Below are 72,089 nucleotides of genomic sequence, written 5' to 3'. Positions count from 1 at the left end.
AGGTAAGTCACATAAACCAAGTCAAGAGAATCTTCAAATATGTAAATGGAACTTCTGACCATGGCATATTATACACTCACGGGTGTGACCCTATCCTAACTGGGTATTGTGATGCTGACATGGATAGAAGTGCTGATGATAGAAAAAACACATCTGGAGGGTGTTTCTTCTTAGGAAATAATCTCATATCATGGTTTAGCGAGAAGCATAATTGTGTCTCGTTATCAACTGCTGAAGCATAATACATAACAGCTGGTAATATCTGTTCTCAACTAGTTTGGATGAAACAAATAATGACTGAATACAATGTTACACAGAATGTCATGGCTCTGTACTGTGACAATCTCAGTGCTATCAACATCTCCAAGAATCCGATTCAGCATAGTAGAACTAAACATGTTGATATCAGACATCACTTTATTAGAGAACTTGTAGAAGACAAAGTGATTTGCTTGGAACATAGTTTGAAAACTTGCGAAGCAAGTTAGGAGTCTGCATCTATGAGAAATCATAAATTTCTTTATAAAAAAAAGGGGATTGCTTGCTTTGGCAACTTTTGTGGCCAAACAGGGGGAGTAGTAAATGTCACCCCAGAACAACAAGCATGTGTGATCAACAATTCCGATGCTTATTTTGTGTTGATCTGATTAATATGATTGTGTGTAGTATAGTAGTTTATTTTTGTTATACTTGACAGCTGCTCATGTGGTATGGTTGTAGTGGTAGTATAGCCATGTTATGTGCTTTGATGATTGTTGTGTAGAAGTATCAGCAGTTGTGGTTGATGTATGCATACGGATGGTAGTAGTAGTGTATGCTATTTGTGTATGCTTTTTTCCAAAGGGGGAGATTGTAAGTGTTTTCATGTTGTCTGCATTTTTGGTAAAACATACCTGGGTGTTTAATGTCTTGACCAATGTCATGACATGCTTTATATGGTGTTATGCAGGCTGCATATGTTTAAGCAAATACAGGTTTTGCCAGTGAATGTCATGACCGATGTCATGTCATCCATGGTTGACAGCAGGAGCTGTTATGTTTTACTATTATGTTTCCTGATTTCTCTCAATCTACAATTTAGGAAACATTTTATTGTGTGCTAAATATTTCTCCTAGAAGATTTCGTTAACAGCACATTCCGTAACAGCCTGATGACGTGTGAATTAGGTTAACTTGGTTAACCCTAATTTGTTTCTTGGAAAGCCTGAGGCCCAAGAGCTGCATATAAGAAGACTGCAATCCTAATTTGGAACGCAGAGAGATTTGTTAATTATGAAGAACCGTAGTTCTGTGATTGTGTGTTTGTCTCTTGTACTCCAAGCAATTGTCTTTTGATGATTGTATTGGAATAGGTTGTTTTTGTACTTTGTCACTCTAAGCTTTTAAGCATGAGTGTGTGTCTCTTGATTGAAGCTTTTAAGCAGATCAAGGTGTGTTTTGAAGTGTGTCTTCTCTCTTATTTGATTAATGTTTGTTTGTAATCAGTAATGTGATTAAGGGGGAGTGAGTGGAGATACTCAGGTCTAGGATTAGATTGGAATTATATTGGGTAGGTCTTAAGTGAGGATTTTTAAACGGGGGATTTTAACTCTGAATTAATACCGCTTATATTGGATTTCTTCCCTGGCTTGGTAGCCCCTAGAGTAGGTATTGTTGTATACCAAACTGGGTGAACAATTTACTGTGTTCTTTACTTTTTTTATGCACTTCTGTTTTAAAGTATTATTCTGTGTGATTGTGGATGTCATAACATCAAGTACGACATCGCGTGTGAGTTACTTGAATTGTAATTTTAGTTTGGTCTTCTCTGGTTTGATTAAGGAGATTAGAGCTTCAACTCTTGAATCTAATTCCTTCTTGTTAGACCATCTTCTTTTCTTCTTCATAAGCAGATATGGAGCAATAGCTCTCATGTTGATTGCTTCTTATGCGCGGATATTCATCTTCTTCTTGAATACTGATCATGAAGCTTGTTACAGCTGATAACACATTTAATGATCATAAGCAAACATGAAACACTCTCGAGCAGCAATTCAGTGTATTCAGTTTCTCTAGTCATTTAATGTGAGCAATATTTAAACTAATCAAGTATTAGTGGATTTCTTAAAACTCCATTGGAGGATACTGCTTAACAGCAGAAATTTCTTTTTCACTCTTTTATGTTTTCTTCACACAGGCTTATAATTAGTGTATAACAACAATATGGATTGATTCATCACATACTAAGTATGTGTTGCCTCTTGTGTAACTTCTGGAGCATGGTTCCACATTTTTCTTTTACGCTTTCATGCTCAGCTGCTCTTCTACAGACTTTCTCTCAAGATCTCTCTTTTGTTGTACTCTATAGATGCACTATGGATACACACTCTGGATGCACACATTCAAGTTTGAAGTTTGATCTATATATATATATATAGCTTGATGTGTTACCGTTGGAATCTAGCCGTTGAGATTTGTTTGAAGATTGCTTTGAATGCTTTGTCTCGATTGAATCAGTAATGACAAGTATTGTTCACGGCAGAATCTTATCTCTAGCGCGATGATAACAGTTGGTAGCATGTTTCCTTGGTTAAGCTTGTCTTTCCAATGCGCTGCATGTGGGTTGCTTCTTCAATCAACCTTGGGAGTTGTTCCAGTAATTTTTTGCAACCGTTTTGCTAATGATGATCTTTGTAACGGTTTTTCTTTTGATTATGAACTTTTGCACTTTGTAGGCTGAGGTTGTATTTTCTTTTCTTGTCCACGTGTGACTTTGTTGTTGTAGCTTTTTGTATGTCACTGTGTTACTTTATCAGAACTTCTGATCTTCTATTCATGTGATTTCTTGTTGTAACGAATCTTCATGTACCTTGATATTTCTGTTTAAATCCATAACTCTTGTCTGAGTTTCTTTTTGATGTTGTGCTTGTCTGATGCTGTGCTTTTCTTTCTGATGCTGTCGTATAAGGCTTATAGCATAATATCTGCACACTCAATGAATTCATTAGTAATAAAATTGTTACTCACAAAATATACGTTTGTTATCATCAAAACTAGATTCTGAACATAGATTCTCAATCTTGGTCTAACGAATCAAGCTACTATCATATAACCCCACGCCTCCTCATGGGGCACCTTCCACCAGTGGAGCCTAAAGAGTTTGTGTTCGTCAGAGAAAATTTCATTTGCATCAGAATAAGGCCAATCTTGCCATTGTTTAGATTTCTCAAGCATTTTCAACTGTACTATTTTCGTTGTTATCAAGTACTGCTCATTGTAAGAAACTCATTCTGTTTGAATAAATAAAAATAATGCAATGTACATGTTTTTCTCAAATCATTTATTTTTGTCATTATGCTCATTGAGATTTAACTCATTTGTCTAAAGCATTCAAAAAAAGGAGAATGATGAAAATAAAAAAATGTATGACTTACTAACCGTATGCTTTTGTAACAAAAATCCAGCTAACGATGTACACACATTGTTTCAGTTATTAAACACTGGAGTTATAAGGGATTGAAACCCTCGTCAACCCCTTTTAGCCTAAGGAGTAGGAGTTTCGTTTCAAAAATATAAAATCCTCATTCTTAATCAGGGGCAGGGTAGTCTTCAGTTGGTTCGATTAAGCGCTCAACTTTCAGGTATTTCATCAGAAGATCAATCACATCCCATCTCTCACAATAAAAGTAGAATAGTACAATCCACAATGGACGTCTCTCGTTTACTGAGAATGAGGCAGCCACAACCTTTTCATCAAGCCAATCACAAAAGTCATACAACTTGTTCCCGAACAAGAGACAAAAAAAAAGAAAGGGCGAAAGAGAATTATGAATAAAAAAATGAAGCAATAGCCCGCCAAGTCAAAAAAAAAGAAAAAAATTCGAAAGCAAAAGACAAAAAAAAAATCCTCCAAGGGACAAGTTGTTATGACCATCAATAAAAGCACCAAAGGGTGATTGCCTCCTCCATCAAAACCATAAAGGATCCTTGTCCATTACAATCCTTCCTGAAAGGTGAATACTCGTGTCGAACTAGTTGAACGTATGACCGGAGAATATCATGAAGAATGGGTGGGTTAAGTAGAATTGGAGCCTTTATCCTTTGTTTCTCAAAACCGTGAACCAGGCCATGTTACAACGCTTAAAAGTCCTAACTGAAGCAGGGTTTGTTTTGAAAGCATACAAACAGTAAAATCATGTCAAACTGACTAATAAAATGTTGCTTGTCATTTGTGTTAGTATCATTACAACATTCTTGACAAATAAAAACTGTGACTTTGAGATTAACATGTGCAATGCATCCTCATTATCTTTTCAAAAAAGAATTGTCTCTAATCTGAAAGTAAGTACTTGATACCAAGGAAAGTTCAATAGTGAAATTCCATTGAGTAGTCTTACCGGGGAAAAGGTTGGTCATCCATGGAGAAAATACCTGAAGAATACATTAATTGGAATAATTCCTTTCAGTCTAGGGCATTCATCCCATGATCAACATTGGGGCAAACCATTGCAAATCTCTGTGATTCAGGCGCATCAGAGTTCTTTCTCAAGGGACCCTGCAGGCTGGGACAAGCCAGTAACAGTCCCTTTCTTCACCTTCAATTGAGTCTTGGATATCGAGACAAGTGTCGAGTAGTCAAGCTAAACACTTTCACAAAAACTTTCCACAAGCAATAACATTTCTGCAAGGGCACCCTCCATCCACTCTTTGTATCTTGGAAATAATCATTCCATCCATAATCAGGCGTACATTTGTCGCTACTGTGAAAATTAACAGAGTCGCCACTAACATATTTATCCTGAAAAGGAAAGGAATGCCAGCAAACCATGAAACAAAGCACCGGTCTCACGACCAGACACTACAACACGGAAGGGCTTTAAAAGCGCTTTTTTTTGCCTTTAACATCGCTTTAAAGCGCTGCTAAAGCCAACGCTGGCGTAGGCTACGAAAGCGCTTCTAAAAGCGCTCTGGTAGACCCCTCTATAAGAGCGCTTTTCCAGAAAAAGCGTTCTGGTAGACCCCCCTATCAGAGCGCTTTTTCTGGAGAAACAATCTCATGTGCTTGGGGAGAGGCCAAAGTTCCAGGAGGAATAAACTCCTATGATCATGGAGAGACAATAAAACTCAGAAGATTGTGCCCCAAGCTTGGTGAACTACAAAGGAGTTTGCCCCAAAGGATCCTTGGAGAGATTTGTCAAATCTCGACGTAACTGCCCCAGATTGGTTGAACCCAAGAGAGATTCCTCGACTTAACTGCCCCCAGATTGATGGAAGCTTGAATGGATGCCTCAGTTGATAGAGTCTTCACACAACTTGCCCCTTGGAGTAATCAGCCTTTGAAGTGAATGACTCATGGAATCGATCAACTTTTTCTGCAGTTGTTCATTGTTTGGTCTTCCTTGATGTCAAGTATTTATTCACAAGTAAAAGATATTTGTTTTGAAGATGATAATCTTAATGCAATGCTTATGCTAGCTTCAAGATCAAAGTTATTAAAACAAAGTTGTGACATTCAGTGTTTGAATTATTTGTCATATCGATATCAACATACATGGTAAGCAAACATCTAGAAGTCAGTTTTACACAACTTGCTTTTGAAATAAACCCTGCTTCAATTAGGTCTTTTAAGGGTTGTAACGTGGTCTGGTTCACGGTTTTAGAAAGAAAGGATTTAAGGCTCAAAGTCTAACCTAACCCACCCATTCTTCGTGATGTTCTCCAGTCCTAAGTTCAACTTAACCTGATACCAGCGTCCATCCTTCAAGGGGAGTTTGAGATGGTTGAGGAATCAATGAAGTTCTTGGATATGGCAGTCTTTACCTTTCGTTTTTTGGTGTCTGATCACACGACTTTGTTCCTTTGATGAGGACCTTTCTTTTGTAATCCTCGTTTTTCGCTTCTGCCTTTTTTGTTTCCCTAACTTTTGCCTGGACAAATTCTTTTGAATTTTATTTTGGAGTCCAGCGGGATGCCCTAATTCTTGCCTAAGTCACTTGTTTTCAAGTTGTTGACTTAGCGGGCTTTTCTTTCTTTCTTTTTTTTTATTCACCCTTTTTTTTAACAAGTCGTGTGATCCTGAATCTTTGATTTGTGGGAGGTGATTGTGACTGCCTCATTCTTTGGTTGATGAGGGATTACCATTGTGATATTGATTTTCCTCAACCTTTTGAAAGATAACCATTGTTGTACCCTTAGATGCATACTCCTGATGGATTTTGAATGCTCAATCAGATTAATTGAATGCTACCCTGCCCCTGGGTTAAATGTGAGGGTTTTTTTTTGTATAGAAAAGAAACTCCTACTTCAAGGCTCAAAGGGGTTAACGAAGGTCTATCTCCCTTATATCTCCAGTGTTTGGGGATTTGAAACAATGCCTATACATCCTCAGTGGGGTTTTATTCAATAGCACACAATTTATTTTCTTTTTCATCATTCTCCCTTTTGATATTTTTTTGCTTAAACCAGAGTTTGATATCGATAGACAGAAATATATGAATGAACACGAATGGGTTGATTCGAAACTAGCATATGCAATGCATTTTTATTTTCATTTAAAAACAAAACAAGTTCTACATGGAAGTAACATTTAACAAAACAAGGAAAATTACAAATGAGAATGCAGAAATGAATTGATGATTGCCATAGTTGAGGAGGCTTGACTCCGTCTGGACTTGTTGATCTCGAATACTTTTTGCAGTTCTTTCCAAATACTTCAGATTACTCCAAAAGAGAACTCCAACGAAGTCACCCATGAGTCGTAAACTTTTGCCTTGCTTTAGGGATTCGAGCAATGCAAGTGATGCAATGCTCAAGATAAGAGTACGTCTTGCTTATCCCTCGTGCGGGAGCCCCAAGCATAGTTGCTAGAGTAGTAATCGCCATCCTAAATGGAAAGAATCTTGTATGATCATCAAACTCAAGAGAGCTACTAATTGAAATTCCAACAAACAGGGAAGTGAATGGGCACGAGGCAATAGAATCACATCAATTTGTTTCTCATATTCTTCTCGTCTCTGTTAACAAGCGGAGGCTACTGAGAAGGAAATTCTGAGAAGAGACAACTGAGATATGAAGTGGAACCTTGAGAATGAGAAGCATTGTGTAGAACACTTTTGATTACCACATGGAAAGAGATTTTGACAAAGTCATCCAGGAATTTGTAACGCTTTTAAGGGATTCGAACAAAGCAAATGGCGCAATGCTCAAGATAGACCAGGTCTTGCTTATCCCTCGATCGGGAGCCCCATGAACCTTTCAATTTATGTGAAGACCATTTGGAGTGAATGATATCGCTTTGGAGTCAATGAGATCTTGAACTTTGTGTTTCAAAATATTACAATCCTCAGTTGAATGTCCAAATGTCCCAGAATGGTACTCACACTTGGCATTTAAGTCATATCCCTGAGGAATCGGTGTTGGAGGGGGCTTAGCCTCCCTTAGTTCGACCAAAGATTCATTGAGTAAATGAGAGAGCAGTTGACTATAAGTCATAGGAATCGGGGCAATCTTTCTTGGTGGTCTTCTCGGCCTTCGTGGACCTTGTTGTTGGTAATTTTGGTGATAGTTAAGAACATGCACCTGAGGATAAGCAGGGAGCTCTCCTTCTCTATTCTCTGAAATTGCATCTGTTTCACTTTTCTCTTCTTCTGTGAATTCGGAAGTATTGGCCATATCTTGGATTTTACCCATCTTTAAGGCGTTTTCAATTTGTTCTCCTACGACAACCAAACTTGAGAATTCTGAGGAAGCACACCCAATCATCATGTTCAGATAAGGATCTTTTAGAGTATTCATGAACATGTCTACAAGCTCTCGTTCCAAAAGAGGAGGTTGGACTCTGGAAGCTAATTCTCTCCACCTTTGTGCATACTCTTTAAAAGACTCATCAACCTTCTGAGTTAAACTTTGGAGTTGTAGTCTAGTAGGAGCTATGTCACTGTTGTACTTGTAATGCTTGAGAAAAGCCTCTGCTAGTTCATCCCATGTGCGGACATGGGTTCGTTCAAGACGCGTATACCACTCAAGGGATGCCCCACCTAGGCTATCCTGAAAGAGGTGCATTAGAAGCTTATCATTTTCTGCATACGGAGCCATCTTGTTGCAAAATGCCTTGATGTGACTCATCGGACAAGTGGTACCCTTGTATTTCTCAAAACTGGGGACTTTGAATTTAGCGGGAATCTTGATATCAGGCACTAGGCACAAATCAATAGCATTCAAGCCAGAGGAGTTTCGACCTTCTAAAGCTTTCAACCTTTCTTCTAGGAGGTGGAATTTTCTCTCATTTTCCTCGATCGGGAATTTGAAAGCTTCAAGTTCAGAATCATTCTCATGATGTGAGTCCTCCTTGTTAGGAACTTCCACAGGCACAGGTTTTAATCCCCCATTGGCAACAGTGGTCGGAGTACCATTGGTCAACTTGGCAACACTTTGTCTGAGCTCTTCTTGCCCCTGAATAACAGCATGGAGAGTCTCCAAGAGTTGGGTCATCCTTTCCCCCATAGTATCCATGTCCTTACGTAGTTCAGCCTGATTTTGTTCAAGACGGTCCATGATTCTCTTCTGATTAATCCTTGTATGATACGGATGTAGGGAAGTCAGCTTTGATGATGAAGCAGAAATCTGGATTGAAAGGGACCCCAATAAGCTTCTGATAGGGAACCATGACGTGCAATATGATATGAATGCAATGTTTCATTTGTGGAGAGTCCTAAAGTCTTTTCACACACTTTCATTTTTCCTTTTTTTGAATCAAAGCTTCTCTTTTTTTTTGTATAGTGATCAGTGCATTTTAATGCACGTTCTTCCATGTTTGTACTCAAGCATTTCTTCGGTTTGTTTTATTTATTTTTATGTTTTAATATGTTTTTATATTTTATTTTATTTTTGCACTTATTTGTTTTTCGTATTAATTTTTCAGCATTAACAGCCTGCACGAATAAATTCATAACTGGAGCTTGGAGTATCGGATTAAAGCGTTCTACCAGTCGTTGGAAAGCTAAGAAAAAGATCTACGATTTTTGTTCAGAAGTCAGAAGCAAATTCGGACTCCAACAAGGCCAGAAAACTCGTACAAGCTGCTGCATTATTTTTTGTATTTTGTTTGGGTTAGTTGTATTGGGCCTGGATCACACATTTGACCCAGTTAAGTTGTGAAACGGGTCGTGCTAATTGCTCCTAGGGTAGCAGCCGAAAAAAACAATAGTTTTAGTCACCATTCACGATTTTTCATGATCATCCATCACTATTCACGGAATTTTCGAAGCTTTTGTACGATCCCATGGCGAACTAATCCTATTGAGTTGATCTGCTGTAATTCGGATTCCAAGACTTGAGGTTAATATTATTTTGCAATATAATTACTATTCATATCAATCTTATTTTGTGTCATTCGTTTGCTTAATCCGAATTATCATAGAATAACATTGTTCATTCGATTGATTTATGTTTCCTGAATTTATATGCGTTATATCGTCTGCTTAATTCGTTATTCCGCTAATTGTTGAACCGTTTGCTTAATCCGGTGAAAGAGGATCATAATTCTTATAATTCCATTATCGCTTGTTGAATGTTTTTGTGCTTCGAATGTGAATAAAATCCGCAGAATTATATTTATCGATGATAGTAGGAACCGAAACAGCAGATTAGCTTAACTCTATAATCACTTATTTTCAAAACAGCTTATTTTATAATCACTTTTTATAATCTTTTTTTTTCCGACCAAACCAACCCCCCCCCCTTAATCGATTTAGCTTTTAGTTAATAAAAATCAAGAATCCTTGCGATACGACTCGAGCCATTGTCGCTATACTACGTTTTGAAAACTACTCGTTTTGACCCGCGAGCGACAGCGGATCAAATTGGCGCCGTTGCCGGGGATTCTTGTGAATATTAACTGATATTAGAGTATTAGGTGTTGTGTTTGTGCGTTTTGGCTATAGGTTCCTCGCGGTTTCGGCCATAACGCCTCTAGAGTCGAAAAAATCGGTTTTTGGGAAAATTTCACCGTTTCGAAAATCTGTCCCGACAGTCAAATCGCGAAAAAAGCCTTTTTACTATTTTTAATGATTTATTTTCTGTTTTCATAGAGTCGAAAAATTCCGAAAAAAATACCAAAATTATATTTTTACGTCATTAGATTATTTTCGGTGTCAGTTTATTTTTTTGAATTATTTTTAATCGATTTGCTTCATTGTGTTTGTTTTAGGGACATAGTTGGCATTTTCACGATTGTTGCTGCGTTTGCTGTGCACTAGTCCTGGCTACTAGGTCTTCCTGTCCTGAACTTGTTGCTTTTGATCCTGAGGTAGAGAGAACCTTGCACACACTTCGTAGAGCAGGCCAGGCTAGCAATAGTTCACCTTCACCGACCATAGCTGAGTCTGATTCTGAGTCTGATTATTTGCATAATTTGTTTGATTCTGATTCTGAACTTGCTTTTGAAATGGCTGAAAATAGAACTCTAAGGCAACTTGCAGCCCCTGATGTTAATTATAATGGCTTGTGTATTGAATATGATGTTGTGGCTGTTCCTTTTGAATTAAAATCGGGTTTAATACACTTGTTGCCAAAGTTTAATGGTCTTGCAGGTGAGGATCCACACAAACATTTGAAGGAATTCCAGGTGGTGTGCTCTACACCATTGAAGCCCGAAGGTATCACTGAAGATCATATCAAACTTCGTGTTTTTCCTTTTTCTTTGCAGGGTGCAGCGAAGGACTGGATATATGATCTCGAACCGAATTCAATCACAAGCTGGAATGCTCTGAAGAGAGTGTTCTTGGAGCGATACTTTCCTGCCTGTAGAGCTGCTTCAATCCGAAAAGAAATATGTGGCATTAGACAAGACAACGAGTCATTGGCTGAATATTGGGATAGTTTCAAGAAGTTAGTTTCAAGTTGTCCTCAACATCAGATTACCGAGCAACTTCTCATTCAGTACTTTTACGAGGGGTTGTTACCTATGGATAGAAACATTCTTGATGCTGCTAGTGGTGGAGCACTTGTTGACAAAACTCCAGCTGCTGCCAGAGCCCTCAATGAAAATATGTCCTTAAATTCCCAGCAGTTCACCACTCGAACCAATTCTGTCCAGACCAAGGGTGTACATCAAATTCAAGGTTCCTCGAACAGAGCTTTAGAAACCAGACTTGATGAGATGACCGCTTTAGTTAAACAACTTGCAGTAGCGAAACCTCAAACAGCAACTTACAAGTGACCTAAAGACCAAGTTGATTCGACTTTTGAAAGAATACAAAGATTGTTTTGCATGGGATTACAATGAAATGCCTGGTTTAAGTCGACATGTGGTGGAACATCGACTACCACTAAACCCAGGGAAGAAACCTATCAAGCAGCTTCCTAGAAGATTTGCGCCAGAGGTTATGGAAAAAATCAAAATAGAAATTGAGAGATTGCTGAAAAGCAAGTTTATTCGAACTGCGAGGTATGTCGAATGGTTAGCTAATATAGTGCCTGTCATAAAGAAAAATGGTAGCCTTCGTGTATGCATAGATTTCAGAGATTTAAATAAAGCTACTCCTAAAGATGAATATCCCATGCCAGTTGCTGAAATGTTAGTCGACTCCGCAGCCGGATTTGAATATCTCAGTTTATTGGATGGATATTCAGGTTATAACCAAATTTTTATAGCTGACGAAGATGTACCTAAGACGGCGTTTCGATGCCCAGGTGCTTTAGGAACTTATGAATGGGTGGTAATGCCTTTTGGTTTAAAAAATGCTGGAGCTACATACCAACGAGCCATGAATTCCATGTTTCATGATTTTATTGACAAGTTTATGCAGGTTTATATTGATGATATTGTAATAAAATCTAACTCTGAAAATGGTCACTTAGACCATCTTCGACAATCTTTTGAACGAATGAGGAAATATGGACTCAAAATGAACCCTTTAAAATGTGCTTTTGGTGTACATGCAGGGGATTTCCTAGGCTTCGTGGTTCACAAAAAAGGCATTGAGATAAACCAAAATAAGACGAAAGCAATCTTGAAGCTAAAGGCGCCAGAAACAAAGAAACAACTCCAGTCATTGTTGGGGAAGATTAATTTCTTGAGGAGATTCATCTCAAATCTAAGTGGCAAAACGAAGATATTTTCGCCACTTGTGAAACTCAAGAACCAAGATCAATTCAAATGGGAACAAGAACATCAACAGGCATTCGACCAAATAAAAGCTTATTTAACTAAGCCCCCTATTTTGTTACCCCCCAATAGGACAAAAAGTATGAAGTTATACATAGCTGCATCAGGCTCGACAATTGGGAGTATGTTGGCCCAAGAAGATGATAATGGCGTCGAAAGAGCCATATATTATCTAAGTCGAACCCTAGTAGATGCTGAAACTAGGTATAATGATATTGAAAAATTATGCTTATGCTTGTATTTCTCATGTAACAAACTTAAGCAATATATAAAGCCTGTTGATGTGTATGTGTCTTCTCATTTTGATATTATTAAACATATGTTGTCTAAACCAATTTTGCATAGTCGAATTGGTAAGTGGGCCTTAGCGCTAACTGAATTTTCCTTGACATATGTCCCTTTAAAAGCTATGAAAGGACAAGTTGTGGCTGATTTTATAGTCGACCATGGATTAGTCGAATTGTCTATAAATCAAGTCGAACGAACTAACTGGAAACTGTTTTTTGACGGTTCTAGTCACAAAAATGGATCAGGCATTGGAGTCTTGATTATTTCTCCCAAAGGACTTCCAACAAAGTTCTATTATAAAATGAAAGAAGTATGCTCTAACAATGAGGTCGAATATGAAGCCTTGATAACTGGTTTGAAGGCCCTAATAGATTTAGGGGCAAAACGAGTTGAGATGCGAGGTGATTCTGAGCTAATAATTCGACAAATCAAAAAAGAGTATAAATGCATCAAAGAAAATCTAATAATGTATTATGCAATTGTGATACGCTTATTAGAAAAATTCGAACATGTTGAGATCTTGCATGTACCAAGATCTAACAATTGCATTGCCAATGAATTGGCACAAATTGCTTCTGGGTATAGAGTTTCTAAAGACAAGTTAGAAAATCAAAGTTCGTATTAAATATCTTGGAAACTGACACAAGCAAGCTGGGAGCAGTTATAGCCCACTAACCTAGTGTTTAGGTAATAATTAGTGCCTGGGAAAATGAAATGTAATCATGGCGTAATGGGAATTAACAAAAGTCGAAACCCAAGAAAGAACTGAAACGCCATCTTTTCTCTTTCCTAAAGTCAGTCGAAAGAAGTCGCTTGGGGGGCAATTTGTTACCCTAGGTTTTCGACTTACCAACAAATGGGCAACTGGGGCTCAAAATTGGTAATTGGGCCTCAATTTGGTAAAAAGACCCTAAATTGGTAATTGGGCCTCAATTAAATAATTACATTGCCATTTGGGTCGAAGTGGTTCGACTAAGTAGTGCTTAGTAGTCGAAGCTGTTCGACTAGAAAGATGATCAGAGGCTTCAGCGTTCGATCAGAAGTATGCGAAGACTTAAGAATTTTGCTGCAGAAACTGAAGTGGAAGTCGAGAGGTATTAGAAGTTAAGAGGCAGTTTCAAGCAGTTTTCTGGCAGTTCTTACAGGACGCGTGGAGGTCTCACAATTGATGATCTTGCATGTCGAAGACACGTGTTGACTGATAACCAGTCGACCGTTAGTAGTAGTTATTTTATTTTTACTATTTAAGCAAGTTCCATAGGAATAGTTAGGGGTCCGCATTTTCTACATAAACACAAGTAAACTCAAATCTCTGTGCAAAAATGAGTAACGAGTGCAACTTTGGAATGTACGTATGCGTACCAGTTTAATTAATGCAATCATTTTACGTTATATCTCATCTTTCAGTGCACATTTACTGCTTTTTTTTATTGCTTTGATTTACTTTAAAGCCTTTAATTTCAGTGTTTACTTTTATTTTAAAGTTACTGTTGCATTTAATACAAACCAGATACACATAACATAACAAAATAAAGCAATTAGTCCTGGAGTATTCTAGTTGATTCCGCAAAAGTAACCTTTAAAAAGGAAACTAGCGCTTGTTTACCATTTTTTTGGGTAAACAGCACGGTAACTTTAAGTTACAATTTAAATCAAACTAAATAAAATTCAGCAATTAAAACAATAATAAAAACAATCGTTTTATCCCCCCGAGTGCTACGTATCAGAGCGACAACCGACTCAACCCGCGACAGCTAATCCTTCACTCACTAGCATCACCTGCACGTTACCAGTATAAAGGCAACGGCGAAAACAAGCAAAGGGTGAGATATCAAACAATATAAATAAAGTCATGATAAAGAGTATATTACGGTTCAAGTCATAATATATATCTCATGTCTCAATTTTAATCACAAACAATTCAAAAAATCAAAATCACATAATCACGCACAACGTCGCAATAAAGCAAATGGATGAGACACGACTAATGCATCATGCATGTGGTACCCAGGGCTTCAGCCCCCATCTCCAATTGCCAGATAAAAGAGGCATAAAAAACAGGCATAGGCCTTCGTCGCTGTTTTGCCAATCCAGGTCGTCGCTACAACATGCAATTTATGAGACACTATGAAATGCAACAACCACAATCAATCACAAAACAACGTCGCATAAGGCATTTTCCTACGTCGCCAAAATATATCAATCATTATTGATAATTACTCGTCACTTTAATTTCCTGCAACATTGCAAAATTCACAATATCTCAAAATATGCAACAAGTCAAAACATCGCCAAAAATGTCGTCAATTTACGGATACCGAATCAATTCCGGACTCGCCTAAATTTATATTATTCAGTTAATTAATTCCCGGGACTGTTATCAATTTTAGTTCGGTCACTGATATGCTCAAAAGTTGCTACTCTGCTATTGCTAAGAATTATTATGCTAAATGTTATTGTTCTGCCATTTGGAAATTCACTGATAACCGTAACTCTATCTATTTCTTTTGTTAATCATTTACTACTGACCTCTTATTCAGGTTATTTCTACCAAAATATTCTAGAATTATTAAGTAAGTTAGTGCTTTAAGTCTATAATCTAATCTTAGCATTATTATTTAATATTACTAAATTATAATATAATACATTTGCTTAATTAAAATACAGTGGCATAATGGTACTAAAGTTGTGAACAAAAATTCAATTTTTATTTAAGTGCAACTAGTAATAGGAGCAAGGGACCACCGTCCCAATTCAGGTACTGACCGTCCCAAACTTTTCCACAAAACATAAGTGGAGTACTTATGATATCTCTTTACTCATAGGTGTTGTAAACTTGTATCATTCCTTAATTGCCTAAAAGACCTATCATTTAGTATCACTAATTAGTATTTTATACTAATATCACACTTACAGACTAAACAACTAATTAATACAGCATGTACCACTAAAAATTAAGCCTGATGCACACATACATGGGGTAAGACGCCTGCCCCACCCGTTTGTCTCTTCTTCTCCTACCATTTACGTCTCTAATAAATTCCTATTTTATACTTTCTTCTTCTAATCTCTTCTCAGTAACACCATAATATACATTCCATTATTCATACCATCCCTTAATTCAATCAAACTCAAACAATTCGCCCAAGCCACAATCAACACAGTATCATTCCAATAATTCGTAAAACAGTCTCAACACAAAGTCTCAATACAGTATGCACACAAGTCATTCATACATAGCAGAATTATCAATCGAAAGCACAAGACAATAAATTCCCCAAACCCAAATACAATCCATCATGTCCCTATTTATAGAGCAAGAACCCCACCCTTACCTTTTTTAATGTAACACCCCGATATCCGCTGCACGCATCAACCGTGTCGGCCAACCGAGCATGTTACCGGCTTAATCAATAATCCCCCTAGGTCCGCTTACCGGCTGCCCAGGAAATATTGTTTTTGCCTTCCGCAGGAATCGAACCATGTACCTAGGGGTTAAGTACATATTCATAGCAATTCCTGCTACCACTTGAGCTACCTCAATTGGTAGCAGGAATTGCTATGAATATGTACTTAACCCCTAGGTACATGGTTCGATTCCTGCGAAAGGCAAAAATAATATTTCCTGGGCAGCCGGTAAGCGGACCTAGGGGGATTATTGATTAAGCCGGTAACATGCTCGGTTGGCCGACACGGTTGATGCGTGCAGCGGATATCGGGGTGTTACATTGGGTGGTGGATATACAGGTACACTACTACTTAATCCTGCCATAATAATATGGCATCCCGTACGGTGGCTCTCTCCATTGTCTCGGGTCTTTGAACCCTTGGTTCGGAGGGGGTGTCCCCTGAGTACCAAATTGTGACATCTGATTCACTTGCGCATTCGACGGGGGATTTGTAGCAGCAGCAGACGTTGAATTATTTGTTGGGATCGTTCCTGTAGACCCAGGCATGGAGCCAGTTACGGCCATTGAGTGTGTTGGCGCAGACATGGTCTGTGATTGGGCATTGGGATCTGTAGTGTTTGTTGCACTATCAGTGTTATTTCCCGATCCCTGTGGAGGATCTTGTTGTCCCCCTCTGTTAATGTTGTTAACCATTCTCTTGGTGTATTTTCTCTTAGGTATTGGTTGGTCATTATCGAAAGTTTTACCACTCCTAAGGTTCATACAACGCAGAAGGCAACGAAAGCACTAAATTTACAAATTGAAATGAAAACAATTGAAAATTAACACTATGACACTGTCCCATTGGGCCTGCCAATTTGTTTATCAGTAATTTCTGACAAACAACCGCTAGTCCTCCAAAGTGTTTAAACAATCTGGTTACTCGCAGGATCGACTAGATTGATATTAGGACATTGTCGAATAGTGTTTTAGTGATTTGGTTCATATTCAATAATCTTTATAGTTTGCAAAATATACAACTTGTTAATGTAAATTGCAATGAGTAAATAACTTTAAAGCGAAATAAAGTAAATGTATAAACAAAGAACTTTTAAGTATAACTTTGCATTGAACAAATAACATAAAGTATGAAAATATGATGTTCTTCACACATACATTGTTTCAGCAAAGACTCTTTTCTCCTGCGTCGGTACTTCGAGTGTATTTTGTGAATTTTTGTATATTGATTAGAACATATCAAACTAAACAATAGTACTCTTATTTATACTACTTCAACCCTACCGGTCACTACATAGATGTCTGCCACGTTCGACGCTTCAAACGTTTACTATCCTTCAAATGTCTCCACGCGTCTGCTGGACAAAACCGCTTCATTTTGAATTTCAAATCTTACCGCTCTGGTGTTTCGACTACACTGGCGCCTACGTGAAAGGATACTTGTCAAATTGCTACCATTACTCTTGGTCACATAACATCTCCTTTAAAGAGAAAATCCTTAAATAGCTCCATGAGAACTATTTATTCATCATAATCCAATATTCCAAGATATCACAATCTTTTAATCGAAATCTTCAGCTAACAGATACACAATAATAATGTGCACATACGTGGCATTGATTAAGTCAAAATTGAAATATTTTAAGATAATAGTACTTTTTAATTAGTTAAATTTATGAATTCATAAAAAAAAAATTATTTTAATAATTTTACCTTAGAATTGTCCCTATATTAATCTATATTAATGTTACTTTTTGCTGCCAAAATAGTACAGTAGAACTGGGCACACTCCTTGAGTAACATATTTTAGTTCCGTAAAGAAAAGTAACATATTCCATTTATGAGGGAAGGCTATGGTGGACCAATGTTAATGGTGGTCCAATGTGATCATATGATGTACTTGCGTATTTTTTTTTGGCATTAATACTTTTGTGATTTTGGCCGATACAGGTGTCGCGATATTGATTGTGATTATCACCATGTGAATTAATTATAATTTATTTTTTAATATATAATAAAATAGTGATAGCGGTATTGATATCGACATCTGCCAATACCATTTTGTCATGGTTTTATTCGCGGTCGCGGATCATTTTTTAAAATTTTTAGATGAATTTCTAACTCAATGCATCACCGATACTTCTGAAAAAGAACTTGAAAATATTTGTATCCGTGTTCAGTGTCGGACACCAATACTTATAGTTAGGTTTAATTAATTAATTTTTTTAAATTAGACTTAATACATGTTTTAATCCCTTAACTTAATTAATTCAATATTCTAATTTACTCTTTTAACTAAAATATATTACAAATTAGTTTCTTAACTTCACTTTTTTTATCCTATTTGATCCCTTCTGTCTATTTTTTTTAAAAAAATAAAATAAATTCTAATATCATGATGGAGTAAGGCTCAAGATTCAAACACAAACACAATAATACAACAACTTGAAATTTTAATTGGGGGCATATACCCATATTTTAATCTTCTTAGAGATCTACAATAATATAAGAACCATTTAAATAATTATAATTTAACATATTGTTAGTGTTAGTTTTTTATTTTATATAAATTATATCCTTTAAACCTTCCAAAATTGTTAACAGAAATTCTTTCAAGTTTAAAAACAATTTATATGTCTAATTTACTTAGGTTTAAAAAATAATATATATTTATTGTATGTCGTCAATATTAATAAATTCTCAAACACTTTAAAAAAAAAACACATCCATTTTGTAAGTATTAATAAAATTCTTAAACATATATTATGATATATATTTAAAAAATTATTAATATAATTGTTATGTATATTTTGTGAATAATTATTACATAGTAAATTTTTATTTATTTGTAGATACACTTGCTTTATCTTTTCGGTTTATAAAATAAATTGATATTTATAAAAAGAATATGTTTGTAAAATTAATAATAAATATTTAAAAATTTGTAAAAAGTCTTGTATTAAAGGCAAAAAAATTGCAAAAGAGCCCTGTAACACCGGCGACATGCAGTTCGAATTTAACGTTAGTCATCCTTCCTAGATGTGAATCACCTTATATCATGCAGGGGTATGTATGTAACGACCTCTCCTCCACATATTAAAAGTGTTCGCCATTGTCTTATCACTTTTTTGTCTGCTCTATTTCCCTTATCATGTACGATTTGATGATAGAATCTCTATGGTCTTAAAGTTAATCTTATCGCCAAATACAGTATGTCTACCCAAGTTGAAGTAATAGTACTATTATGATATTATTGGATGCTTTAGAGTGTTTTCATTTTTCCCGAAGCCATGAAGCCTGAGTTTTTCTGATATTTACTTGTAGAAGGTCGTTCTTTAGTTTTTTTTTTAAAATTATGAAGTGTGTAATAATATATCTTACAAGAAAATTTTCACAAATGTTGTGTTCACAGTAAATTTTATTAATTTTAAGGTATAACTTTGTAAACTAATTTAAAATTTGAGTCAAGTTTTTGAGTTTTATATTCGTAGACTATAATTATAAAAAAATTTATTTGTAAATGAAATTGTAGTTTAAGAAATTTGAAAAACTAAAATTTAATAATAACTCCGTCCCTAAATATAAGATTTTATAAAGTAAATTACGGGAATTAAAAAAGTTTGTTAGAAAAATAAACTTATTGAATATTTTGTATTGAAGAGTAATTCAATATTCAGAAGATGAGCATCAGAAGTTCTGATGTGGGCTGATCTTCTGATGGTTACTCAGAAGATAGTGTTGACCAGAAGGTGTTACCTTCTGGGTCCCGTTAGCTTAGCTGTTTAGTAGTAAGGGTACTTTAGTATTTTGTAGTACTGTACAGTTTGTACCCTAAACTTATTCACTAAGTTTAGTCTGTTAGGGCTTAGGTGGCAATTTTTTCTTTTGTATAAATAGCCTTGTAGTAGCTATCATTTATTAACAACGCAAGTAGAATATATACAACTTTATTCTCTCATTAATCTTTGCGCCGTTATTCCTTTTATTCATTCTCTTTGTCATCATATTTATTCATTGTGCACCAACAATTGGTATCTAGAGCTCCGGTTCCAAACACAGGGAAACACGAGTGAACGTGAGTTTGTGTGACTGTGTGATTGATTTTGTTTCACGGAAACAAAGTTGCGTTGAATCACATTTTTCTTGGTTGTTTGTGGGTTGGGAAACACTGTGTGAGTGAAATCTGTTTTTTGTCTGCACAAGTTTAAAGATGAGTGGAAGCAATTTGAATACCAAACTTCCAGTTCTTGATGGTAAAAACTGGAATAGATGGATGATTCAAATGCGTGTATTATTTGGTGCTCAAGATGTTCTAGATCTTGTCACTGGAGGATATATTCCGGTTGCAGCGGATGCAACAGAAGAACAAAGAGAAGCGCAGAGAGAGACGAAGAAGAGAGATCAAAAGGCGTTGTTCTTCATCCATCAGTGTGTGGATGTGAATGTGTTTGAGAAGATTGCTGATTCTATGACGTCAAAGGATGCGTGGGATATACTGGTCAGGTGTTACGGTGGTGACGTATCAGTGAAGAAGGTGAAGCTTCAATCCCTGAGAAAGCAATATGAGAATCTCAACATGAAGAACAATGAGAAAGTCTCTGAGTATATCTCTAGAGTGATTTTGATCACTAATGAGATGAAGGCTTGTGGAGAAACTCTTTCTGAATAAGTAATCATAGAGAAGATATTGAGGTCACTTACTCCTCAATTTGATTATATTATTGTATCTATTGAACATTCTAAAGACCTAGAAACCATGAGAATAGAAGAGTTGCAAAGCAGTTTAGAAGCACAAGAGTTGCGTCTAACTGAGAGAACTTCTGAGAGAGAAGTTGAGCAAGCTCTGAAGGCTTCTTTTGTCAAGAAGGACCAGAAGCATAGAAGTGGTGATAGATATCAGAAGGGAAAGGATAAGAAGAAAGTTCAATGTTACTGTTGCAAACAGTTTGGCCATTTTGCTAGAGATTGTTTGGCAAACAAAGGAAGGAGATCAGAAGAAGCAAATATAGTGAGAGGAGGTTCAGATGATGAACCTGTGCTATTGATGGCTTCAGAGTCTGACGAAAGATGTTTGTCAGAGTGGTGGTATATGGACACTGGGTGTTCAAATCACTTGACTGGAAACAAACAATGGCTGATAGATTTTGACTCTGAAAGGAGAACAAAAATCAGATGTGTTGATGATAAGTACCTTTATGCAGAAGGTATGGGAAATGTCAAAGTCAGAGTAAAGAATGGGAAGAATGTTCTGATCAAAGATGTTTGGTATGTTCCTGGAATCAAAAGCAATTTGATGAGTGTGGGTCAGCTCATTGAAAAAGGTTTCTCAGTTGTTATGAAGAACAACCTCTTGAAGTTGTATGATTCCAATCAGAAGTTGATTATGCAATCTGAACAGTGAAGCAACAGAATATTCAAAATGAATGTAGAAACAGCTGAAACAGAGTATCTGAGTGCTGAAGGCTCAGAAGGTGATAGTAAGCTATGGCATAAGAGGTTGGGGCACTTGAACTATAGAAGTCTGGGGCATCTAGGTTCTAAGAAGCTCGTACATGGAATTACTAAGATTGTGAAGCCTGAGAAGTCATGTGAGGTATGCATGAAAGGCAAACAACCCAGATTGCCATTTGTATCAGAAGTTGCTCCAAGAGCAAAGCATGCTCTAGGAGTAGTGCACTCTGATGTGTGTGGACCATTTCCAGAACCTTCACTTGGAGGAAATAGGTATTTTGTGTCTTTTGTGGATGAGTTCACAAGAATGACGTGGGTAACACTTATCAAGTTTAAGACTGAGGTGTTCACAGAATTCCAGAAGTTCAAGGTGAAGGCTGAGAAGCAGAGTGGTCAGAAGATAAAGATTATCAGAACGGATGGTGGAGGTGAGTATAACTCCACAGAATTCCAGAAGTTCTGTGATGATAATGGAATTGAGCATGAGGTTACTGCTCCTTATACTCCTCAACACAATGGTCTTGCTGAACGTAGAAACCGTACTTTGCTTGATATGACGAGAAGTATGCTAAAAGAGAAGAAGCTTCCTCATAATCTATGGGGAGAAGCTGTTGCTACTGCAACATATGTGCTTAATAGGTGTCCAACGAAGAGGCTGAAGGAGATTGTTCCTTTAGAGAAGTGGACTAAGGAGAAGCAAAGTGTTAGTCATCTGAAGGTTTTTGGTTCTGTGTGTTACAAACACGTTCCAGAAGCTAGAAGGAAGAAACTAGATGATAGGAGCAAAGTGATGTTATTGGTAGGATACCACAGTACAGGTGCATACAAGCTCTATTGTCTAGAGACTAACAAAGTTGAAGTCATCAGAGATGTCATTGTGAAGGAATCAGATGTTTGGGATTGGAGAGAGTCTCAACCAACTTCTGATGTAGAGATAACTTTTGAAGAAAAGTTAGAGTCAGAAGATGAAGAATCTTCTGAAGATGAGTCAGATGGTGAATATGGTTCTGATCCAGATTTTGATGATGATCCAGAGTCTGGTGGTAGTCATGATTCTGGAAGGGAAAACTCTAAAGACATAGAGTCTGGAGGATAAGCTTCTGGAGATGATCATGAATGTGGTGACTCTGGAGGTGGTGACTCTGGAGTAGCTGACTCTGAAGTAGCTCAGCGACCACAAAGAGTCAGAACTATACCAAGAAGGTTTGCAGATTTTGACATGTTGCAAGACACAGAAGTTGACTCAGAAGGAGAGATCATTCAGTGTGCCATGTTAGTAGATTCTGAACTAGTGGGTATTGAAGAAGCGCTCAAGAAGAAAGTCTGGCTGAATGCCATGAAAGAAGAACTTGAGGCTATAGAAAGAAACAAGACTTGGAAGCTGACATAACTTCCAAAGAAGAAGAAAGCCATCAGCGTCAGATGGGTTTTCAAGGTAAAGCTGAAGCCAGATGGATCAGTTGGTAAACACAAAGCGAGGCTAGTGGCAAGAGGTTTTCTTCAGAAAACTGGGCTAGATTACTTTGAGGTGTTTGCTCCTGTAGCTAGACATGAAACAATCAGATTGGTGATTGCGTTAGCTGCAAATAGAGGTTGGTCCTTGATGCATCTGGATGTAAAGTCTGCATTTCTGAATGGTCCATTACAAGAGGAGGTATACGTGTCACAACCCCCTGGCTTTGTGAAAAAGAATCAGGAAGGGATGGTGTACAAATTACACAAAGCTCTGTATGGATTGAAGCAAGCACCCAGAGCTTGGAATTTGAAAATTGATTCATTTTTCAAGAAGCGAGGGTTTCAGAAGTGTGAGATGGAATATGGAGTCTATGTACAACATTCTGGAAGCAATATGATTCTGTTGTGTCTTTATGTTGATGACATATTACTTACAGGGAGTTGTCCAGAAGACCTGATGAAGTTCAAGAAGGTGCTGATGAATGAGTTTGAGATTACAGACCTTGGGAAAATGTCATATTTTCTAGTGATGGAGATTCTGTATTCAGAAGATGGTATCATTATGCATCAGCTGAAGTATGAGTTAGAACTTCTGAAGAAATTCAAGCTGGAGAATTGCAAAGCTGCTGTTACACCGTCAGAAACGAATCAGAAGTTGGACTCTGACTCTGAAGGTGAAGATGTTGATGCTACGATCTTCAAACAGCTGGTGGGTTCTCTGAGATATTTGTGTAATACCAGGCCTGATATATGCTATGCAGTTGGATTGGTTAGTAGGTTCATGAGTAAACCTAAGTGGTCCCATTACCAAACTGCTGTCAGAGTCTTGAGATATGTCAAGGGAACTCTGAAATATGGCATATTGTTTCCTTCTGGGAGAAAGGAAGAATCAGAGTTATTGAGTTATTCTGACTCTGATTGGTGTGGAGACAGAGTTGATAGAAGGAGTACCTCTGGTTATTTGTTTATGTTTCTGGGAGGTCCTATTTCTTGGAGTTCCAAGAAGCAAGTTGTTGTTGCTCTATCAACCTGTGAAGCTGAGTACATTGCAGGCGTTGTAGCTGCATGTCAAGCTGTGTGGCTTATGAACTTATTAGAAGATCTGAAGATTAAAGTGAAGAAGCCTCTGAAGTTGATGATTGATAACAAGTCTGCAATCAATCTTGCTAAGAATCCTGTGTTACACGGAAGAAGCAAGCATATTGAGACTAAGTATCATTTCTTGAGAAGCCAAGTCCAGAATGGAACATTAGAAGTTGTGCACTGCAGCACCCAGAAGCAGATGGCAGATGTTCTGACGAAGGCAATCAAGACGAATCAATTTCTGCTCTTAAGAGATGGAATTGGCGTTATCAGCTTTGATTGAAGAATATGAATTAAGGGATGGTATTGAAGAGTAATTCAATATTCAGAAGATGAGCATCTGAAGTTCTGATGTGGGGTGATCTTCTGATGGTTAGTCAGAAGATAGTGTTGACCAGAAGATGTTACCTTCTGGGTCCCGTTAGCTTAGCTGTTTAGTAGTAAGGGTACTTTAGTATTTTGTAGTACTGTACGGTTTGTACCCTAAACTTGTTCACTAAGTTTAGTCTGTTAGGGCTTAGGTGGCAATTTTTTCTTTTATATAAATAGCCTTGTAGTAGCTATCATTTATTAACAACGCAAGTAGAATATATACAACTTTATTCTCTCATTAATCTTTGCACCGTTATTCCTTTTGTTCATTCTCTTTGTCATCATCTTTATTCATTGTTGTTAGTTACCAATTTGTGTAAATATCTTAGGTAATTTTTGGTAACTCTCAAGTCTTTTTGTGGTTAATAGTAGTATTTTATTGTCATTTGGTATATATTTATTCTTATATTTATATTATTGTTGAATAGTTCTTATCTTTGCAATCTATGTTGGATTTTGTAGTTTTTATAGATAATTGGAAGCTTGGACCATGGAAAAAGCACTTTGAAGATGTTCCAAGACCAAAGCCAAGGATTGCTGAAAAGAGGTAGCGCGCTAAGCGAGGTTGAGCCCGCTAAGCGCGCTTTTGAAGAAAAGAAGGAAGTTCTGGCAGAGAGTTCCGCGCTAAGCGAGGTCTGGAGCCCGCTTAGCGCGGTTGGGCGGTTTAAGCAATTATTGATAGCGCGCTTAGCGGGCTGCACCGCGCTAAGCGCGGTCTGCGAAACTTTGTTTATTTGTTTATGGGCCAGATCACTTTTGAAGGAGAGAGAGAGATATTTTAGAGAGAAACAAGAGCATAATACACTGTAGCAAATATAGAGTTGAAGATTGGAATCCTTGATCGTCGATTAATCGCCTTTAATGCTTGTTGATCTTCATCCTTTCCTTCTTGTGCAAGCTACCATTCTCATGGATAGCTAAATCCCTTTTGTATCAAGATAAGATGTAATCTTCCTAGCCTTTTGTATGTTTTTCTTGTGAATATATGTGTATGAACAAGTGATGATCAATATAGATGGTTTAGTTTGTTTATTAAAGCTTTTTCTTTGGTATAAATGTTTGAGACATCAATGTTTGTATCTAGACCTAACTAATCATCTTTCAAACTATAAGTTGCAGACATGGATTTAGAGTTTGATGTTTACTAAGTATCGGTTCTTAAAACGTTATTTGTATTGTTTAAATGGTGGAGAAATCGTTGGTTAAACAATACGGTAAATCTAGCTATATCGTTGCGGACACGAACGATATAGGTGTCGATACGTAATTATATTGATCGTTAGCAAGTTCATAAGCATCTATTTATAAGGAAACATACAAATTTAGGTCGATGAAATCGAATCTTGATACATTTTCTTTAACTTAGAACTTTCATTAATTTACTCTTTGCTACTAAAAGAATTGAATGATCTTTTGCAAACCTAAAACTAAAGTAACATTAACTCAAGACAAAATAGGCTATAGAACGGCGGTGATATCGCAATAATCCCTGTGGATACGATATAAACGAAAAGTACACCACAATACTCTTTCAACAAAATGGCGCCGTTGCCGGGGATTGTTGTTTAGATATTGCAAGCATTGCAATAGTTTGTTTTGAATTGAGTCTTATAATTAATATCTTGTTTCTAAATTTATTTTCCTTGTGTTTGTTAATTTGCTTGGTTAGTTTTTCAGATAACAGTTTATGCGAGGACGTGTACCTGCAGATCAACTCCTTTTTGATCCTGAGATTGAGAGGACTGCTCGTAGAGAGAATAGCAAAACTCGTAGGAGGAGACAACTAGCTAGGGAAAGAAGACAACAACAAGAGGCATCTTCTTCTTCAACTCCGGTTGAAAACTTAGTTGAGGGAGAAATGGCAGGAGAGATTCCTAATGTTCCAGTTCGAGGGCCTTGTGTTAATAGCCCTCGACTCAATGCACAATTTGCTCGTGATCAGGCCAATGGAAGAAACTCCGAGATGAAGACGGGGTTACTTCAATTATTATACCAAAATCCATTCATAGGGGCAGATCACGAGGATCCATTTACGCATCTAACAAAGTTCTACGAGATCGCCGGAACAATTGGTGCTCCAGAAGACCAAGAAGAACAGGTGTTCAGGAGACTTTTTCCTCATTCCTTAATTGGAAAAGCTAAGGAATGGTACCTTGATCAACCTAATAATGTCATGACAAATTGGAACGAGTTAGAAGAGAAGTTCATGGATCGGTTCTTTCCTCACAATAGGTTCATGGAAGCGAAAACTTCTATTGCGGTGTTCTCTCAAGGTTCGAATGAATCTCTCAATGAAGCATGGGAGAGGTTCAAGTCCATGGTTAGAAAGTGCAAAGGTCATGGGTTTGATGAATTGTCTCAAATCCATATCTTTAGAAATGGACTCCAACCTCAACCAAAAACTCTTTTAGATGCTACCGCGGGTGGTTCGTTGATGTCAAAAACTGCTGCAGAAGCGATTGCTATCATTGATAGAATGGCTTTGAACGATCATCAAGGGCAACACAACCGTAGTGCATTGCAAAGAAAACCGGGAGTTCTTGAATTGAATACTAGTGATGCAATACTTGCTCAAAACAAGTTATTGACACAACAAGTAGAATTGCTCACTCAACAAATGTCAAAACTCCCTCAACAAATCAAAGAGATAAATGGGAGCCCTTCTAAAAATCAACATGTGATGTGTTGTGAATTGTGTAGGGGTGACCATCAAACAGGTTTTTGTCCTCCACCGGGTGAAGAGGTGAATTATGTGTCTAATCCTAATCAAGGATATGGTGGGAGACAACAACAACAACCTTACAACAATAACCAAGGTTACCAACAAAGAGGTAATCAAGGTTATCAACAAGGATGGAGGCCGGAAGCGGGCCCATCGAATCGTCAAAATCCTTATCAAGGCGGTTACAATCAACAACCTCAACAAACAAAGCTTTCAATCGAGGACACTCTTAGCCAATTCATGCAATTGCAAATTGCAAGCCAAAAGAGTACGGATGCCGCAATAAAGAACCTTGAAACTCAAGTCGGGCAATTGTCAAAGCAACTTGCCGATCAAAACAAAGGTCCTTTTCCGGCTACTATACACAAGAAAATCCTCGTGAGCATTGTAAGTCAATTCTAACTCGTAGCGGTAGAAATATTGATATGGGTGTAGGAGAAATAGTTGAGGAGGAAATTGTTGAGAGTGAAAAAGATAGGGTGATTGAAGTAGAAAAAAATGTTGAGGGTGATTTAGTTGAAAATGAGAAAGAAAAAGAATTAGTGGAAAAAGAAACTCTTGAGAAAGTTGTAGAAAAAGAGAGAAAAAAATTGAGTGTGAGTGAAAAGGGAAAGAAGAAGGTGGATGATTCTATACAAGTGAAGAAATTACCTTACCCTCCCGGTCCGTCAAAGAAAGAAGATGCAAAGCACTATGCTCGGTTCTTGGATATTTTTAGCAAGTTGCAAATTAATGTTCCTTTTTCCGAAGCATTAGAGCAAATGCCGATGTATGCAAAATTCATCAAAGACATCATCACTAAGAAGAGAAGATTCTTGGATCCGGAGGTAGTAACGGTGAGCTCTTGTTGTAATGAGTTAATTCAACGCACTACTCCGATAAAATCGAATGATCCTGGGCGGGTAACCTTACCGGTGTCTATTGGAAATGTTCACATAGGCAAAGGTTTGGTCGATACCGGTTCTAGCATTAATTTGATCCCATTGTCTATGGTGAGAAGATTAGGAATCAACGATTTGAAGCCGACAAGAATGACGTTATCATTAGCAGATAAATCCACAGCTCATCCTCATGGAGTTGCGGAAGACTTGCTTGTCAAGGTTGACAAATTTTGGTATCCTGTTGATTTTATTGTCATAGACATGGAAGAAGATCCTGAGATTCCATTGATCTTAGGAAGGCCTTTTATGAAGACGGCCCGAATGATGATAGATATTGATGATGGCTTAATGAAATTAAGGTACCAAGATGAAGAATTATGTCTTGATCTCTTTGAAGCCATCAAGCATCCTAATGATGAGGATGATTGTTTTAGAATCGATGCTACCGAAAGGGCTATTATGAAAGTGGAGAATCAAATGCACTTGTCAAATCCTCTTGAGAAGACTTTAATGGAAGCTCTTGAAGTTCTCACCAAAGATCAAGAGAAGGAAATTGAAGATTGCTTGAGAAATTTAGAGGCTTGTGAGGAGATGAATCCATTTGAAACTCAAATTGAAGAGTTGAAGGATGAACCTAAAGTTGAAGAGCAAAAGGTGGAGTTGAATGTGTTACCGTCTCACTTGAAATACGTGTTTCTCGGTGACAATTTTACTAAGCCGGTTATCATTAATAGTGGTTTGTCTAACAAGGAAGAGCATCGATTGAAGGAAGTGTTGACAAAGAATCAAGAAGCAATAGGATGGGTTTTATCCGACTTGAAGGGTATTAGTCCGGCCTATTGTATGCATAAGATTATGTTAGAAGATGATTTTCGGCCCGTGGCACAACCTCAAAGGCGATTGAATCCAACCATGAAAGAAGTTGTTAGAAAAGAGGTTGTGAAGTTATTAGAGGCGGGTATGATTTATCCCATCTCCGATAGCGAATGGGTGAGCCCGGTGCATGTGGTTCCTAAGAAGGGTGGATTGACAGTTGTGAGAAATGAGAAGAACGAGTTGATTCCTTCGAGAGCGGTGACCGGGTGGCGTATGTGTATTGATTATAGGAGGTTGAACCAAGCAACAAGAAAAGATCACTTTCCATTACCTTTTATGGATCAAATGTTAGAGAGGTTAGCCGGAAGAAATTTCTATTGTTTCTTGGATGGTTATTCGGGATACAATCAAATATCAGTGAATCCGGCGGACCACGAGAAAACTGCTTTTACATGTCCTTTTGGCGTTTTGGCATACCGAAGAATGCCATTTGGACTATGTAATGCTCCTGCAACATTTCAAAGGTGCATGCAAGCTATTTTCTCAGATTTGATCGAAAAAAGCATTGAGGTGTTCATGGATGATTTTTCTGTGTACGGGTCATCATTTGACTTGTGCTTGAATAACCTTGATGTGGTGATGAAGAGATGCATTGAAACAAATTTGGTTCTCAACTGGGAGAAATGCACTTTCATGGTGACGAATGGGATTGTTCTTGGCCACAAGGTTTCTTCAAAGGGGCTTGAGGTCGATCCGGCAAAAATTGAAGTTATTGAAAAGCTTCCCCCTCCGGTGAATGTGAAAGGCATAAGGAGCTTCTTGGGACATGCTGGGTTCTATAGAAGATTCATCAAGGATTTTTCCAAGGTTGCAAAGCCTTTGAGTAATTTGCTCAACAAAGGTATGGAATTTAATTTTGATAAATCATGTCTAAAAGCTTTCCTAGAACTTAAAGCAAATTTGACCACCACACCCATAATTGTCGCTCCTAATTGGTCGCTTGAGTTTGAACTCATGTGCGATGCGAGTGACTATGCGGTTGGTGCGGTCTTAGGCCAAAGGAAGAACAAACAATTCCATGCTATACATTATGCGAGCAAAGTTTTAAATGAGGCACAGGTTAACTATGCCACTACCGAAAAAGAATTGCTCGCAATTGTATTTGCATTGGAAAAGTTTCGCTCTTACCTCATTGGTTCTAAAGTGGTGTGTTATACTGATCATGCCGCAATCAAATATCTTCTCACCAAGCCTGATTCAAAACAGAGGCTTATTCGGTGGATTCTTTTGCTTCAAGAATTTGATCTTGAAGTGAAAGATAAGAAAGGTACAGAAAATTTGATTGCGGATCATTTGTCTCGGTTAGTGAATACCGAGGTGACAAACAATGAAAAAGAGGTGAGGGAAGAATTCCCAGATGAAAAACTGTACATGGTACAAGAAGTTAGACCCTGGTTCGCAGATATGGCTAATCACAAAGCATCTGGCTGGATACCGGAGGATCTAACTTGGAATCAAAGAAAAAAGTTTTTAAACGATGCTAATTTTTATGTTTGGGACGATCCTCACTTGTTTAAGTTGAGTAGTGACAATCTTTTGAGAAGATGTGTCGCGGATGAGGAGGCAAAAAGCATTTTGTGGCATTGCCACAATTCGCCTTATGGTGGTCATTTTAATGGTTTGCGTACGGCCACAAAAGTCCTTCAATCGGGATTTTGGTGGCCTACTTTGTTCAAAGATGCTTACCACCATGTTGCCTCATGCGACAGTTGTCAACGAACTGGTGGAATAGGGAAAAGAGAGGAAATGCCCCTCCAAAGTATTGTAGAAGTAGAAGTATTTGATTGTTGGGGCATTGATTTTGTTGGACCCTTCCCTTCCTCTATGTCAAATGAATACATCTTGGTAGCTGTGGATTACGTGTCTAAGTGGGTGGAAGCGATTGCTTCACCCAAAGCGGATGGTAAGACCGTGATAAAATTTTTGAAGAAAAATATATTTTCGCGGTTTGGCTCGCCAAGAGTATTAATTAGTGATGGTTGATCTCATTTTTGTAATGCCCCGCTTGAGAAAGTGTTGGAGCAATATGGAGTAAAGCACAAGGTGGCTACTCCATATCATCCACAAACTAATGGGCAAGTTGAGAGGACCAATAGAGAAATTAAGAGAATTCTTGAGAAAACTGTGTCTAGCTCTAGGAAGGATTGGTCGATGAAGCTTGATGAAACCTTGTGGGCGTATCGGACCGCTTTCAAAGCACCGATCGGTCTTACACCATTCCAAATGGTGTATGGTAAAAGCTGTCACCTTCCCGTAGAACTAGAACATAAGGCATATTGGGCCTTGAAGCTTTTGAATTTTGACCACAAGTTGTGTGGAGAGAGAAGAAAAATCCAACTTAATGAGTTGGAAGAGATGAGATTGCATGCCTATAAGTCTAATTCGATTTACAAGGAAAAGACCAAATTCTATCATGATAGTAAGGTTAGAATGAAGGACTTTAAGGTAGGGCAATTAGTTTTACTTTTCAATTCCCGGTTAAGACTTTTTCCGGGAAAGTTGAAGTCTAAATGGTCCGGACCGTTTTTGGTCAAAGAGGTTAGAAGCCATGGGGCTATTGTGATAGAGGACCAAAAATCAAAGCAAGAATGGGTAGTTAATGGTCAGAGGTTGAAGGTTTATCGAGGATGCGATTTTAATCGTGAAACTTGTGTTTTATCGTTTGGTGATCCTTGATTGCCTTTGACCGTCGAGCTGACCGACGTTAAACAAAGCGCTTATTGGGAGGCACCCCAATTTGTATATATTCAGCTTGTTTTATGTGTTTTTCACCGTTTATGTTTTTTGCGTTCTGGTCGAGCCAAAATCAGTCTACCGGTAAAGTTACACTTGCTGGTAGAAGAAAAATTTTTCTGTGTTCTGTTAAGCCCGCTTAGCGCGCTCTAGCCCGCTTAGCGCGCTCTAGCCCGCTTAGCGCGCTTTGAAGATTTTTGAACCCTTAGTTCCAGAGAGGAGCCCGCTTAGCGCGCTCATAAGCCCGCTTAGCGCGGGTCAGTTTTCAGAAAAAAAATATTTTTTGAATTTTGGGCCTTTGTGTGTTAGACCCGGCCCAGCGCGTTCTGAATGGAGAAAATAGGGTTTTGAGGTTTTGTGGCCTCATTTCCCTCATTTTGCTCTCCTAAAAGAATTTCCTCTCTTTGCTTCTCCATTTTTGTGTTGTTTAGCAATCTAACTCCTTGCTTTTTCTTCTCCTTCATCATCACCAAGGTATTTCTCTATTTCCTTTGTTATTTCTTTATGCTTGTTTTATATATTAGGGTTTAATTTTAGTTTAGGAATAGAAATTTTGTGGTTAGGGTTGTTGTTTTGAAAACTTAGTGATTCAATCTGGTTTCCAGTGCTTTGTGCTTGTTTAGAATCATATTTGGGTGCTGGAAATGCATGGATGAAACCCTGGTTCGCAGGGGATTTTTTTCTGCAAATCGCAGAGCCCGCTTAGCGCGGTAGGCGCGCTTAGCGCGGTCTGGGGATTTCAGAAAAATCCCCTCTTCTCCCTGTTTTTGTTTGATGCAGGGGGAGTGATCTTTTGTTTTAATTCTTGCTGTGGCTGTTTAATTTTTGTTATGTATTGTGTTAACATGTTGGTTTTGTGGTGCCGTGTTCCTAATTATTTCAGATGGGACCGAAATTCCTGGGCTCTAAGAAAAGAAAGACCGGAACCGAAGGTGGCAGTTCTTCTCAAGCACCTAGGGCTATTCCGTTTAATCAAAACCGTTTTAAGAGTCATGTCCAGGAGGCAAGGTACAAGAAGTTAGAGGTTAGGACATGGTGGCCAGAGCGAATTGTGAGGATCAATCCTGAGGGAACCTATGGGTGGTGTCATCGCACCATTGAGGAGTATGGTTGGCTTAGACTTTGTGAGCCTGCACCTAAGTTTCATTTGGAGATTGTAAGAGAGTTCTATGCTAATGCCGTTCCAAATGAAGAATTTCCGGTTGAAGGTGTTCCCTTTGAGTTCAAAACTTGGGTGCGTGGTAAGGAAATTGATTTTTCTCGTCACGCTATCCGTGAGTTTCTCGGAACTCAATTACCTTTTGAGGATGGTGAGCTGTGTGGGTATCATGTGCAATTAGCAAGGGGTAATTTCGATTGGGAACATCTGAGGGAGGTCTTGTGTTCGGTTGGGCAGTCTTATGATCTTAATCCTTCACAACAGCCCCAGAAATTTTCTAGGAAGTCGTTGTCTACTAATGCTCAGATTCTCATGTCTGTGGTCCTTCATAATTTGAGGCCTAGGAGTCACACTTCTTCTTTACCTGCTGAGTCTGCTGCTTTGGTTGCTCGTATGATTGAGCATGAGCCGATTGATATTACTCGCATTATTGCGAATGAGCTGAAGAGGGTTGCTTTGAGTGGAACTCGCCATGGTGATCGTGCTCCCTGCAAGTTGATATTCCCGGGTTTGATCATGAATCTGTGCAGGAAAGCTAGAGTGCAGATTCCTTCTGAGGGGCTTATGTCCATTGACACTTTTATTGATGATACTTTTATTGAGCGTTATTGTTTATCCAGGTTAACTGCTGTTCCTGTTGCTGCTGCTCGCCCTGCTCGCCGCCGTAGTGATCCTGATAGAGAGGAGAACTTGGCATTTCATATGGCACATCAGAGAGCATTCATGTTTATGCATGACGCTATGTCTCAGCTGAGGTTGCAGATGATGGAGCCCCATGTGGCTCATCCGTGGAGTTCTCGCCAAGATTTGGTGGATTATGCTAATTGGCCTGAGGTCAGTCCATTTCCTGAGGAGGAGGGAGATGGTGGCGAGAATGAGAATGTGGAAGATGATGAGGATGAGTAGTTCTTTTTAGTTGATACTTAGTATGTTTAGTTAGTATGTTTAGTGCTAGTTTTTTTTTATTTATTTTTGACTTAAGCTTTGTAGTTTTTGTTCCGTCCTTTTATAGGATGAGGTATTTTGAACCTTAGGCATTGCTATGCTTTTTTGGATATTTTGACACCTGTTGGTGTTTGTTTTTAATTTATTAAGTTTTTAGTTTAATTGCTTTTATTTCTATATACATATGCAATTGTGTTTTTAAATTTTTGTTGTTGTTCTTGTGAAAGTGCTTCCTTTGATGAAGCAAGCTTTTACAACCAATTGGGGCGGTGATGATATAGTGTGAAATTAGCACGTGCAAGGTACATTTCTACCGTTCCTTTAATATACCATGAATGAGATGCTTGTAATTGTACAAATGAGATGTCATATTTTCTTTAACAAATATAGTTCAATAATGAATCATTTTAGTTCTAAAACTAGTGTGAGGAGCCTTTCCATTGTACATATATATATATATATATTATTTTGTGGTTACCAACAATGTGCGTTTAACTCGTGTTTATTATGTTTAATCTTGCGTTTTTTATTTTAATTGTGTAAAGCATGAAAGTGATCAAAGCATTTTGTTTCGCATTACAAGTATAACTTCTCTTCCAAATATAACCTACCCGGTGAGTGTGTGAGTATTTGCTAACCACTTTGAGCCATTTTGCCAAGATTCAATCGGTATCATGTCATGCCTTATTAATTGCCGATTTTTGATTTGAATCTTGATGACTTTCTTTGAACCTTGAAAAGTACCATGAAATGTGGTTAGGATTGATTCCTTTTCGCCTTAGAATAGGGAGCATTCGTGATTATGTGGTGGTAATATTCAAGTTGGGGAGAATAAAATTTTGATCTTGGTTGTATTGGTGTGTAGAAGAAAATAAATAATTGCTCAAGAGAGAAAAAGAAAAAAAAAAAAAAAAAAAAAAAAGAAGAAGAAAATGAATGAAAAGAAAAAGAAAAAGGAAAAGAGAAGAGCTTTGTATATAGCTAGTTCTTTTAAAATAAAAAGATGAACTCTTGAGCAATAAAATTGTGTGATCGGTTGATAAGAATGTGTGGATATAATCATGATTTGAATGCTCTCTTAGGAATTGACCCCTTTTGTTTCAATGGCCTTGAGAAATGACACTTCCTTGTTAACCAACCCAAGTTTCAACCCTTAAGTCTTTGTGATTCTTGCTTTTACGCTTTTTATATAAATGTTGTGTAGATGATTGCATAATTAATTCTGGATGTTGGCGACATTGTTGTGTGAGTGTTAGGTCCTCAATTTTGTCTCTTACTAGAGAAGTGTGTAGGTTGTGATTCAATTTTGAACTTATTTTGTTTTAGGAGCTGTTTACATCAATTGTGTATTTAGTATTAGTATCTCAAGCATGGTATTATTTGAGCAAGGGTGAGATGTTGCTTGTGTGCTTATGGAATTTGAACCACCGATTTGTTCTTGTCTTAGCTTGTGCTCTCTTGGTTTTGTTTGTTGATTGTTTTTGTGTTTGTTTTCGTTTGAGGACAAACAAAGGTTTAGTTGGGGAGAGTTGTTAGTTACCAATTTGTGTAAATATCTTAGGTAATTTTTGGTAACTCTCAAGTCTTTTTGTGGTTAATAGTAGTATTTTATTGTCATTTGGTATATATTTATTCTTATATTTATATTATTGTTGAATAGTTCTTATCTTTGCAATCTATGTTGGATTTTGTAGTTTTTATAGATAATTGGAAGCTTGGACCATGGAAAAAGCACTTTGAAGATGTTCCAAGACCAAAGCCAAGGATTGCTGAAAAGAGGTAGCGCGCTAAGCGAGGTTGAGCCCGCTAAGCGCGCTTTTGAAGAAAAGAAGGAAGTTCTGACAGAGAGTTCCGCGCTAAGCGAGGTCTGGAGCCCGCTTAGCGCGGTTGGGCGGTTTAAGCAATTATTGATAGCGCGCTTAGCGGGCTGCACCGCGCTAAGCGCGGTCTGCGAAACTTTGTTTATTTGTTTATGGGCCAGCTCACTTTTGAAGGAGAGAGAGAGATATTTTAGAGAGAAACAAGAGCATAATACACTGTAGCAAATATAGAGTTGAAGATTGGAAGCCTTGATCGTCGATTAATCGCCTTTGATGCTTGTTGATCTTCATCCTTTCCTTCTTGTGCAAGCTACCATTCTCATGGATAGCTAAATCCCTTTTGTATCAAGATAAGATGTAATCTTCCTAGCCTTTTGTATGTTTTTCTTGTGAATATATGTGTATGAACAAGTGATGATCAATATAGATGGTTTAGTTTGTTTATTAAAGCTTTTTCTTTGGTATAAATGTTTGAGACATCAATGTTTGTATCTAGACCTAACTAATCATCTTTCAAACTATAAGTTGCAGACATGGATTTAGAGTTTGATGTTTACTAAGTATCGGTTCTTAAAACGTTATTTGTATTGTTTAAATGGTGGAGAAATCGTTGGTTAAACAATACGGTAAATCTAGCTATATCGTTGCGGACACGAACGATATAGGTGTCGATACGTAATTATATTGATCGTTAGCAAGTTCATAAGCATCTATTTATAAGGAAACATACAAATTTAGGTCGATGAAATCGAATCTTGATACATTTTCTTTAACTTAGAACTTTCATTAATTTACTCTTTGCTACTAAAAGAATTGAATGATCTTTTGCAAACCTAAAACTAAAGTAACATTAACTCAAGACAAAATTGGCTATAGAACGGCGGTGATATCGCAATAATCCCTGTGGATACGATATAAACGAAAAGTACACCACAATACTCTTTCAACAATTGTGCACCAACAATTTTTATAATTTTAAAAGTTTATCCTTAGGAGAGAAATAGTTCGCAAATAATTCACAAAAAATTCTAAAGTCTCTTTCTCACAACTTCTTATTCCTCCAACTTCATCTTCCTCCATAAATAACCATTAACCAAACCTTCACATTATACATAACCAACCCTCACCATTAACAACAATCAATACCACCTCCATAAACTCAAGAAAGCCGCACGAAATTTCTCAATACCTACACTAACATCCCTTCAAAAACCTTCAACACCATCATGTAGTGGTGAGAAATTGAGAAGGGAGGCCATTGGATTGACCCGACTCGTTATTTTAGTGAATGTTGCTACCACGCTTTATTGTTTTCAAAGGAAATGGAAAAAAGAGCGAAATAAACCCAAAGAAATTTTTCAAATCAAAATTAATATTAAAAAAAAACAGAGATCTTAGATTCGGGGGTTGATTATGTAAGGGGGGGGGGGGGTATTAGCACTCATCATTTATTTATATATATATATATATATATATATATATATATATTATTGTTTGGGTTAATAGTGATTTATGCCCTTGCTATATAGGGGAGTTTCGGATTTTCCCCTTATTTTTTTTTGGATTACCCCCTTGAAATTGAAATATGAAAAGTCCTATGTTTTTACCCCCTATGACCCCCTTGTAAAATTGTTTTTTTTTTATTTACCACCGATTTTTCACTATTTTTTACACGCTTAGGAGTACCCTAAAATTACATGGGTAATCCAAAAAAAATAATTATAGGGGGTAACCCGAATCTCGCCTATATGGTAGGGTGGTAACAAATGATTATCCCATATTGTTTTGTTGTTATAAATTGTTTTGTGAAATAGAGTGGGAGGGTGAAAAAATAATTTTTAAAAGTGTGTTCGGCAAGACATAGCATTTTGTGCCTACATACCGCTTTAACAATAGGAAAGTCAGAGCATTTGTAGTTGCTATTTTAAAAGGAAAATAAAAGTCAAGTGAAAAAATATTTTTGGGTGTTGAGCTCAACATGTTTTTAAAATGTTAAGCTTTACTAATACTTAACAAGTTTTTAAGAGGGTGCCAAACTTTAGCAATATAGGAAAAAATTAGTTTAAAAGAGTGGTGGTTGAGCTTTAACAATACAAAACCAAGGCTGATTTTAAAGGGTTGAGCTTTAACAATACAAAACCACTTTTTTTAAACAAGGGGAAGTGTTAAGCTTTAACAATACTTAACAAAGTAAAGAGGAGAAAAAAAGAGTGAGTACCTTGACAATTTTAGTCAATATCATTCTCATTCCTTTAGACTTTTGGCATCAATGAAGAATTAAACATCTCAAGCAAGCATATGAGGATAAGCATCTCAAGTGGTATGACCGAATTTTTCGAAATTTTTGGTATATCTTGCAAAAACAAATTGTATTATCATAAATTTGAAATTTGCGGGATGTACCGAAACTTTGAAATTTAAGGTAGTAAATTTACTTTTTTATTTTTGGCAAAAAATACCAAAAATTATAAAAATTCTACCGGAAAATTCATTCTTCACCTTCCACTAACTTATTCAAGAATAATTCTAAAATAACAAAATATGAGGAGATGACATGTCTAATTTAGAGGATGAGATGTTAATTCCTTCTAACATCTTCAAAATTGCCTTTGTCCAAATAGAAATCTGCCCACATCACTCTCTTTGCGCAAACCCCTACACAACCTGTCCCACATGCCCTTTGGCCAAGACAAACACAAAAGAAAAAAACAGAATCCAAGAATGAAAATAATATAAACAAAACCTTTAATTATTTTTCTTAATTTTACTAAGAATTTCTACTAATAGTTTAACTCAGACTTTAAATTATGCTACAAATTTATATGTTGAAATCAATAAAATTAAGTGTGATTACGATCTTTGTCGGCATTAGAATATTCTTGTAAGATATTTTATAAAACAGCAATACTATTCTAACACCCCAAGTATTCACACCGTATTATACACCATATGTACAGACGGTACTATTCACCGTCCGTATATGAACAATGCAATATTATATTAATTTAAATTTTTTTTTACATTTTTTTTTAAATATTATTTTTTTAAAAAATATTTTTTTTTTTATGTTTTTTAAAAAAATATTTGACAATACCTGCAGATCTACTTCCGGGTTTACCTGCATTTGACATTACCTGCGGATTTACCTAAATTCGTAGGTAAATTCGCAAGTAAATCCACAGGTATTGTCAAATTCGTAGGTAAATCCGCAGGTTTTATCAAATCTGATAAATTCGCAAGTAAATCCGCAGGTATTGTCAAATCTGTAGGTAAATCCGCGGTATTATCAAATATTTTTTTTAAAAAATATAAAAAAAATAATTTTAAAAAAAATAATATTTAAAAAAATAAAAAAAACAAAAAATATTAATATAATATTACACTGTTCATGTACGGACGGTGAATAGTACCGTCCAAATAGTGCCGTCTGTAGGTGTACAAATAGCATTTTTTTTATAAAATTACGATAAGATATGTTTGTTACCTCAACTTGTGTGCAAACACTGTATTTTGCGATAAAACTGACTTTACGACCATAAAGTTTCTGACCACAATTGGTATATAAGAAAATATGCTTATTATTTATGTCTATCTATCTCGCAAACAAGATCAAGGGAAACAAAATATTTTTCTTTAGCATTTCAAGTGTGGTTATAAACTAAAAAAAATGGCTGAATCAAAGTTGAGCGGCGTGAAGGATAAAAGATGGTCATTGGAGGGTATGACTGCGTTAGTGACGGGAGGAACCCGAGGCATTGGGTAATTTCGTTATCTTTACTCATAGAGTATAGATTTATATTTTTCTTTTCTAATCTGTCTCTAACTGAATATAGTACTAACCTGTGGCATAGGGTAGTTTCTTATAGATTTTATATTTTTTTATACATATTTGTCTTAACTAGATATAGTATAATATAGGTTATAAAATCCAAACTGAATAAAATAAAAAATCACAAACTGATTTAAAAAAATTGAAAATCACACAAAATTAAATAATTAATTATGTGTTTGGATAATCTCTTATAAACAAACTTATATTGGGATTGAATTTCAGATTGATTTCTTAAAATTCACTCAAATCGAATCAAACCACAATGATATATTTTTAAATTTTTTTAAATTTTTAATTAGTTTGATATATTACATCAATTTATTATTAGTTAATATTTAATTTTTTTTAATAAAATTTATTAATTTAATTAATTAATTAATATTATTTCATTTGTTTCAAACTAAATCAATCTTTTTTTATTTTGCAATTTTAATTTTTAAATAATGTAAGTTGTATATTACTCAAATCTACTATTTCATAGTATTTTAATAATATTATTATTAATAAAAAAATTATAATTTATAATTTAGTTATTTAAAAAATCTTTATAAATTAAACGGTATAAAACTGAGTCCGATCATATCTGATTTTTTTAACTAGCCATCCAAAATTGAACCACCTCGTTATTCAATTTATTTTTGGATTGGAAATTTTTTTCTTCAAAACCGACTCAAACTGTTTTTTGTTAAATTGAATTTCTTGTTGATTTAGTTTAGCTTTGTCTCTCTTCTAATTTGAATTTGCTCATTTGATTTGGTTTAGTTTTGTATGATTTGCTTTTGTTTTGTTTCTCTTTATGTTAGTTTGAATTTGTGTAGCTTGATTTGATGTGGTTTGCTTTTATTTAATTTAGTTTAAATTCATTCAAAGTTAATTTCATTTGGTTCTTTTGTCCGAATATACATTTCTTTGTCTACTACTCATCTTTCAATTTTTCATGTTAATGTAACATGAGTTTGAGGGAATATACTAGATAATATGAACGAACACAAAACATTACAAGGAAAAAAACCTAAAACTCAAATTTATTTTCCAATCTTCCCAATCCGCAATTAACGACGCTTTATCATCCCAACAATTCCCTGCACATTTACAAGACCATCCTCAAACTGGATTTTGTTTCGGCTTAGCCACGAGGACCACCACCAAGCCAATGAGAAATTTGATTCCACACCTACAAACTAGTTCGACAATTGATGAACAAATGCAAAAGCTTTCTTTTTCATGCTAACAATGCAGGCTAACTAAGTTGTGATCTCCTTGAATATTCTCTCAATTAGATAGCTCCATTCAAGTTCGCAGTTCTCTTAAAGTATCTTCGGATAACATACTGCCTGGGATTAAAATAAACCTTGTCATCCTCTTGTAACTGCTACTAAATGAAAAACCTTTTTTTTTCCTTCCACCACCCGAATTTTCCTTTATAATCAGGCATGGGAAAGATGGTATGCAATTTGTCATAAGCTCACACAATTGCATGTCTTCATCTTCGTTTTACTCTTTCTTGAGAAATCTAATTTTCTACTTCCAGTTAGGGTCAATCGATTCACCCAGGGGCGGAGGCAAGACCCAGCTAGCCGGGGCAGGCGTCCGGGCTCAATTCCTATTTTCTTTGTACTCCTCCCAATTTAATAGTCGATTTTAGACAAACTCAGGGGTAAAATTAGGGGCAAAATTAGTAAAAATAGGATGTGAAAATTAAAACAGATGAATAATTAATGGTGTAAATTTTTTGCCCAGGCTGCATAAAATTCCTGACTCCGCCACTGGATTCACCCAAAGCTGTCACACTCTTAATTGGTACAGCCATAATTGCATGAACTATTGGAAATCTATATAGATAATTTACATCTATTTTAAAACAAGTGTAAAAAATATATATTACATCTATTTTAATTATTTGGATGGCTTTAATATGGTGTATTTGGAATATGAGAAATTCCATCATTTTTGATAACGTCCTTTTTAGCTTTGATGAGGTGATATCTAACATATTGTATTATTCGTGGAGATGGGTTAGTAATAGGGAATCATCGAGTAAGATTAATTTTTATGATTGGTATAAATTACCATTACTTTGTACCAACACTTTCTAGTGTGTTCTTGTTGTAAGGGTTGCACCCTAGTACGATATCTTATAATCAATTACTTATTTAAAAAAAAAAAACATATAACCGGTTTAAACTGTTAAATATTTATAATAAATTTCAAAGTATTTATATTCAATTTCAAATATAATGTGTAAAACATTAAATATTTACAATATTTTTAAATTAATTTTAGGGAATGTAACTAGTGTAAAATGTTAAATATTTACTGTATTTTCAACTTAAAGTTAGTTGTTTTGTTTAATTTTTTTTCTTCATTTTATTATGATGTTTGTTTAATTCAAATTAATAAATAAGTTTTGATCAATTATGTGTATTTCATTTGTAATTTGTGTGTCATTGTTAGAGATTCACATAGTTCCAATTATTTTGGTATTTTTTAAATATTTTTTTGTTTTATGCTATTAAGTTTTGCGAGTTTGTTCACAAAACCGTCTTTTATCTTTATTGACGTTGGATTTATCTAGTCTAAAAGTTTATTCTATATATATTAAACTTAAGTGAAAATATTTTTTAGTAAATAAAGGAAAAACTTTATGTATTAATTTCTCATCAAGTTTTTTTTTTTTTAAATTTTTGTTATGAATTAGGTACGCAATTGTGGAAGAGTTAGCAGAATTTGGAGCAGCAGTGCATATATGTTCGCGTAATGAAGAAGATATTAACAAATGTTTGGACGAGTGGAAAAACAAAGGATTTAATGTAACTGGATCAGTATGTGATATACTTAGTCATGAACAACGCAAGACATTAATGGAAAATGTTTCTTCCATCTTTCACGGAAAGCTCAATATTCTAGTATGATCTATTCATATTTTTATTAATTTTTATTTTTATTTTATTTTGTAACACCAATTTATGTAATTGAAAAATTGTTGAACATATAGGTCAACAATGCTGCGAAACCTTCAATGAAGAAAATTTTAGATAATACTGATGAAGATGTAACAAGTATTGTTGGTACCAATTTTGTGGCTGGTTACCATTTGTGTCAACTTGCACACCCACTTTTAAAAGAGTCTGGATATGGAAGCATAGTTTTTACTTCATCCATTGCTGGTTTAAGAGCTATTCCTATTTTATCTGTTTATGCATCCACAAAAGGTATGTATTAGTTTCTTTGATAATTAAATTAACTATGAGTGTGGTATAAGATAAATCATATAAAATAGCATGTAAATGAATTCAGGAGCGGTGAATATATTCACCAAGAACTTAGCATTAGAATGGGCAAAGGATAATATCCGTGCAAATGCTGTTGCACCTGGACCTGTCAAGACTGAACTCTTGGGATCAATAATGGTATGCATTTGTTCATGTAACATATTAGACTATAGTGATAGTTCTAGCATGTCATTGATGTAGAAACTGCTTGTTACAGGATGCTTCTGAAGGAGGTGGAGCTGTAGATGGTATAGTGTCTCAAACTCCTATGAATCGCATGGGAGAGACTAGAGAGATATCATCCTTAGTTGCTTTTCTTTGTCTTCCAGCTGCATCATACATTACTGGACAAGTCATTGCTATTGATGGAGGTTTCACTGCTTAGATCAATGCTATTGATATATTTTGGCAAACAAAAGACGTACGGGCTTCAAATTCCCTAGACCAATAAATGTAATAATTTTTCCAAATTTCTTAATTTTTAAGAATCTTGCTTGCATTATACTGTTTGTTGACCTCCATTGCCATTTACCTTTAATTAGATTTGTTGTAAAAAAAATAAAGGTTGTGTTAAACAAAAAATACAATGACAGTCAAAGTAAACAACTCAAACAATAATAAATCTATTAATTAAACGTATGTAACAAACTAACAAGAATAAATATAATAGTAGAAAAGAGAAATTCTAGCAACACTCTCTTTTCAATATTCTCTCTAACATTCACTTTCTTATTGGTTAAAACATGTGTGGGTCCTACCACTTTATACGGGATCCATTTCCAAAGTGAGAGACTCACACATGTTTCAACCAATAAGAAAGTGAGTGTTGGAGAGAGTGTTGCTAGCACTCCTCTAGTAGAAAATTAAGACACATTATGGAGGAGATAACAACTTTATAATCTATTATCATTCAAAAAATTTAACAAGAAATTTACTATTACACATACTACATTTCCTCACAAACAATTAATCTGGTCCACTTATTAGTTGAGGTAAAATCACTTCCATTATGTGCCTTAATTTTAATTTAAAATTAAAAAAATATACCATCTATTTTCTCGGTTATGGGGAAAATCGACAGAAAAAATCTCTCAGGGACAAGTTCCAATTTCCAACAACTATAATTTTGTATTTTATTTAAAATTATAATGACACATTCTTTTTTTATTTTAATATTAAAAGTAAATAACTTGTTGCCTCGTTTACTATTTAAACCGAAGAAGAAACTTACCATATTTTTATAAATAAGACATCACATACTCATTATTGTCCTAAACGTAACTCATCATTTTTCCTCAAAAATTTCATGCTAGATTTAGGAGCTTTTATTAATGTTATGCCTAATTCTATTTTTAATAATCTTGATCTTGGTCCTTTACAGAATACATGTATAACCATTAAACTGGCGAACAGAAGCATTATCCGCCTTGCCAGAGTAGTAGAAGATGTACTTGTTCAAGTGAATGACTTGATTTTTCTTGCATGTTTCTACATTTTATACTTGGAAGGAGAAACTAAGTATAGTAGGGCACCCATCATTTTAGGAAGGTCATTTATGAAAACAACAAAAACAAAATTTGATGTTTATGATGGAATAATGTCAATGGAGTTTGGTAATATTATTGTAAAATTTAACATTTTTGATGCTATGAAACATCTCATGGAAGAGCATTCTATTTTTCACATTGAATTGTTTTCTGAGCTAACTAATGATCCTTATCTAAGTTGTTTTTAGCTGATTTTCCATCATTGTCTGATTTTGATGATACTTACTCTTGTAATGCATGTACTGACACTAACCTTTTATCCTGTTTGTGCTGAGATTGAAGATGCCTTGCAGGTTGATATTTTTCCTGCATATGAAGCTCTCGACATTCCAGCTTCCTGAAACACACCGTATATTGAACAACCGGGTTCTTTAGAGCTGAAACCACTTCCTAAAAATTTAAAATATGCATATTTAGAGAGGAATGAAAAGTTAATGGTAATACTTTCATCTAACCTTGATTTTGATCAAGGAAAGAAGCTTTTGCTGGTATTAAAGAACCATAAGAAGGAAATTGGATGGACCTTGGCTGACATACCAGGTATTAGCCCCTCCATGTGTATCATATGATTTTTCTTGAAGACAGAGCTAAAGCAGTAAGGTGGCCCCAAAGGTAACTTAACCCTTTGATTCTTGATGTTGTGAAGAAAGAGGTAACTAAACTCTTGCAAACAGGTATCATATATTCTATCTCTGACACTAATTGGGTAAGTCCAGTGCAGGTGGTACATAAGAAATTGGGTCTCACAATGGTAAAAAACGAAAAAATGAACTTGTTCCCACTAGAGTTTAGAAACAAATGGAGAGAGTGTATTGATTACAGTCGATTGAACCAGGTAACTAGAAAGGGTCACTTCCATTTACCGTTCATTGGTCAGATGCTTGAACGGTTGGCCGATATATCACATTATTGTTTTTTGATGTTTTCTCAAATTACTTTCAGATTCATATTTCTCTAGCGGGTCAAGAAAAGACAACTTTCACGTACCCAATTGGTACATTTGTTTACAGGAGGATGACATTTGGTTTGTGCAATGCTCCTGGCACGTTCCAGCCATGGGAAAAGGCCCTAGAAAGTCCATGCCCCACTGGTAAAATGGCTAGGGAGTGGTTATGGAGTGGAGGAATTCAGCTCGTGCATGGTGTAGATTGGTATGCCTCTAGCACTTGTTGTATTTTTTAACAAACTCCATATTGTTCCTCATTAAGTTAGGCCAATAATACCCCCACCCCTTAGTAGTTTGTGGGCTAGGGATCACTTCCCAATATAGTTACTACAATCCCCTTAATGCATTTCACTAAGGACTAAGGAGATTTCGTGTTCCAGAGAGCCCTTGACATGGGTGAGGCCCTTCCCATTTTGTATAGCCTCCCAAACATTAGAATGTGTTTTATTTGCGTATTTTCTCCGCCTCTAACTCGTCTTGTGGTAATTTTTCTGATTGTAGATAGTGTATTATGGACACTATCCAACCAGTGGTTTGGGCGACTTTGATAGTGTTGGTGTCTCTTGCCTCGTTTTAGAATTCCTTTGAAGTTGTCCCTTATTTTCTTTGAGCAGGTAAGCTTGGAACAAAGTCTGACTTGAGGTTCTTCTCCATTGGAACATACCTTTTTTCGATACTTGATGTGTTGGGCTCTTTCGTCTGATATTCCCTGATGACTTATTTTTCCACCAATTGGGAGTCACTTTTCACTTTTAAATTCATTGTCCATATCTTTAGGACGAGGGCCAAGCCGATAATAGGAGCTTCATATGCTTGATTATTACTAAACTTGAAGTCAAATTTCAAATATAAATCGATCAAAAAATTGTATTGTCCTTCTAAAATCATCCTAGAGTTGTTTCCATTGATGTTAGAGATATCGTCTTCCGACAACGTCCAGGTGGGGGAGTCTCCTCGCCAACTGGTCAATTGAACTTTGGTAGAAAATCATCTAGTACCTGTGATTTGATGTTTCCTTTGGGCATATATCGAATGTTGAATGCAGACAACTTAAAAAACCAAGACTTCATTCTCCTTGCTAGATATGATCTCTTAAAAACCTTGCCAATGAGAGAGTTTGTATGTACCATTACCTGATGTCCCTAAAAAATAGCGATTGAGTTTTCTTACAGTTACCACTACTAAAAATGTGAGCCTTTCAATATTATGATATTGGCCCTTAAACCCCTTGAACACCTTGTTCACAAAATAGACAAATCGCTTCATCCTTTATGTTTCTTGGATGGGTGTTAAGTTCATCGCCTGGTCAGTAACAGGAAAAGAAATATATAAAGGAAAAAATGTTATCAGGCGTGTCAAGTTGCATGGCGACTTTAGTAATTATTTTAAGTTTGTGAACACCTCCTTGCATCCACTCTTCCATTCGAATCTTTCCTTTTTTTAGTGTTGAAAAAATTGAAAGCATTGTCACCTCCATAGGAAAGAAAACAAGATAGGACAACTAGACACCCTATTACTTGTTGAACCTCCTTAGCATTGGAAGGACTCCTCATATCAATAATGGATTGGCACTTGTTTGGGTTAACATCTATACCTCTCTTGGTTAACATAAAAACAAGTATTTTTCATACTTGCACGCGAAACGAGCATTTGGAGGAGTTTAAGCATGTGTTATAGTTCTTGGGAGACCCCAAGATATCTTCCAAGTATACCGTGCGACTTTCCCTATTTGAAGTATTTATTATCCTGTCGTCATATATAAAACTCCATGTTATGACCTATTGCTTTGAGAACATGCATACATGAGTCTATAATAGTTGGCACCTATGTTCTTAAGCCCAAAAGGCATGACATTGTACTAATAGTTTCCAGGTTGGACATGAATGTTGTCTTAGGCACATCTATGAGATCCATCTTAATCTGGTTTTATCAAGAGTAGGCATCGATGAAACTTTGTGCTTTGTATCCTGAATATTCATCAACCAAGCAATCTATATTTGATAGAGAATACGCATATTTTTGGGGCATGCAATATTAAGGTCAATGAAGTCGACCCACATGCACCATTTGTTTGATCTCTTCCTTACTAAGACCACGTCAGTTAGCCAGGATGGTCATTTTACCTTTGTTATGAAATTAACACTTGTCAACTTTTATACTTCCTTATTAATAGTCATTGTTTTCCTCTCTAACCTTGCATGAAAAATGGCGAGGCGATGGCATGCCACTTTAGTATTATGTTTGGAATATTTGAGGGAGCCATAACAAACAAGTAAATGTTCCTCCTGACCGGGGAAACCAACTTCTATTCTTCAGATTAAGATATGGACGTGCTCATCCTAGTGGCTTAGTGGTCCAATAGACCAACCTGGACTTGTTTTAAGTCTTATGTTGAGGTGTGGCTTTCATTCTCTGTCCCCAATCTAGGGTTCCAACATACTATATCCGTGTTACATGTGTCTGGATGAGGCGATAAGCCCAGGGCAATGGGTTCCCTCCTTATTTACAAGATGCTTTGATAGCATTCCTAGGCGATCTCTTGATCCCCCCGAACTATACCAACTCATCCATCAAGTAATAATGGGCATTTAAGGATCAAATGAAGGGTGGACCGGACTATCCTTAGTAAGTTGAGGGCGGAGCTTCCTAGGCTGGTGTTGTAAGTAGAAAAGGTGTCGACCACATGATACTTTCACTTTGATCGTTTTGGAGCTTTCCTCATAGTTGAACTTTGTTTTGAATGTTACATGGCCTTTTACCTACACACGTTCTTCTAACACGCCAACTAGAGAACCTTGGGTTGCTCTGATGATGTTGGGGTCGAGTTGAAGCCTTTGGAAACACTCCAAAAAAGACATCTAATAAGCTACCAAGGTCTATCAATACTCGCTTCACATCCTAATTATCATACTGAACCATGAACAACATTGTTGGGGGTTTTTATTGTTGGGGAGAATTCATTCCTCTAGAAGAAAGTATGCCTTAACCATGATGAATAAAGATGAGTGTGACCCAAGTCAGTTTTACTATGGTTTTGTAGCGGCGGAAATTTTGAGTTTAAGTCATTAGTTAACTTAAATCGTTAAAAAGCAAGAGTCGCCACCGAACTTTTTTAATTCCAAAAGAGGAAAGGGAAAAAACTCGAAAAAAACCACAAAGAGAAATTTGGGTACGGGGGTTGGTTATGTAAGGGGAAGGTGTTAGCACCCCTCACATCTGTGGTACTCCACAGGAACCTTTTGAAAATCTGTGTTTATGTTAAAACCATTTTTGTTTGCTTAAAGAAATGAGAAAAGAAATATATACAAAAGAAAAAGGTTATTTACAAAAGTTTGCTCGGCAAGACATAAACATCTTGTGCCTACATACCTCCTCAGTGCAATGGAGAAGTCAGAGCATTTGTAGTTCTGCTCAAAAGTTTCGAAAAAAAGTTTTATTAAAAACAAGTTTTAAAGTAAAAAGAGTGCAAGCGCACAAAAGAGTTTTGAAAGAAGATCACATGACGAAAGTCAAAGTTTTATTATGAAAAAAGTTTTGAAAACAGGTCGATGGCGGTGCGCGAGGCACTCGACTTACAAAGAGTTGGTTGGGAGCTTGGTATATGGACCAAGTAATGCGGGGGTGAACAGTTTGTTAAAAAAGAAGATGGAAGAAGTAAATGGAAACATACAAGCTCATACAGATAAAATCCATACAAACAAGCATACAAGTTCAAGCATAAAGGGATGAACATAGGAGTAAAATAAGGGTGTACGTGCAAGTGTGCATGTGTAAGTACGGTTGATGGCGATGCGTGAAGTGCAATCGACTTATGGTAGAAAACGGCTAAGAACCTAATTTTAGTTTGAAAAACGGTTAAAGCATGCAAGCAATAATAAAATAAAGCGGTAAAGGAAAGCGGTAAAATTATTACAAGGCCTCGGGGATGGGGATTACACACTTAACGAATGGGGATGAAAATAAACTACGAATTATTACAACCCAATCGAAAATTAAAGCGGAAATATAAGAATAATATATACAAAATTAAAACGAATTATAGATGTCCACAAGTCCTCAAAGATGACAATACCGAATTTGACGGTGAGTTGTGTGGTAGCTGTTGCGTATGACTCTCGTATCTGTTGTTGTTGAAGGACGTTGCGCTGCGAACTGATGTTGATGATTACGTTTCAGATCTACTGAGTTGATGTTGAATCCGATGACGTCGACGGTTGCGTTGAAGCTGAGTGAAACGAGTGAACAGATACGTTGTGCTGCGATTCGTTTCTATGAAGATGATTGATGGTTGTGAGATTGGATCGGTGTATTTAGCTTTGGTTTATGAACGCAAGGTTTTGCGGTTGTTTTGGTGTTGATGTGCAAATCGGTGAAGGAAGTGATGGACAAAGGTGATGGTGATATGAAGGTTCCGATTCGGTTAGGTTGTTGTTGATGGTTTGGAACGATTTCAAACAGGTGAGTATGAAGGTTTATGAGTGATTATGGTGATTGATTTTGAAGTTATGAGTGGTGATGAAGGTTTCACTGTGAGTGTTTGGAGGAAGCTTTTGGAAACGATTTTAGCAGAGTAACAGTGCCTTTTCTTCCTCCCCTATCTTTGATCTGAAGCAGTGTTTATATAGGAAGTGAGAGGTGAGGGTAGAATGGTATTTGAGTCATAGGAATGAGCATCTTTTCCGATCCACTTTTTCAGGGGAATCAAGAGAAACGCGTGAGAATTGGTGAGCTGGCAGAAAGTTTGTTATTGTGGTGAGGAAAACAGTGAATGGTTTTCTGAGATTCAAGAGGAAAACCGCGTGGGATCGTGAGAAAATTGAAGATATTTTTCCTTTTTTGTCTGTAGTGTCATAGTGTATAAATTTGTGAATTAGGCATTTGATTCCACTGCAAAAATGCAAGAAAGTGTGTACTGAAGTGGGCTCCAATTTCTCATGACTAGAACTTGGATCAAAACTTGCTCACTTGCTCACGGGCCTTTAAGTTCTTGAATGGGCCTCTCTTTTATTTGAAATGCACCTAAAAAAACAAATAGTAACAACTAATAATAAAACAAAAATAAAATTGTTTCAACATTTTAATAGAAATTCAAAATAAATTGAACCAAAATTAAAATATTAAAATCATGCAATTGTTAGCCTATATAAAAAATTATAAATTGTAACATGATGTATGAAATGAATGTATTATATATTTTTGATTTTTTTGAATGAGAATGATGCAAATGAATGTATAAGATCACTACATATATTTTTTCCAATTTTTGAGATAAAATAAGGAAACTAGATGAAAATGATGTAGATGAAAAGTCGGGGCAAAATTTAGGGTACAACAGATGCCCCTATTTAATTATCTTTAACCGGGTAGCTTGAATGACTTAGTCATCAAGCTATCAGGCAGAAGGTAATTAAATACTTAAAAAAAACCTGAATTTTGCCCCTTGATGCAATGATGTGTTATGCTATGAATGCAGGGACCTTCTTTTTTTTTCGTATGATATGAGACCGACTCGAATCTCTGTGGGGAATATAGCGCCACAAAAGACAAACTGTTGATGGAGAAACTTAGAAAAGGAAACAAGAACTCCGCAGGGGAATACACAAAAAGAAAGAGTAATAGACTTGAATGAAAGAAACAAATGGGGAAAAGGTATGCATCAACCAGGAATAAAACTGGACTTCAAAGGATCACGATATTCAGGAATAGCTTTGAATAAAGTGGAGATCACAACATCCGAGAATAGCATTGAATGAAGTGAGAAAATGATATCCAGGAATGGCACTGGATAAAGTGAAACAAGTCTTTCAGGAATGGCACTGAAAGAAGTAAAAGGGAATCACAACATTCAGGAATGGCACTGAATGAGGTGAGAAAATCACGATATCCAGGAATGACACTGAACAAAGAGAAATCACAACATTCAGGAATGGCACTGAATGAGGTGAGAAAATCTTTCAGGAATGGCACTGAAAGAAAGACGAATCACAACACTCAGGAATGGCACTGAATGAGATAAAGAATCACAATATCCAGGAACGGCACTGAATAAAGTGAAGAAACATCTTTCAGGAATGGCACCGAAAGAAGGAAGAATCACAACACTCAGGAATGGCACTGAAGGTTGAGGTAAGAAATCACAATATCCAGGAACGGCACTGAATAAAGTGAGAAATATCTTTCAGGAATGGCACTGAAAGAAATAAGAATCACAACACTCAGGAATGGCACTGAATGAGGTAAGGAATCACAATATCCAGGAACGGCACTGGATAAAGTGAGAAACATCTTTTAGGAATGGCACTGAAAGAAAGAAGAATCACAACACTCAGGAATGGCACTGAATGTTGAGGTAAGAAATCACAATATCCAGGAACGGCACTGAATAAAGTGAGAAATATCTTTCAGGAATGGCACTGAAAGAAAGAAGAATCACAACACTCAGGAATGGCACTGAATGAGGTAAGGAATCACAATATCCAGGAACGGCACTGATTAAAGTGAGAAACATCTTTCAGGAATGGCACTGAAAGAAAGAAGGAAAAGACATCTAGGAATAGCACTAGACGGCGAAGACAAACAACTATTTGTTTTGGATAGGTGCCAAGTAGGTTGGACTTTGATCTCAAGGTAGGGTGTTGATAACAACAGGACCTCGGAGAATGTAAATGAGCATGAATTTTGTTTCAATGCATGATGTTGAATTTTTCTATGCATGATATATGATCAATGCAATGCAATTGTGTGTGACAACTGGGGTAGACTCTTATGTGAGGCAAGATTGGAGCTCTGATTCCTCAACACGAGAACTCCGCCAACTCTGCTTGGGAAGAAGATGCTTAAACAAGCTTTTGTCCCATTGAAAACAATATCAGACTGATGATCCTTTGAGAAGGACTGATAAAACTGCTTGGGGATTGCTGAAACAGATTGCCCCTGATTCACTGATTGTTGCAAGTTAACTGATCATGGCTTCAGTTGAACTGTATTGGGGATGAACTGATCATGGCTTCAATTCTTCAAATTCATGTTGGGATGGCTTGCCCCAGTATAAGTCTTGAAAGGATATTCTGATAAACAAATCTTGACTGAACATCTGAACAACATGATCTTGAAGTAACGTGCCCCTGATAGGATCACTGATCAAGTTTCTTGACTGTTTGAACTTCCTGAAAGATGAGTGCTTACTTGCAAATAAAATGTTCATTCAAAAATGGTAATTTTAATGCAAAGCTCAAAGCATATTTTTGAAATCAAAGTCATTATTGGAATGATATTATTGATGTAAAGCAAATGGAATCATTGGTCAAAGCACAAAGGTTAAGGCATTTAAAGTGAAAGATAAAGCAGAGATATGATATCAAAATAAATGATCGGAAAATCTCATGGGAGTCAGCTTACGCAACCTTGTTATAGTATGCTTTCAAACAAACCTTGCTTCAATTAGGTCTTTTTAAAGGTTGTAGCGTGGTCAGGTTCACGGTTTTTAGAAACAAAGGATATAAGGCTCAAAATTTGATTGTACCCATCCCATCTTCGTGATGATCTCCAGTCCTAACACTCAGTTAATTCAACTTATGCATTCAAGTTCCAAGAGACTTCTGGATTTGTACCTTTGATAATGATAGTTTCACAAGCAAATAGAACTTTTGAGATGGCAGTCACTTCTTCCTTTTGGTAGTCACAACATTGTGTTGTTTAGGAATTTATTGACTTCTCTATTTTCATCTTTTTCTTTTGATATCCCTAAATTTTGCCTGAACTGTTTATTTTTGAACTTACAGTCAGCGGGATGACCTTGTTTTTGCCTAAGTCATTTTTGGTCTTGACTTAGCAGGCTTTTCTTTGATTCTATTTTTTGATACTTTTTTTTTGAAAGATAGCGACTGCCTTGCTTAATGATTGATGAACCATCATTGGCTTTTGATTGACATCTCCAACATTTCTTTGATGTGTGCGGAGGAACGCTTGCGATTGAAACCTTTGTTGAAAGGTGTACTGAATGATTCTCTTAAAATAGAATGCACAGTCAAATTAACTGAGAACTACCCTGCCCCAGGTTTAAAATGTGGGTTTTTTCGTATAGAAAGAAACTCCTACTTCAAAGGCTCAAAGGGGTTAACAAGGGATTAACTTCCTTATTTCTCCAGTGTTTGGGAATTGAAACAATGCCTGTACATCATCAACAAAGTTTTATTTGAAAGCATACAGTTCAACAACTTGGGTATTTCGTTGTCATCATCCTCCCTCCAATCTTTGCATAAAACACAAGTTTGATAGAGAAAGCAAATGGAAGAAAATTTTGTAAAAGAAGGCATAAACATAAACATAGTGGAGGTAAATGAATTCAAAATATGCAATGCTCATTTCATTAAACTTAACATTCAGGAACAAACAAAGTTTAAAAGTAACACACAATACAAACAAGGAAATTGTAAACAGTGAAGAAACAAGGCCTAGTGACTAATCAGCAACAAAGATGAGCTATCCCGTCTGAAACACTTGGCTTTAGGAGACCATCTGGCTTTAACTTGTCTTCAGCCACTTTGATCTGGCAAAGGATTAGTGACAACGTTAGGACCCATATCCCTGAAAGATAGCATCTTTGATCTAACCAACTCTTGCACCAAGGTCTTCAAAGCATAACAATGTTCTAAATCATGGCCAGCACCACCCTGATGAAACTCACAATGAAGATCAGGCCGAAATCCTATTGAGGGAGGGTTTCGAGGAGGAGGCATGGGTCTTGTTGTGACCAAACCTTTTCGGACCAGCGCGGGATATAGTTCAGTGTAAGTCATAGGAATAGGATCGAAGTGAGTCCTATCGCGATTCTGATTCTGGTTGGCAACCTGAGGTTGAGGAGCTTGAACTCGCACAGGAGTGACAGCAGATACATAAGGTTGATCACCATTTTGAGGTCTACGGTGAAATCTTCTTCTATCATCTGACACAGCATTAGTCTCATTCTCTTTCTTCTTCTGGAAGCCCCCAAAAGGTTTCTTTGAAGAATCAACAGCAACAGACACTTTTCCTTTCCTGATTCCTTCTTCTAGCCTTTGACCAATTGTTACCAAATCAGTAAAGTTTGAAGACACACTTCCAATCATCTTCTCCCAAAAGAAAGGAGAAAGGGTATCCATGAACAAGCTAGTTAATTCCTTCTCAGACAAAGGTGGTTCAACTTGGGAAGCCAATTCTCTCCAACGTTGAGCATATTCCTTGAAAGATTCCCTTTCCTTCTGAGCCATATTCTGAAGTTGACGACGATCAGGTGCCATATCCAGATTATACTTGTACTGTTTCATGAACGCATCAGCTAAATCTTGGAAATTCTGAACACAACCCTTTTCCAAACTCATGTACCACTTCAACTAAGCTCCACTTAAACTGTCTTGAAAGCAATGAACGAGCAAATTCTGGTTGTTGGTGTAAGCAGTCATCTTTCTGTAGTACATGGTCAAATGACTCCTTGGACAAGTATGCCCCTTGTACTTCTCAAACTCGGGAACTTTGAACTTGGAAGGCATGACAAGATTTGAAACAAGACCCATGTTATCAGCATTCACACTAAAGAAATTGCTTCCTTCCATAGCTCTTAGCCTCTTTTCCAATGCCTGATATTGCTCACGGACTTCTTCAACTTCACCACAATCTCCTTGACTAACACTTCGAGAACCAACAGAACGGTAATCATAGAGAGGATTGTCATAACGAGCTGGAATAGCTTGAGCAGTAGTATGAACAACAGGTGGAGGTTCAGAAAAGACCGGAGGTTGGAATATCTGCCTCGAAGTTTGACCCACCATAGAAGCATTGACATATGTTGGAGAGAAATTCTCAGGTAACCCAAACTCTGGCCAAGTAGAAGGTGGCTTCTGAACCTGTAAAGGATCAACAACAACAGTGGAGACTTCAGAAATAACAGTCCTCTGAGGTGGATCAGTCCTAACCATCAACACTTGCATCATCTCGGTAAGCTTAATCATGCCTGATTTCAACTCATCAATTTCCATTCTAACTTCCATGTTATGTTTCTCTTGGTCTGCCATTCTTTGTCTAACAGCAGCTCTAGTTCCGTACTTGTGCGGAGGAATCAGCTTGACGGTAGACAGACAACTCTGAAGATGGAGACAGACAAGGATAAGTGTTCTGGACAACCTGGATAAATGCATGAAGTATGCAAATGATGCAATGCAAATGCAATGTTGTTTGATTTTCAAAGAATTCAAGTTATTAATTTGTAAACATCAAAGCATGAAGGAAGTAAATCCTAAATTGGATCAAAGCATTGATCAAGTTATCATCAAGATCAATCATCCATCTTGGTGGATTAGGGTTTTCACCCCATCAACACCCAAGATCCATTGAGCTTGATGAAACTTATGATGTTTACAAAGAAAGACCTATGAGTTCCTTGGAAATCAAACGAATGCATGATTTATGTATCCATCATAATCAAGGTCACACAAGGTGACACAAACAAGGTTCAAAGTCACGAGCATGGAGTCATGGTTAAGAACCACCCACAAAGGTATGTGCTATGGATTTTTGTACCTGTACAACGGGTTCTACAAAGTTCCCAAGGTCTACATTCCATCTCGAGAATATTATCGGCTTAAGCGACTTACTCACCAACCAATAATATTCTAAAGAGAAACTCGCTCGAGTGTAGTATCGCGTGACAACCAATTGGGACTTCACCCAAATAGTCTCCGCACTACGTCCTAAAAGGCTAAGATGGGTTAAGGTATTCTAAGGTCCTCAGCTTTACAGACCAAACCAAAAGTAACAATGCTTTCACGACTGACTCGTTCAACACGATCACCTTTAGCCAAGCCATTCTCCACTGAGTTGTGGGTCTCAAGTCAGCTCACGAAGGAATAACTCCACATAAGCCAAAATGACTATACCACATCCTATCTTAATGTACACTCAAGTCCGGGTATAGGACTTATCTCACTCAAGTATCAACCAAGCACCCATATAAGCAGATAAAAATATATACAAATAAATAGCAAACAAGAAGCAATAACATAAACACACAGATAAACAAAATAGGCTAAACCCACTTAGAGAAATTCCCCACCAGAGTCGCCACTTTTCTGTAGCGGCAGAAATTTTGAGTTTAAGTCATTAGTTAACTTAAATCGTTAAAAAGCAAGAGTCGCCACCGAACTTTTTTAATTCCAAAAGAGGAAAGGGAAAAAACTCGAAAAAAACCACAAAGAGAAATTTGGGTACGGGGGTTGGTTATGTAAGGGGAAGGTGTTAGCACCCCTCACATCTGTGGTACTCCACAGGAACCTTTTGAAAATCTGTGTTTATGTTAAAACCATTTTTGTTTGCTTAAAGAAATGAGAAAAGAAATATATACAAAAGAAAAAGGTTATTTACAAAAGTTTGCTCGGCAAGACATAAACATCTTGTGCCTACATACCTCCTCAGTGCAATGGAGAAGTCAGAGCATTTGTAGTTCTGCTCAAAAGTTTCGAAAAAAAGTTTTATTAAAAACAAGTTTTAAAGTAAAAAGAGTGCAAGCGCACAAAAGAGTTTTGAAAGAAGATCACATGACGAAAGTCAAAGTTTTATTATGAAAAAAGTTTTGAAAACAGGTCGATGGCGGTGCGCGAGGCACTCGACTTACAAAGAGTTGGTTGGGAGCTTGGTATATGGACCAAGTAATGCGGGGGTGAACAGTTTGTTAAAAAAGAAGATGGAAGAAGTAAATGGAAACATACAAGCTCATACAGATAAAATCCATACAAACAAGCATACAAGTTCAAGCATAAAGGGATGAACATAGGAGTAAAATAAGGGTGTACGTGCAAGTGTGCATGTGTAAGTACGGTTGATGGCGATGCGTGAAGTGCAATCGACTTATGGTAGAAAACGGCTAAGAACCTAATTTTAGTTTGAAAAACGGTTAAAGCATGCAAGCAATAATAAAATAAAGCGGTAAAGGAAAGCGGTAAAATTATTACAAGGCCTCGGGGATGGGGATTACACACTTAACGAATGGGGATGAAAATAAACTACGAATTATTACAACCCAATCGAAAATTAAAGCGGAAATATAAGAATAATATATACAAAATTAAAACGAATTATAGATGTCCACAAGTCCTCAAAGATGACAATACCGAATTTGACGGTGAGTTGTGTGGTAGCTGTTGCGTATGACTCTCGGATCTGTTGTTGTTGAAGGACGTTGCGCTGCGAACTGATGTTGATGATTACGTTTCAGATCTACTGAGTTGATGTTGAATCCGATGACGTCGACGGTTGCGTTGAAGCTGAGTGAAATGAGTGAACAGATACGTTGTGCTGCGATTCGTTTCTATGAAGATGATTGATGGTTGTGAGATTGGATCGGTGTATTTAGCTTTGGTTTATGAACGCAAGGTTTTGCGGTTGTTTTGGTGTTGATGTGCAAATCGGTGAAGGAAGTGATGGACAAAGGTGATGGTGATATGAAGGTTCCGATTCGGTTAGGTTGTTGTTGATGGTTTGGAACGATTTCAAACAGGTGAGTATGAAGGTTTATGAGTGATTATGGTGATTGATTTTGAAGTTATGAGTGGTGATGAAGGTTTCACTGTGAGTGTTTGGAGGAAGCTTTTGGAAACGATTTTAGCAGAGTAACAGTGCCTTTTCTTCCTCCCCTATCTTTGATCTGAAGCAGTGTTTATATAGGAAGTGAGAGGTGAGGGTAGAATGGTATTTGAGTCATAGGAATGAGCATCTTTTCCGATCCACTTTTTCAGGGGAATCAAGAGAAACGCGTGAGAATTGGTGAGCTGGCAGAAAGTTTGTTATTGTGGTGAGGAAAACAGTGAATGGTTTTCTGAGATTCAAGAGGAAAACCGCGTGGGATCGTGAGAAAATTGAAGATATTTTTCCTTTTTTGTCTGTAGTGTCATAGTGTATAAATTTGTGAATTAGGCATTTGATTCCACTGCAAAAATGCAAGAAAGTGTGTACTGAAGTGGGCTCCAATTTCTCATGACTAGAACTTGGATCAAAACTTGCTCACTTGCTCACGGGCCTTTAAGTTCTTGAATGGGCCTCTCTTTTATTTGAAATGCACCTAAAAAAACAAATAGTAACAACTAATAATAAAACAAAAATAAAATTGTTTCAACATTTTAATAGAAATTCAAAATAAATTGAACCAAAATTAAAATATTAAAATCATGCAATTGTTAGCCTATATAAAAAATTATAAATTGTAACATGATGTATGAAATGAATGTATTATATATTTTTGATTTTTTTGAATGAGAATGATGCAAATGAATGTATAAGATCACTACATATATTTTTTCCAATTTTTGAGATAAAATAAGGAAACTAGATGAAAATGATGTAGATGAAAAGTCGGGGCAAAATTTAGGGTACAACAGGTTTCACGGTGAGTTCCAATTGTACTTGCTAAAAGTACAATACGGGACAACCCCTAGTATTTAATGGTTTTCAGAGACTTTATGGATGTGTTAGGGTTAAGAGGTAGCTTATGTAAGAGAGTGAGAAGTTATGTGTCTGTATATTTTCTGTGAATATGAGATTCCCTCCTATAAACTTTAAGGTTGAGGTATTTATAGCTCTGATGGGTCTGAATCATATGCCCTTGCTAATAGCATTTGATTTTATGAGAATGTGGGATTGGATAATTAATTTTCTATTATTCAGGGAGCATGGTCAGTTCTCCATGATTTCTTTCGCACCGTTACGAAATAGAGACATGTCACTTTCCCACTTTCCAACATCGGGAAAACTATCTCAGAGGAAGGTGACATATCCAATAAGAGGGTGCTAGATCCAGAAAATGGGGAACCAAAGAGATGTTGTATCCCGTGCATCCACATCGTCCATAGTGGCTCTTTTGCAAATATACCAATACAAATAGTAATAAAAATTTAATTCAAAATTAATGAAGAGAGATTTGAACCCATAACCTTTGAAAGGCGTTTTCCATCAAACAATTGCAATGTTTGTTAAAATGATTGAACATTAAAAGGATATAATGGTTCATTATTTCAAGGGCAGAGTTTAATTCAAAAGGTTTTTCTCATCACCACGTGACATCAACTTCTCTATAAATAAAGATACTTAGAAAGCAGCAAGAACATAGATACAACTTGTTCTAATCTATTTCTCTCATATTACATTTATTTTAAATCATTCTTTACTTCATTATCGCATGAGTGAAGTGTAGGAAATATATTTTTGTAACCTATTTGTTATACCCCAAAATTTGCCCACATCTTTTTTCAAGAAAACTCCAATCTGAAAATTAAGAGTTTCATATAATCATGGATTTTTATTTCAAATATCCTAGCATATGAAGTACTTAAATTTCAGAAACTTTTCTTATACAGTAGCTTGGCTTACAGAGGAATTTATTCTTACGCAAACGCCAAATACTGTTCATTACATCACAAATACTATTTATTTATTTACAGATAAATAGTACTAACACAATCATGCAGAGTTAACTCTTTTTGCAGGCGCAGAAGCAGGAAACTCACACTATACTGGTAACAATTGTTTTTGGTTTCCCACTAACTTTTGTACTATATTCCATTATTTTCAAAATCTTTTCAAATCTCTTTTTCAAAAATCAAATCTTAACTTGTGTGTTTTCTGCCAGTCAAATATTTCTATTTCTGTGCAGTAAACAATTTTCAGGTTATTATCGGTAATTTTGCCCGCATACCGTAAATATCAGTTATTTATTATGTTTCTGTTTTCTAACAAGTCATGTAAATAAATTTTCATGCTTCACACCAAACAAAAACAAAAATAACAACAAAAAAAAAAGAAAATTAACTTTGACGGTTGATTTTTCACTTTAACTGCTGCTTCAGTACACGAACAGTCGGTTGACAGACAAACTGCAGACAGTACAATTCACAGTGATTTGTACAATCAATCAAATCAATCATTCACAATTCAAATTTCCAAGATTTTTGTGTTAGAAGTCTTCTGAATATCACATGATTAGCAGAAACTCAACACTGCACAAAAATCAGGTACGCTTAACTGCCTCCTATACAGACAGTCCCTAATCAGGGTTTTTCTTGTTTTAACAGGAGCAACAAGTTTTGAGAGCTCAAATGGATTTCATATACATCCATACATCTCAAAGTACCATCATACAAATTTTCAAACTTCAATTCACTCAGACGCACCGTCAGCAGCTCAAACAGTCAACAGACGACCCGTTTGACCAAAAAAGTCAACTGACAGTCAAAAATGAAATTTTTTGTCAAAGTCCATATTTTGTCAAAGGATTCAACATTTGATCATTGGATGATCACAATTCATCAAGGAAAGATCAAAAATCAACAAAACCCTAAGATTCAAAATTAGGGTTTTTGCCTGAAAAGTCAACTCAACTTTGACTGATCATAACTCTCTCATCCTTCATCCAAAAAATGTCAACCAAAGCTCATTTTGAAGGAAATTCAATTATCTTTCAAATGCAATTGATCCCATGGTCATAGCATTCACCATTTGAAAAATATGGCCAAAGACATTACAGGTCATTTTCAAAGTCAACAAAAAGACACTTTTTTCAAATGGACACACAAGGAGAACCAAAAATCATTTTGATATGAGACCAAAGACATTGGTTAGAGGACTCTTTGAGGTTTCCAAAAAGTGCAAGATCTCCTTCATATGACAAAAATTGAAGGATTTACACCTTGTTGAAGTTGGCTAAATTTTGGGAAAATGCATGAAATCAACATTGCTCAAAAATGTTTTTTTTCCAAAAGATGCCAAGTTTTTATGGTCCAAACATCTTTGCCATGTTACTATGGGCCTCCCACGACCAAGATTAAGCCCATACCTTTATTGTCCATTTTTTGCATGATTTTATCTTACTTTAAGATTAAAATTAAAAGGAAAATGCATGGATAATGGTAGCTTGATCTCCAAGCATGACTCACCACAAAGAATCTTTTATTTTTCTGCAAGAATTGAAGAGCAAGGCAAGAGCATTGAATGGAGTCAAGGCTTAGTCAAAATTCAAGGTTTTTAAATATTAAAAAACCAAACTTTCAACAAAGGCAACAAAGCTTCTTGCTTCACTTCCAAGCAGCCTTTGGGCTATAAAAGGAGCTCTTCTACATCCACAATAGGGGGAGACACGAATTCAGAAGCATAGCATAGCATATAACACTTGTAATCACTTCAAAAATTCAAAGAAAAACTCAAATTCGAATTTGTAATTTCAGTCCATTTCAATACAAACTAAGCATTCATACACCTTCCTTAAACATCACTGAAACTATCTCAATCAATTACAAGCCTTGAAGCTCACTGAATCGAGCTACACAGGTCAAAATTTGTTCAAACTAAAATCAATTCGTATCTGGTTATTCACACATGTTTAACAAGATGTAGACATACTATTGAGTTTGGTTTGAGGTGTAGATCATTTCTGGAAACTTAATTGAAGTTTGGACACGTATAAACGAAACTGCCATTTTAGGGTTCATAGCTTCAAAATTAGGGCTTTCCAAATTAGGCTAAATTAGAGGTTCTAAATAGCACCATTAGATTCGCATGGACAAAACGAGTTGAATGGTACCATCGCGCCAAATTTATGTTTAGGTTTACCCCTATTCGTTATTTTGCAGGACATGTAGCTACAGCAAAAAACCGTCACTAAAACCTTTAGTGACAGTTGCAGGCCTAAGCCAACGGACGGAGGAAGAAGACGAACTCGTGGCAGCCTCTCATTGGCTGCCCTGCGCGCGTTTGTTTTTTTTTAAATATATGATTCAGTGCTTTGCAGGCTATGTACGCATCATGCTCCCTCGTTTCAGTGACCACATGATCATTCCAGTCACATCATCTAACGCTCCAGATCACGCGTGCGCACCATGCTCCCTCACAAACAACCACACAGGATCAGTATCCTTTATTTCTATTTTATTTTCTATTTTTATTTTAATTTCTTTGCAAAATTGATTAAAAATAGTTTCAAAAATCCAAAAAATACACAAAAAATATTTTTAGACTTCTAAAATAATATATTATTTTCTGAAATAAAAATATTTTATTTTTCTTCAAAATTTCAATATTTTGCATAATTAATTAGTATATATTTATATATTTGCTTTTTAATTATTCTAACCAATCAAAAAATCATAAAAAAAATTGTTCTTTGTGTTAAATATTGTTTATATATCATAAACTAATTTTGTACATATTTAGGATAATTTTCTCTTTAAGCTTTAATTATTTGTGTAATTATTTATATAATTATGTCTTAATTAACTTAAAAAACCCAAAAACAATTTCAAAAATTCCAAAAAAAATTAGTTTTGTTCTAAAATTAATTGACAAACCTTTTGTACATATTTTAAACTTATTTTCTAAATTTATATCATATTTTCATCTTTTCTTCATTTTAAATTAATTAATCATGCATTAATTATATTTAAAATAAATCATAAAAAATCCAAAAATATGCCTTTTATTTCTTGCAATTTAAAATTCCTAGATAAATGTATAGGATGTCAAATTCATGTAAATAGGCTAGTTTACATTTCCCGCACAATCGATGTAATAGCGTAGATTTACTTTCCGCACTTTACATTTCCGCATTTTAATTTCCACCCATATAAACTGCGTGTATGTCAAAGATAAAACTGAACCGTTAGATCACTAACTTCAAAGATAAATATCTGAATTCAATCACAATCACATTTGCACCTCTTAGGGTAACCCCTTTACACTCTTTTCAAAAATCAAAGTTACATTACTACTGTTTCGAGTACAAAATCGAACCTTTTGTTTATATCCGATGATAGGATAGATTTTTAAAGGGAACAAGGATAAAGACCTTACAACTCAGGGTAGACCTCCTAGTTTGCTTGCTCAAAATCAAAACAAACAAAATTCTCATACACTGTTGTTTTTTTAAAAACGAATTTTCCAAAAGACAATATTTTGTATACATCCAAACACGGATCATTACAAAATTAACGATCTTTTCAAAACATCTTTCGAAAGATAAACAAGCATTTGTATATATCCGCACAAGGATCATTACAAATTCTATTTGCAAAGGTATTTCAAAAACACAGGTAAAGCATTCCGAATCAATTGAAAAGTAAAGCAAATGAGCTAAGCAAACTAAAGAGCCCATGGATAACCATGGATACAAAGGGTGCTAACACCTTCCCTTTGTATAACCTACCCCCTTACCCAGAATCTCTCAAAGGTCTTTTTTCTGTTTCTTTTATAAACCTTTCCTTCATTGGATAAAATAAAAGGTCGGTGGCGACTCTGTAAACTTTTTCAAAAGTGACGCGAAAGCGTCCGATCGACAAAAAAGAGTCAGTTCACGTATCCCACCCACGGAGGGGTATGGCCCGAAAGGACAGTCCACAGAACTGGCGACTCTGCTGGGGAATACAAATTCAAAATGTTTTCAAAAGGGGTTACCTTTAGAGTATAGATCATTTCGATGTTTTCAATTGTTTGATCTGATTGCTTTACTTTTCACAGGTTTGCTTGGGTACTTTGCTTGTGTGAAAGATTCTAACCCGAATCTCGAGATACCTTAAGTATATGACAATAGACCAAGGAAACTGTACGGCATGTACCGATACGGTTGATCTGGTAGTCATCGTTAGTGTGATACTTTGGTTTATACTGATGTCCCTTGAAAGCGATCAAGGAGTATATTAGGCTTCCGAAGTGTCATTAACACTAATTTGTCTTAGAACCTTTTAGTTGAACTTGACTTGTGGCCTTTTAAGTGGCTAGCTTTGAAATTGATCGAAGCTAGTTATCCTCGAGGAATATTCTTGATCGGCCGTCCGAGCGCCGTATTGAGATGTTGTCTCCAAGGATCATAGAACCCGAATACTATTCTAGGACAGGTTTTCAACCAACTCAACTTCAGAGGGGAGGGTATCACCTATCAACCTCATGCAAGCCTTTAAACCTAAGGCTATTATTTGATTTGTTTTTGTGTGCCACATGTTTGCATCATAAACACATCATTTTTCACTACACATTTCAAGGATCAAAGAGTTTACTTTTGTTTTTGCAGGTAATGGCTCCCGCCACCAGAGATTACATCCGAATCAATATCTCAACGGTGCCATCTGAACTCAAAGTCTTGGTAGCAGAATTCCCCAGGAATGCTCAATTCACTGAAAAGCATGGTCACCTACTCCATTTGGTTACCTCAAAGTTTGAAGAAGACATGATACGGGTCCTGTTCCAGTTCTTCGACCTTGAACATCATTGCTTCACATTTCCTGATTACCAGTTGGTACCCACTTTGGAAGAATTCTCTGAATTAATTGGATTACCAATCCGAGATCAATTACCTTTCACTGGTTTAGAAAGAAAACCAAAACCTGAAGTCATTGCTGCTGCTTTACATTTGCGGAAATCAGAAATCAAATCCAATTGGGAAACAAAGAGTGGAGTTGAGGGTTTGCTTGCCAAATTCTTACTGGAAAAGGCTCGACTACTGCTAGAAAACAAAAGTTATCCAGCTTTTGAAGAAGTTATGGCTCTTTTGATCTATGGGTTGGTTTTGTTCCCTAATTCCGACCAGTTCATAAGTGTACACATCATCAACCTTTTCCTAATTCGCAACCCGGTACCAACATTGCTGGGAGACATCCTACACTCTCTACACACTCGTACCACGAAGAAGCGAGGAACTCTCATGTGCTGTATACCACTGCTGGCTAGGTGGTTTACATGTCATCTTCCCCGATCAGTACTGAGAAATGAACAAAGAGCACAATGGTCTTACAGAATCATGTCTTTATCTCATTCAGATATCCGATGGAACAACTTCTTTCAAAGAGACATTACTATCATTGATCATTGTGGAGAATACCCTAATGTGCCACTCCTTGGCATTAAAGGAGGTATCACTTACAATCCCTCTCTAGCTCTACGCCAATTCGGATATGCAAGAAGCAACGGTCCTCATGACATGATTATCCGTGGCATTGTGTTTGATTACGAGAATGATTCTCACAGACACCGACGAAGATTCATACAGGCTTGGGACAGTGTCTATAGAATAGAAAGCAAAACTCTGGGGCAATGGAATTCTATTCCTATGGAACTTTACCTCAGATGGGTGCGTACTCATGCTCAAAAACTCATGATGCCCTATCCCGCTGTTCTACCTGTGACTATCGAATCAGAAGTCGAAGGTTACGAACCTCAAGTTATTCTACACCCGGACATGCCAACTGACCTAGAAAAGTTGCAAAAATCTTGGGTTCAACTCAAAGAGGAAAGAGACACCTTCAAATCACACTGTCAGGACTATGAGAGAAGGCTATTCGAGCTCACCAGACAGCTTCAAGAAGAACAAAGAATCAACGCATTCCTGGGGACAAAGAAAAAGCGCCCACGGGAGACCTGAAAGATCATTTATTTTATTTTCTGTCTTGTAAGCCCAAATGAGGCAAAGAAAAAAGAATAAATTGATTAACTAACGTTTGTTGCTTCTTTAACAAATCTAGACTCTATGATCCTTGAAAACATTGCACATGCATTGCATACACATTGCATTTCATACATTGCATTTCATACATTGCATTCATATACATTGCATACACATTGCATACATGGCATCCAGTCATACACATTTCATAACAGGTTCTCATGACGGGTTTCTCATCTCTTCGCTGTTTATTTCAGTCAGAAGAGATGGAATCTGAGGCAAGCATCAAGAATCTCGAAGTACAGAATGCCCAAGTTCAAGTGGCAATTCTGGAACTGGCAAAGGGGCAACAAGAGCTGAAAGCCCTGATACTCAAGAAGAAGAAGAAGCCCAAAGAATCTGCAGGCTTGAGTTACCTGAGAAGGAAGATCAAGATCCCTGTCAAAAAGATCAAAAAGCCACCAATCCCTGAAATAGTCGGTGATGGTGAACAAGAAGATAATCAAAGCAACCAGGGTTCTGCTAAACCCTCTCTCTCTTCAAATGAAGAAGAAGATCATTCTGGAGACGAACCTGATGATGAAAAATACCAACAGCTGGAAGATCGTATGAAAGCTATGGAGATACAAAAAATACCTGGCTTAGATTTCAATGATCTGGGGCTCATCTCGGATGTTGTTATCCCTCCAAAATTCAAAGTTCCAACCTTTGCAAAGTATGATGGAGTTTCTTGTCCAAAACTACATTTGAGATCTTATGTGAGGAAGATACAACCTCATACAACAGATAACAAATTGTGGATTCACTTTTTCCAAGAAAGTCTGTCAGGTACACAACTCGAATGGTACTACCAGCTAGAAAATACCAAGGTTCATACTTGGGAAGAATTAGCTGCTGCTTTTTACAAACAGTACCAATACAATGCTGATCTTACACCCACTCGTACTCAATTGCGAGGCATGTCTATGGGACCAAAAGAAAGTTTCAAAGAGTATGCACAAAAGTGGAGAGATATGGCTGGAAGGGTTCAACCACCCTTATCTGATCGCGAACTAGTCGACATGTTCATGGGCACTTTAACTGGCCCATTCTATAGCCATTTGCTGGGAAGTTCATCATCAGGTTTCACTGACCTAATACTGACCGGAGAACGTGTCGAAAGTGGCATTCGAAATGGAAAAATTCAAGTAGGATCCTCCTCTGGTACTACAAAAAGGCCCATCAGAAATGAGGTCAATACAGCGCAAATTCAGACAAGTCACAAAAGTGATCAGCATCAATCTGTAGGGGCAGTTATGATCTCCGCATCTGCACCTCAAAAAGATCAACAGCCAAAATATACGCATCGACCAGATGCACCAAGAAGAACTTTCACCAAAATCAACATGCCAATCTCTCAGGCATTGCAGCACTTGCTTAAAGCGGATCTGATCACATTAAGGGGTCCTCCGAAGAATGTCAATACTTCTTCTCTGAATTATCGCCCTGATGCAACATGTGCCTATCATTCAAACTGTCCAGGACATGACGCAGATCACTGCTGGGCCCTGAAAAATAAAATCCAAGACATGATAGATGCTGGAGAAATTGAGTTCGATCCTCCAGAAACTCCAAATGTCATCACAGCACCTATGCCAAAGCATGACAAAACTGTTAATGCTATCATAGACACAGTTTACATTTATGATGTGAACGAAGTATCAATTCCACTCCTCGAAGTCAAAAGAAAGTTCATCCAAGCTGGTTACTTTCCAGGTTGTGATCCCGACTGCTTTTATTGCTCACGCCAACCCAATGGTTGTGAAAATCTAAAGATGGGAATTCAAAAACACATGGATCGCCGTATCATTATGTTTGAGAGGCTCCCTTCTATGGACATGTTGGGCAAAGTCTTTGCCAACGGGATAAGAATGGAAGACGTCTCAGTGATCTCCAGCTTACCATTCAAAATCTCTACCAAGGCTCCATTCAAACTTTCTGCTACACTCAAAGTGGCATCAGTAGTCATTGCTAGACCAACTCCATTTCCATACTCCTCAGACAAAGCTGTCCCATGGGGATATGACACTAATGTTTACATTCATGGAGTTAAGCAGGATCCCTCGACTAAAGAGGACGCAACACTAACTACTTCAGCTGTAAGTAACATTGCAGGCACTAGCAAGATCACGAGAAGTGGAAGAATCTTTTCACCAGAAATTTCTCCAAATATTGCTGCTAGTCCAATCCAGGTTCCAATTCCTATTCCAGATATCAACACTCGAGGCAAAGAGCCACTGATCGAACCAGTTCAAAATCCGGTAGAGATCACTGCTGAGGATCCATCAAAGCAAGAGATGGACGAAATATTGAAAATCATCTGCAAAAGTGATTACAATATTGTCGAACAACTGGGGCATACTGCTTCAAAAATCTCAATGTTATCTCTGCTAAAATATTCAGAAGCTCATGCTAAAGCTCTAATGAAGTTCCTTCAAGCTGCGCATGTGCCTCAAGAAATCCCAATCGACCAATTTGAGAATTGTGTCGCCAGTCTTACAGTGCCCAATGGTCTTGGTTTCTCTGATGTGGATCTAACTCCTGCTGGAAGAAATCACAACAAGGCCCTGCACATCTCTATCGAATGCAACGGCACCACTCTGTCTCATGTGCTAATAGACAATGGTTCCTCTCTAAACGTGTTACCAAAGGTAATACTGGAAAAACTTGACTTCAAAGGAGTTGTGCTACAACCAAGTGATGTGGTTGTAAGAGCCTTCGATGGGTCAACAAGAACGGTGTACGGAGAAGTTAAGCTCCCAATCAGAGTGGGCTCTCAAACTTTCGATGTTATCTTTTCCGTAATAGACGTTCTTCCAACATACTCCTGTTTACTAGGACGCCCTTGGATACATGGGGCAAACGCTGTAACTTCTACCCTGCATCAGAAGTTAAAATACCCAGTAAAAGGAAAGGTTGTCACAGTCTATGGCGAAGAAGAATATATGGTCAGTCACTTGAGCAACGACAAGTATGTTGAGATGGAGGGCGAATCCATCGAAACTCCGTATCAAGCTTTTGAGGTTGTATCTCCAAATATCTCTACCACCAAGCATATTCCTGCTACTCCAGCTACAACTATGGCTTCTCTCAAAGATGCCAAAGCCATGATTGAACAGGGTGATCGCACAGTGTGGGGACAACTCCCTGATATACCCTACAAGTCCGACAAGCTAGGTCTGGGCTATAATGGTGAAAATCAAAAGAATGATCAAAATCCTCGCTCTGAAGGGTTAATATCACACTTCGCCAGCCAAGAAGTAAACGCCATTGATGATGAAGGGACATACTTGAACCACATCATTCAGCCATATCCAGACGAAATTCCACCCATTACCATGGGAATGTGGGATGCTGTGGGAGGACCAAATGACGGTTACAACTACCAGTATATCACACCTCAGAATTCTTACATTGCTCTGGAAGATCTTACTCCAACAGAAGAGGGTAATCAAAATGACGGAAGTATCACAAGTCCCGTCACTCAGCAATATCAAAATCCACCCAAAGAAGTATGGGACACGCTAGGAGAACCCAGCGGCAAATACGACTATATGGTGAAATATTCCGCTCCTCCGAGCTTTTCAACTCCCATCAAAGACATTGTCCCGACTGGATGGGACGAACAGTACGACGACAACTTCGCTCTTGAAGAAGCCAGGAAGATGCCAAACAACGAAGGTTATTTTCTGTCACAGTACACTCCTTATCAGGATGCACAAGTCTCTATTCAAAACATCATTCCTACTGCATGGGACGGCCTTATCGAGCATCTCGCTCAGCCAATAGAGGGACCTCCACCTGGATTCTCATATCCAACAAATCATCCAACTTATCCTGAGGAATTACCTACGCATTTTCCCACTAGCGGAATCAATGCTACGGAAGACGAAAAGAACAACTGCAACTGGAACAGCTGGGTGCTCCCTGCTAACAACGGTGGATTGAACAACTGGAAAGCTGAGGATGTGATCTCCTTTGACCAGGAGTAAATGCCATTTCCTGTTTTCTTTGTGTATAATGTGCAAAGATAAAAGTGGTTCCTGAACAATCGAACCATGAGCTTGAAAGCCGTGTGCCTTAGCACAACGGTCCTTCTATAAAAAGGGTTTGTCATATCATGATTATGTGCATTCAATAAAATCATGGGATGCTTGCATGTTCAAAATTTTGTGATCCTTTTTCTTTCTTTATTCGCTTTCAAATAGCTATGTTTTTCTCTTCATACACACTCACATATCTACCATGCAGATTCACATACACTCTGGATCCAGTCAACAACGATTCTGCTATTGCCCGTCATGACTTTGAAAATCCGATCTACCAAACTGAGGACGAAAGTGAGGAAGATTGTGAAGTGCCAAGAGAAATTGCAAGACTTCTAGAACAAGAAGAAAAAGCCATACAGCCTCATGAGGAGCCGATTGAGGTCATCAACTTGGGCAGTGACGAAGAAAAGAAAGAGGTCAGAATTGGGGCTGACTTAGAAAACAGTGTCAAGCAAAGACTGATTCAATTGTTGCAAGACTACGCCGAGATATTCGCCTGGTCTTATCAAGATATGCCTGGCCTTGACACGGACATTGTAGTTCATCGCCTGCCAATCAAAGAAGGAAGCACTCCGGTCAAACAGAGACTGCGAAGGAGTAAGCCTGATATGTCAAAAAAGATCAAAGACGAGGTTGAAAAACAATTCAATGCCGGATTCCTAAAAGTTGTAAGTTATCCTCCTTGGATAGCTAACATCGTGCCTGTACCCAAAAAAGACGGGAAAGTCAGAATGTGTGTAGACTACAGAGATCTGAACCGGGCAAGCCCTAAAGATGATTTCCCTTTACCGCACATCGATGTACTAGTTGACAATACCGCACAATGCAAGGTATTCTCCTTTATGGACGGATTCTCAGGGTACAATCAAATCAAGATGGCACCCGAAGACATGGAAAAAACAACCTTCACAACTCCCTGGGGAACCTTTTGTTACAAAGTAATGCCCTTTGGTCTAAAAAATGCTGGAGCTACCTACCAACGAGCAATGGTAACACTATTTCATGATATGATTCATCAGGAAATAGAGGTGTATGTCGATGACATGATCGCAAAATCCAACACCGAAGAAGAACATTTGAGTCATTTACACAAGCTGTTTGACAGACTCAAGAAATACAGATTGCGACTGAACCCGAACAAGTGTACCTTTGGAGTAAGATCCGGTAAACTCTTAGGTTTCATCGTCAGCAGTAAAGGTATTGAGGTTGATCCTGCCAAGGTCAAAGCCATTCAAGAAATGCCTATACCCCGTACCGAGAAACAAGTCAGAGGATTCTTGGGACGTCTAAACTACATAGCCAGATTCATTGCCCATATGACTCCTACTTGTGTGCCAATCTTCAAATTACTGAAGAAAGATCAAGTGGAAAGATGGAATGACAAATGCCAGTTAGCCTTTGATAAAATCAAAGAATACCTTCAAAAACCGCCAATCTTGTTACCTCCTGTGGAAGGCAGACCTCTGATAATGTACCTAACTGTGTTAGAAGATTCAATGGGGTGTGTACTCGGACAACATGACGATTCCGGTCGAAAGGAGCACGCAATCTACTATCTTAGCAAAAAGTTTACCGATTGTGAAACAAGATACTCACTACTCGAAAAAACTTGCTGTGCCTTAGCATGGGCGGCTCGCCGACTAAGACAGTATATGCTAAATCACACCACTTTCCTGATCTCCAAGATGGATCCAATCAAATACGTGTTCGAAAAACCTGCTCTCTCTGGAAGGATTGCAAGATGGCAAATGATCCTAACAGAATATGACATTCAATACACTTCGCAAAAAGCAATCAAAGGAAGTGTGGTAGCTGATCATTTAGCTCATCAAGCAGTAGATGATTATCAGGCATTGAACTTTGACTTCCCAGACGAAGACATTATGCTAGTCAATGACTACAAACAACCAGGATCCCGATGGACTATGGTTTTTGACGGAGCTTCTAATGCGCTCGGCAATGGCATCGGAGCTGTGATCATTTCCCCCACAGGAGGTCATACACCCTTCACCGCCAGATTGTGTTTCAATTGCACCAACAATATAGCCGAATACGAAGCATGCATTCTGGGTCTCAAAGCTGCAATTGATCTAAAAATCAAATTCCTTGAAGTCTACGGAGACTCGGCCTTGGTAATCTACCAAGTCAAAGGGGAATGGGACACAAAGCACCCAAATCTAATTCCATACAAAGAACATGTGTTGAGTTTGATTCCTTACTTCGAGGAGATCACTTTCGAACACATCCCACGCGAAGAAAATCAACTAGCTGATGCCTTAGCTACCATGTCATCCATGTTCAAAGTCAATTGGGACGACGAAGCTCCTATGATCACCATTTACAGGCAAGACGAACCAGCCTATTGCAATGAGATCGATACCAAACAAATGGAAGACAAATCATGGTTCCATGAAATACAAAGGTATCTCGAAACCCAGGGAGTACCCTGAAGGGGCATCTATTAACGACAGAAAGTTTCTAAGGAGATTTGCCTCCAAATTCTTCCTAAGCAATGGAACTTTGTACAAGCGCAACCATGACTCGACTTTACTTCGTTGCGTAAACAAGAAGGAAGCAGAACAAATCATGGAAGACATACACAATGGTACCTTCGGTACTCATTC

The 72,089-nt window shown here is 37.0% G+C and overlaps 2 protein-coding genes across 2 annotated transcripts in view; both read left to right on the top strand.

Moving 5' to 3' along the window:
- The window catches only part of LOC131614055 (uncharacterized mitochondrial protein AtMg00810-like), a 639-nt gene extending 397 nt beyond the window's left edge, over window positions 1–242 (top strand). The window contains exon 1 of the mRNA XM_058885683.1: window positions 1–242. This exon is cut by the window's left edge and continues 397 nt beyond it. Within this exon, the coding sequence (XP_058741666.1) occupies window positions 1–242 (242 nt within the window).
- A 38,638-nt stretch (window positions 243–38,880) lies between these two features.
- Window positions 38,881–42,987, top strand: LOC131609286 (tropinone reductase homolog). Its single transcript, XM_058880981.1, has 5 exons — window positions 38,881–39,096; window positions 41,868–42,075; window positions 42,165–42,381; window positions 42,467–42,579; window positions 42,659–42,987. The coding sequence occupies exons 1-5, from the start codon at window positions 39,005–39,007 to the stop codon at window positions 42,824–42,826; spliced, it is 798 nt and encodes a 265-aa protein (XP_058736964.1). The 5' UTR covers window positions 38,881–39,004; the 3' UTR covers window positions 42,827–42,987.
- The last annotated feature ends 29,102 nt before the right edge of the window (window positions 42,988–72,089 follow it).

Source organism: Vicia villosa, linkage group LG6 (assembly GCF_029867415.1).
Source record: "Vicia villosa cultivar HV-30 ecotype Madison, WI linkage group LG6, Vvil1.0, whole genome shotgun sequence".
NCBI lineage: Eukaryota > Viridiplantae > Streptophyta > Magnoliopsida > Fabales > Fabaceae > Vicia > Vicia villosa.
The sequence above is the reverse complement of the archived record's forward strand: the minus strand, read 5'-3'. Positions and strand labels throughout refer to the sequence as shown.

Bases quoted from the DNA above. Each gene is read 5' to 3' on its own strand.
- LOC131609286 (XM_058880981.1), top strand. From the start codon at position 39,005: ATGGCTGAATCAAAGTTGAGCGGCGTGAAGGATAAAAGATGGTCATTG. The intron at 39,097-41,867 runs GTAATTTCGTTA...GTTATGAATTAG, and splicing joins GGAGGAACCCGAGGCATTGG to GTACGCAATTGTGGAAGAGT. The intron at 42,382-42,466 runs GTATGTATTAGT...AAATGAATTCAG, and splicing joins TGTTTATGCATCCACAAAAG to GAGCGGTGAATATATTCACC.